This window comes from Cinclus cinclus, chromosome 7 (assembly GCF_963662255.1).
Source record: "Cinclus cinclus chromosome 7, bCinCin1.1, whole genome shotgun sequence".
NCBI classification, from domain to species: domain Eukaryota; kingdom Metazoa; phylum Chordata; class Aves; order Passeriformes; family Cinclidae; genus Cinclus; species Cinclus cinclus.
Window position 1 is genome coordinate 38,036,599 of NC_085052.1, and position 72,089 is coordinate 38,108,687.

Consider the following 72,089-nt stretch of genomic DNA (forward strand, 5'->3'; position numbering starts at 1 on the left):
CTTTATTGTGCCCCATGCTTTCACAATTCATCCCTGGCCCTATTGCAACCCCTGGTGTCCCAGGGGACCATTAGATTGTTAGCCTCCATTGGGTAACAATGGATCCTTGCTTCTCTTAACCTCTGTGGTGTCACAATGCATTCCAAGAACTTTTAGGCCACTTGGTCTTACAATGAACCATTTGATTCTTGGCCTTCATGGTGTCATAATGGTTCCCTGTTTCTACTGGGCCCCATGCTCTCACAATTCATCCCTGGCCCTTTTACGCCCCCTGGTGTCAAATGGGATCCTGGGATTATTAGCGTCCATTGGGTCACAATGGATCCTTGCTTCTCTTAACCCCTGTGGTGTCACAATGCATCCCATGCCCTTTTAGGCCACTTGATGTCACAATGAATCATTTGATTCTTGGCCTCCATGGTGACATAATACATCCTTGCTTCTATTGGTCCCCGTGCTGCAACAATTCATCCCTGCCCATTTTTATACCCCATGGTGCCAAAAGGGATCATTAGATTGTTAGCCTGCATTGGGTCACAATGGTTCCTTGCGTCTCTTAACCCCTGTGGTGTCACAATGCATCCCATGCCCTTTTAGGACACTTGGTGTTACAATGAATCATTTGATTCTTGGCCTCTATTGTGTCATAATATTTCCATGTTTTTATTGTGCCCCATGCTTTCACAATTCATCCCTGGCCCTATTACAACCCCTGGTGTCACAATGGATTATTAGATTGTTAGCCTGCATTGGGTCACAATGGTTCCTTGCTTCTCTTAACCTCTGTGGTGTCACAATGCATTCCAAGACCTTTTAGGCCACTTGGTCTTACAATGAACCATATGATTCTTGGCCTTCATGGTGTCATAATGATTCCTTGCTTCTATAGGTCCCCATGCTGTCAGAGTTCATCCGTGGTCCTTTTGCGCCCCCTGGTGTCAAAAGGGATTCTTAGATTGTTAGCCTGCATTGGGTCACAATGGTTCCTTGCTTCTCTTAACCCCTGTGGTGTCACAATGCATCCCATGCCCTTTTAGGCCACTTGATGCCACAATGAATCATTTGATTCTTGGCCTCCATGGTGGCATAATAGATCCTTGCTTCTATTGCTCCCCGTGCTGTAAGAATTCATCCCTGGCCATTTTAGGCCCCCTGGTGTCACAAGGGATCATTAGATTGTTAGCCTGCATTGGGTCACAATGGTTCCTTGCTTCTCTTAACCCCTGTGGTGTCACAATGCATCCCATGCCCTTTTAGGCCACTTGATGTCACAATGAATCATTTGATTCTTGGCCTCCATGGTGACATAATAGATCATTGTTTCTATTGGTCCCCGTGCTGTAACAATCCAACCATGGCCCTTTTTATACCCCCTGGTGCCACAAGGGATCATTAGATTGTCAGCCTGCATTGGGTCACAATGGTTCCTTGCGTCTCTTAACTCCTGGGGTGACACAATGCATCCCATGCCCTTTTAGGACACTTGGTGTTACAATGAATCATTTGATTCTTGGCCTCTATGGTGTCATAATATTTCCATGTCTTTATTGTGCCCCATGCTTTCACAATTCATCCCTGGCCCTATTGCAACCCCTGGTGTCCCAATGGATCATTAGATTGTTAGCCTGCATTGGGTCACAATGGTTCCTTGCTTCTCTTAACCTCTGTGGTGTCACATTGCATTCCAAGCCCTTTTAGGCCACTTGGTCTTACAATGAACCATTTGATTCTTGGCCTCCATGGTGTCATAATGGTTCCTTGCTTCTATAGGTCCCCGTGCTGTAACAATCCATCCCTGGCCGTTTTAGGCCCCCTGGTGTCACAAGGGATCATTAGATTGTTAGCCTGCATTGGGTCACAATGGTTCCTTGCTTCTCTTAGCCCCTGTGGTGTCACAATGCATCCCATGCCCTTTTAGGCCATTTGATGTCACAATGAATCATTTGATTCTTGGCCTCCATGGTGGCGTAATTTTACCAGATTTTAATTGGGCCCCATGCTTTCACAATACATCCCTGCCCCTTTTAGGCCCATTAGTGTCAAAAGGGATCATTAGATTGTTAGCCTGCATTGGGTCACAATGGTTCCTTGTTTGTCTTAACCTCTGTGGTGTCACAATGCATCCCATGCCCTTTTAGGCCACTTGATGTCACAATGAATCATTTGATTCTTGGCCTCCATGGTGTCATAATGGTTCCTTGCTTCTATAGGTCCCCATGCTTTCACAGTTCATCCGTGGTCCTTTTGCGCCCCCTGGTGTCAAAAGGGATTCTTAGATTGTTAGACTGCATTGGGTCACAATGGTTCCTTGCTTCTCTTAACCCCTGTGGTGTCACAATGCATCCCATGCCCTTTTAGGCCACTTGATGTCACAATGAATCATTTGATTCTTGGCCTCCATGGTGTCATAATAGATCCTTGCTTCTATTGGTCCCCGTGCTGTAACAATCCATCCCTGGCCCTTTTTATACCCCCTGGTGCAACAAGGGATCATTAGATTGTTAGCCTGCATTGGGTCACAATGGTTCCTTGCCTCTCTTAACCTCTGTGGTGTCACAATGCATTCCAAGCCCTTTTAGGCCACTTGATGTGACAATGAACCATTTGATTCTTGGCCTTCATGGTGTCATAATGGTTCCTTGCTTCTATAGGTCCCGATGCTGTCAGAGTTCATCCGTGGTCCTTTTGCGCCCCCTGGTGTCAAAAGGGATTCCTAGATTGTTAGCCTGCATTGGGTCACAATGGATCCTTGCTTCTCTTAACCCCTGTGGTGTCACAATGCATCCCATGCCATTTTAGGCCACTTGATGTCACAATGAATCATTTGATTCTTGGCCTCCATGGTGGCGTAATTGTACCAGGTTTTAATTGGGCCCCATGCTTTCACAATACCTCCCTGCCCCATTTAGGCCCATTGGTGTCAAAAGGGATCATTAGATTGTTAGCCTGCATTGGGTCACAATGATTCCTTGTTTCTCTTAACCTCTGTGGTGTCACAATGCATCCCATGCCCTTTTAGGCCACTTGATGTCACAATGAATCATTTGATTCTTGGCCTCCATGGTGTCATAATGGTTCCTTGTTTCTATTGGGCCCCATGCTGTCACAATTCATCCCTGCCCCTTTTACGCCCCCTGGTGTCAAATGGGATCCTGGGATTATTAGCCTCCATTGGGTCACAATGGTTCCTTGCGTCTCTTAACCTCTGTGGTGTCACAATGCATTCCAAGCCCTTTTAGGCCACTTGATGTCACAATGAACCATTTGATTCTTGGCCTTCATAGTGTCATAATGGTTCCTTGCTTCTATAGGTCCCCATGCTGTCAGAGTTCATCCGTGGTCCTTTTGCGCCCCCTGGTGTCAAAAGGGATTCTTAGATTGTTAGCCTGCATTGGGTCACAATGGTTCCTTGCTTCTCTTAACACCTGTGGTGTCACAATGCATCCCACGACCTTTTAGGCCACTTGATGTCACAATGAATCATTTGATTCTTGGCCTCCATGGTGTCATAATGGTTCCTTGTTTCTATTGGGCCCTATGCTGTCACAATTCATCCCTGCCCCTTTTACGCCCCCTGGTGTCAAATGGGATCCTGGGATTATTAGCCTCCATTGGATCACAATGGATCCTTGCTTCTCCTAACCCCTGTGATGTCACAATGCATCCCATGCCCTTTTAGGCCACTGGATGTCACAATGAATCATTTGATTCTTGGCCTCCATGGCGCCATAATTGTACCAGGTTTTAATTGGGCCCCATGCTTTCACAACACATCCCTGCCCCTTTTAGGCCCATTGGTGTCAAAAGGGATCATTAGATTGTTAGCCTGCATTGGGTCACAATGGTTCCTTGCTTCTCTTAACCCCTGTGGTGTCACAATGCATTCCAAGACCTTTTAGGCCACTTGGTCTTACAATGAACCATATGATTCTTGGCCTTCATGGTGTCATAATGATTCCTTGCTTCTATAGGTCCCCATGCTGTCAGAGTTCATCCGTGGTCCTTTTGCGCCCCCTGGTGTCAAAAGGGATTCTTAGATTGTTAGCCTGCATTGGGTCACAATGGTTCCTTGCTTCTCTTAACCCCTGTGGTGTCACAATGCATCCCATGCCCTTTTAGGCCACTTGATGTCACAATGAATCATTTCATTCTTGGCCTCCATGGTGGCATAATAGATCCTTGCTTCTATTGCTCCCCGTGCTGTAAGAATTCATCCCTGGCCATTTTAGGCCCCCTGGTGTCACAAGGGATCATTAGATTGTTAGCCTGCATTGGGTCACAATGGTTCCTTGCTTCTCTTAACCCCTGTGCTGTCACAATGCATCCCATGCCCTTTTAGGCCACTTGATGTCACAATGAATCATTTGATTCCTGGCCTCCATGGTGACATAATAGATCCTTGCTTCTATTGGTCCCCATGCTGTAACAATCCAACCATGGCCCTTTTTATACCCCCTGGTGCCACAAGGGATCATTAGATTGTCAGCCTGCATTGGGTCACAATGGTTCCTTGCGTCTCTTAACTCCTGGGGTGACACAATGCATCCCATGCCCTTTTAGGACACTTGGTGTTACAATGAATCATTTGATTCTTGGCCTCTATGGTGTCATAATATTTCCATGTCTTTATTGTGCCCCATGCTTTCACAATTCATCCCTGGCCCTATTACAACCCCTGGTGTCACAATGGATCATTAGATTGTTAGCCTGCATTGGGTCACAATGGTTCCTTGCTTCTCTTAACCTCTGTGGTGTCACATTGCATTCCAAGCCCTTTTAGGCCACTTGGTCTTACAATGAAACATTTGATTCTTGGCCTCGATGGTGTCATAATGGTTCCTTCCTTCTATAGGTCCCCGTGCTGTAACAATCCATCCCAGGCCATTTTAGGCCCCCTGGTATCACAAGGGATCATTAGATTGTTAGCCTGCATTGGGTCACAATGGTTCCTTGCTTCTCTTAGCCCCTGTGGTGTCACAATGCATCCCATGCCCTTTTAGGCCACTTGATGTCACAATGAATCATTTGATTCTTGGCCTCCATGGTGGCGTAATTTTACCAGATTTTAATTGGGCCCCATGCTTTCACAATACATCCCTGCCCCTTTTAGGCCCATTAGTGTCAAAAGGGATCATTAGATTGTTAGCCTGCATTGGGTCACAATGGATCCTTGCTTCTCTTAACCTCTGTGGTGTCACAATGCATCCCATGCCCTTTTAGGCCACTTGATGTCACAATGAATCATTTGATTCTTGGCCTCCATGGTGTCATAATGGTTCCTTGCTTCTATAGGTCCCCATGCTGTCAGAGTTCATCCGTGGTCCTTTTGCGCCCCCTGGTGTCAAAAGGGATTCTTAGATTGTTGGCCTGCATTGGGTCACAATGGTTCCTTGCTTCTCTTAACCCCTGTGGTGTCACAATGCATCCCATGCCCTTTTAGGCCACTTGATGTCACAGTGAATCATTTGATTCTTGGCCTCCATGGTGTCATAATAGATCCTTGCTTCTATTGGTCCCCGTGCTGTAACAATCCATCCCTGGCCCTTTTTATACCCCCTGGTGCAACAAGGGATCATGAGATTGTTAGCCTGCATTGGGTCACAATGGTTCCTTGCCTCTCTTAACCTCTGTGGTGTCACAATGCATTCCAAGCCCTTTTAGGCCACTTGATGTCACAATGAACCATTTGATTCTTGGCCTTCATGGTGTCATAATGGTTCCTTGCTTCTATAGGTCCCCATGCTGTCAGAGTTCATCCGTGGTCCTTTTGCGCCCCCTGGTGTCAAAAGGGATTCCTAGATTGTTAGCCTGCATTGGGTCACAATGGATCCTTGCTTCTCTTAACCCCTGTGGTGTCACAATGCATCCCATGACCTTTTAGGCCACTTGATGTCACAATGAATCATTTGATTCTTGGCCTCCATGGTGTCATAATGGTTCCTTGTTTCTATTGGGCCCTATGCTGTCAGAATTCATCCCTGCCCCTTTTACGCCCCCTGGTGTCAAATGGGATCCTGGGATTATTAGCCTCCATTGGATCACAATGGATCCTTGCTTCTCCTAACCCCTGTGATGTCACAATGCATCCCATGCCCTTTTAGGCCACTTGATGTCACAATGAATCATTTGATTCTTGGCCTCCATGGCGCCATAACTGTACCAGGTTTTAATTGGGCCCCATGCTTTCACAACACATCCCTGCCCCTTTTAGGCCCATTGGTGTCAAAAGGGATCATTAGATTGTTAGCCTGCATTGGGTCACAATGGATCCTTGCTTCTCTTAACCCCTGTGGTGTCACAATGCATCCCATGCCCTTTTAGGCCACTTGATGTCACAATGAATCATTTGATTCTTGGACTCCATGGTGGCGTAATTGTACCAGGTTTTAATTGGGCCCCATTCTTTCAGAATACATCCCTGCCACTTTTTGGCCCATTCGTGTCAAAAGGGATCATTAGATTGTTAGCCTGCATTGGGTCACAATGGTTCCTTGTTTCTCGTAGCCCCTGTGGTGTCACAATGCATCCCATGCCCTTTTAGGCCACTTGATGTCACAATGAATCATTTGATTCTTGGCCTCCATGGTGTCATAATGGTTCCTTGTTTCTATTGGGCCCCATGATGTCACAATTCATCCCTGGCCCTTTTACGCCCCCTGGTGTCAAATGGGATCCTGGGATTATTAGCCTCCATTGGGTCACAATGGATCCTTGCTTCTCTTAACCTCTGTGGTGTCACAATGCATTCCATGCCCTTTTAGGCCACTTGATGTAACAATGAACCATTTGATTCTTGGCCTTCATGGTGTCAGAATGGTTCCTTGTGTCTATTGGCCCCCATGCTATCACAATTCATCCCTGGCCCTTTTGCGCCCCCTGGTGTCAAAAGGGATTCTTAGATTGTTAGCCTGCATTGGGTCACAATGGATCCTTGCTTCTCTTAACCCCTGTGGTGTCACAATGCATCCCATGCCATTTTAGGCCACTTGATGTCACAATGAATCATTTGATTCTTGGCCTCCATGGTGGCGTAATTGTACCAGGTTTTAATTGGGCCCCATGCTTTCACAATACATCCCTGCCCCTTTTAGGCCCATTACTGTCAAAAGGGATCATTAGATTGTTAGCCTGCATTGGGTCACAATGGTTCCTTGCTTCTCTTAACCACTGTGGTGTCACGATGCATTCCAAGACCTTTTAGGCCACTTGATGTCACAATGAACCATTTGATTCTTGGCCTTCATGGTGTCATAATGGTTCCTTGCTTCTATAGGTCCCCATGCTGTCAGAGTCCATCCGTGGCCCTTTTTCGCCCCCTGGTGTCAAAAGGGATTCTTAGATTGTTAGCCTCCATTGGGTCACAATGGTTCCTTGCTTCTCTTAACCTCTGTGGTGTCACAATGCATTCCAAGCCCTTTTAGGCCACTTGATGTCACAATGAACCATTTGATTCTTGCCCTTCTTAGTGTCATAATGGTTCCTTGCTTCTATAGGTCCCCATGCTGTCAGAGTTCATCCGTGGTCCTTTTGCGCCCCCTGGTGTCAAAAGGGATTCTTAGATTGTTAGCCTGCATTGGGTCACAATGGATCCTTGCTTCTCTTAACCCCTGTGGTGTCACAATGCATCCCATGCCATTTTAGGCCACTTGATGTCACAATGAATCATTTGATTCTTGGCCTCCATGGTGGCGTAATTGTACCAGGTTTTAATTGGGCCCCATGCTTTCACAATACATCCCTGCCCCTTTTAGGCCCATTACTGTCAAAAGGGATCATTAGATTGTTAGCCTGCATTGGGTCACAATGGTTCCTTGCTTCTCTTAACCACTGTGGTGTCACGATGCATTCCAAGCCCTTTTAGGCCACTTGATGTCACAATGAACCATTTGATTCTTGGCCTCCATGGTGTCATAATGGTTCCTTGTTTCTATTGGGCCCCATGCTGTCACAATTCATCCCTGGCCCTTTTTCGCCCCCTGGTGTCAAATGGGATCCTGGGATTATTAGCCTCCATTGGGTCACAATGGTTCCTTGCTTCTCTTAACCTCTGTGGTGTCACAATGCATTCCAAGCCCTTTTAGGCCACTTGATGTCACAATGAACCATTTGAATCTTGGCCTTCATGGTGTCATAATGGTTCCTTGCTTCTATAGGTCCCCATGCTGTCAGAGTTCATCCGTGGTCCTTTTGCGCCCCCTGGTGTCAAAAGGGATTCTTAGATTGTTAGACTGCATTGGGTCACAATGGTTCCTTGCTTCTCTTAACCCCTGTGGTGTCACAATGCATCCCATGCCCTTTTAGGCCACTTGATGTCACAATGAATCATTTGATTCTAGGCCTCCATGGTGTCATAATGGTTCCTTGTTTCTATTGGGCCCTATGCTGTCACAATTCATCCCTGCCACTTTTACGCCCCCTGGTGTCAAATGGGATCATTAGATTGTTAGCCTGCTTTGGGTCACAATGTTTCCTTGCGTCTCTTAACCTCTGTGGTGTCACAATGCATTCCAAGCACTTTTAGGCCACTTGATGTCACAATGAATCATTTCATTCTTGGCCTCCATGGTGTCATAATGGTTCCTTGTTTCTATTGGGCCCCATGCTGTCACAATTCATCCCTGGCCCTTTTACGCCCCCTGGTGTCTAATGGGATCCTGGGATTATTAGCCTCCATTGGGTCACAATGGTTCCTTGTTTCTTTTAACCTCTGTGGTGTCACAATGCATTCCAAGCCCTTTTAGGCCACTTGATGTGACAATGAACCATTTGATTCTTGGCCTTCATGGTGTCATAATGGTTCCTTGCTTCTATAGGTCCCGATGCTGTCAGAGTTCATCCGTGGTCCTTTTGCGCCCCCTGGTGTCAAAAGGGATTCTTAGATTGTTAGCCTGCATTGGGTCACAATGGTTCCTTGGTTCTCTTAACCCCTGTGGTGTCACAATGCATCCCATGCCCTTTTAGGCCACTTGATGTCACAATGAATCATTTGATTCTTGGCATCCATGGTGTCATAATGGTTCCTTGTTTCTATTGGGCCCTATGCTGTCACAATTCATCCCTGGCCCTTTTACGCCCCCTGGTGTCAAATGGGATCCTGGGATTATTAGCCTCCATTGGATCACAATGGATCCTTGCTTCTCCTAACCCCTGTGATGTCACAATGCATCCCATGCCCTTTTAGGCCACTTGATGTCACAATGAATCATTTGATTCTTGGCCTCCATGGTGCCATAATTGTACCAGGTTTTAATTGGGCCCCATGCTTTCACAATACATCCCTGCCCCTTTTAGGCCCATTGGTGTCAAAAGGGATCATTAGATTGTTAGCCTGCATTGGGTCACAATGGTTCCTTGCTTCTCTTAACCTCTGTGGTGTCACAATGCATTCCAAGCCCTTTTAGGCCACTTAATGTCACAATGAATCATTTGATTCTTGGCCTCCATGGTGTCATAATGGTTCCTTGTTTCTATTGGGCCCCATGCTGTCACAATTCATCCCTGGCCCTTTTACGCCCCCTGGTGTCAAATGGGATCCTGGGATTATTAGCGTCCATTGGGTCACAATGGATCCTTGCTTCTCTTAACCCCTGTGCTGTCACAATGCATCCCATGCCCTTTTAGGCCACTTGATGTCACAATGAATCATTTGATTCTTGGCCTCCATGGTGCCATAATTGTACCAGGTTTTAATTGGGCCCCATGCTTTCACAATTCATCCCTGCCCCTTTTAGGCTCATTGGTGTCAAAAGGGATCATTACATTGTCAGCCTCCATTGGGTCACAATGGATCCTTGCTTCTCTTAACCCCTGTGGTGTCACAATGCATCCCATGCCCTTTTAGGCCACATGATGTCACAATGAATCATTTGATTCTTGGCGTCCATGGTGTCATAATGGTTCCTTGTTTCTATTGGGCCCTATGCTGTCAGAATTCATCCCTGGCCCTTATACGCCCCCTGGTGTCAAATGGGATCCTGGGATTATTAGCCTCCATTGGATCACAATGGATCCTTGCTTCTCCTAAACCCTGTGATGTCACAATGCATCCCATGCCCTTTTAGGCCACTTGATGTCACAATGAATCATTTGATTCTTGGCCTCCATGGCGCCATAATTGTACCAGGTTTTAATTGGGCCCCATGCTTTCACAACACATCCCTGCCCCTTTTAGGCCCATTGGTGTCAAAAGGGATCATTAGATTGTTAGCCTGCATTGGGTCACAATGGATCCTTGCTTCTCTTAACCCCTGTGGTGTCACAATGCATCCCATGCCATTTTAGGCCACTTGATGTCACAATGAATCATTTGATTCTTGGCCTCCATGGTGGCGTAATTGTACCAGGTTTTAATTGGGCCCCATTCTTTCAGAATACATCCCTGCCCCTTTTTGGCCCATTCGTGTCAAAAGGGATCATTAGATTGTTAGCCTGCATTGGGTCACAATGGTTCCTTGTTTCTCGTAGCCCCTGTGGTGTCACAATGCATCCCATGCCCTTTTAGGCCACTTGATGTCACAATGAATCATTTGATTCTTGGCCTCCATGGTGTCATAATGGTTCCTTGCTTCTATAGGTCCCCATGCTTTCACAGTTCATCCGTGGTCCTTTTGCGCCCCCTGGTGTCAAAAGGGATTCTTAGATTGTTAGACTGCATTGGGTCACAATGGTTCCTTGCTTCTCTTAACCCCTGTGGTGTCACAATGCATCCCATGCCCTTTTAGGCCACTTGATGTCACAATGAATCATTTGATTCTTGGCCTCCATGGTGTCATAATAGATCCTTGCTTCTATTGGTCCCCGTGCTGTAACAATCCATCCCTGGCCCTTTTTATACCCCCTGGTGCAACAAGGGATCATTAGATTGTTAGCCTGCATTGGGTCACAATGGTTCCTTGCCTCTCTTAACCTCTGTGGTGTCACAATGCATTCCAAGCCCTTTTAGGCCACTTGATGTGACAATGAACCATTTGATTCTTGGCCTTCATGGTGTCATAATGGTTCCTTGCTTCTATAGGTCCCGATGCTGTCAGAGTTCATCCGTGGTCCTTTTGCGCCCCCTGGTGTCAAAAGGGATTCCTAGATTGTTAGCCTGCATTGGGTCACAATGGATCCTTGCTTCTCTTAACCCCTGTGGTGTCACAATGCATCCCATGCCATTTTAGGCCACTTGATGTCACAATGAATCATTTGATTCTTGGCCTCCATGGTGGCGTAATTGTACCAGGTTTTAATTGGGCCCCATGCTTTCACAATACCTCCCTGCCCCATTTAGGCCCATTGGTGTCAAAAGGGATCATTAGATTGTTAGCCTGCATTGGGTCACAATGATTCCTTGTTTCTCTTAACCTCTGTGGTGTCACAATGCATCCCATGCCCTTTTAGGCCACTTGATGTCACAATGAATCATTTGATTCTTGGCCTCCATGGTGTCATAATGGTTCCTTGTTTCTATTGGGCCCCATGCTGTCACAATTCATCCCTGCCCCTTTTACGCCCCCTGGTGTCAAATGGGATCCTGGGATTATTAGCCTCCATTGGGTCACAATGGTTCCTTGCGTCTCTTAACCTCTGTGGTGTCACAATGCATTCCAAGCCCTTTTAGGCCACTTGATGTCACAATGAACCATTTGATTCTTGGCCTTCATAGTGTCATAATGGTTCCTTGCTTCTATAGGTCCCCATGCTGTCAGAGTTCATCCGTGGTCCTTTTGCGCCCCCTGGTGTCAAAAGGGATTCTTAGATTGTTAGCCTGCATTGGGTCACAATGGTTCCTTGCTTCTCTTAACACCTGTGGTGTCACAATGCATCCCACGACCTTTTAGGCCACTTGATGTCACAATGAATCATTTGATTCTTGGCCTCCATGGTGTCATAATGGTTCCTTGTTTCTATTGGGCCCTATGCTGTCACAATTCATCCCTGCCCCTTTTACGCCCCCTGGTGTCAAATGGGATCCTGGGATTATTAGCCTCCATTGGATCACAATGGATCCTTGCTTCTCCTAACCCCTGTGATGTCACAATGCATCCCATGCCCTTTTAGGCCACTGGATGTCACAATGAATCATTTGATTCTTGGCCTCCATGGCGCCATAATTGTACCAGGTTTTAATTGGGCCCCATGCTTTCACAACACATCCCTGCCCCTTTTAGGCCCATTGGTGTCAAAAGGGATCATTAGATTGTTAGCCTGCATTGGGTCACAATGGTTCCTTGCTTCTCTTAACCCCTGTGGTGTCACAATGCATTCCAAGACCTTTTAGGCCACTTGGTCTTACAATGAACCATATGATTCTTGGCCTTCATGGTGTCATAATGATTCCTTGCTTCTATAGGTCCCCATGCTGTCAGAGTTCATCCGTGGTCCTTTTGCGCCCCCTGGTGTCAAAAGGGATTCTTAGATTGTTAGCCTGCATTGGGTCACAATGGTTCCTTGCTTCTCTTAACCCCTGTGGTGTCACAATGCATCCCATGCCCTTTTAGGCCACTTGATGTCACAATGAATCATTTCATTCTTGGCCTCCATGGTGGCATAATAGATCCTTGCTTCTATTGCTCCCCGTGCTGTAAGAATTCATCCCTGGCCATTTTAGGCCCCCTGGTGTCACAAGGGATCATTAGATTGTTAGCCTGCATTGGGTCACAATGGTTCCTTGCTTCTCTTAACCCCTGTGCTGTCACAATGCATCCCATGCCCTTTTAGGCCACTTGATGTCACAATGAATCATTTGATTCCTGGCCTCCATGGTGACATAATAGATCCTTGCTTCTATTGGTCCCCATGCTGTAACAATCCAACCATGGCCCTTTTTATACCCCCTGGTGCCACAAGGGATCATTAGATTGTCAGCCTGCATTGGGTCACAATGGTTCCTTGCGTCTCTTAACTCCTGGGGTGACACAATGCATCCCATGCCCTTTTAGGACACTTGGTGTTACAATGAATCATTTGATTCTTGGCCTCTATGGTGTCATAATATTTCCATGTCTTTATTGTGCCCCATGCTTTCACAATTCATCCCTGGCCCTATTACAACCCCTGGTGTCACAATGGATCATTAGATTGTTAGCCTGCATTGGGTCACAATGGTTCCTTGCTTCTCTTAACCTCTGTGGTGTCACATTGCATTCCAAGCCCTTTTAGGCCACTTGGTCTTACAATGAAACATTTGATTCTTGGCCTCGATGGTGTCATAATGGTTCCTTCCTTCTATAGGTCCCCGTGCTGTAACAATCCATCCCAGGCCATTTTAGGCCCCCTGGTATCACAAGGGATCATTAGATTGTTAGCCTGCATTGGGTCACAATGGTTCCTTGCTTCTCTTAGCCCCTGTGGTGTCACAATGCATCCCATGCCCTTTTAGGCCACTTGATGTCACAATGAATCATTTGATTCTTGGCCTCCATGGTGGCGTAATTTTACCAGATTTTAATTGGGCCCCATGCTTTCACAATACATCCCTGCCCCTTTTAGGCCCATTAGTGTCAAAAGGGATCATTAGATTGTTAGCCTGCATTGGGTCACAATGGTTCCTTGTTTGTCTTAACCTCTGTGGTGTCACAATGCATCCCATGCCCTTTTAGGCCACTTGATGTCACAATGAATCATTTGATTCTTGGCCTCCATGGTGTCATAATGGTTCCTTGCTTCTATAGGTCCCCATGCTGTCAGAGTTCATCCGTGGTCCTTTTGCGCCCCCTGGTGTCAAAAGGGATTCTTAGATTGTTGGCCTGCATTGGGTCACAATGGTTCCTTGCTTCTCTTAACCCCTGTGGTGTCACAATGCATCCCATGCCCTTTTAGGCCACTTGATGTCACAGTGAATCATTTGATTCTTGGCCTCCATGGTGTCATAATAGATCCTTGCTTCTATTGGTCCCCGTGCTGTAACAATCCATCCCTGGCCCTTTTTATACCCCCTGGTGCAACAAGGGATCATGAGATTGTTAGCCTGCATTGGGTCACAATGGTTCCTTGCCTCTCTTAACCTCTGTGGTGTCACAATGCATTCCAAGCCCTTTTAGGCCACTTGATGTCACAATGAACCATTTGATTCTTGGCCTTCATGGTGTCATAATGGTTCCTTGCTTCTATAGGTCCCCATGCTGTCAGAGTTCATCCGTGGTCCTTTTGCGCCCCCTGGTGTCAAAAGGGATTCCTAGATTGTTAGCCTGCATTGGGTCACAATGGATCCTTGCTTCTCTTAACCCCTGTGGTGTCACAATGCATCCCATGACCTTTTAGGCCACTTGATGTCACAATGAATCATTTGATTCTTGGCCTCCATGGTGTCATAATGGTTCCTTGTTTCTATTGGGCCCTATGCTGTCAGAATTCATCCCTGCCCCTTTTACGCCCCCTGGTGTCAAATGGGATCCTGGGATTATTAGCCTCCATTGGATCACAATGGATCCTTGCTTCTCCTAACCCCTGTGATGTCACAATGCATCCCATGCCCTTTTAGGCCACTTGATGTCACAATGAATCATTTGATTCTTGGCCTCCATGGCGCCATAACTGTACCAGGTTTTAATTGGGCCCCATGCTTTCACAACACATCCCTGCCCCTTTTAGGCCCATTGGTGTCAAAAGGGATCATTAGATTGTTAGCCTGCATTGGGTCACAATGGATCCTTGCTTCTCTTAACCCCTGTGGTGTCACAATGCATCCCATGCCCTTTTAGGCCACTTGATGTCACAATGAATCATTTGATTCTTGGACTCCATGGTGGCGTAATTGTACCAGGTTTTAATTGGGCCCCATTCTTTCAGAATACATCCCTGCCACTTTTTGGCCCATTCGTGTCAAAAGGGATCATTAGATTGTTAGCCTGCATTGGGTCACAATGGTTCCTTGTTTCTCGTAGCCCCTGTGGTGTCACAATGCATCCCATGCCCTTTTAGGCCACTTGATGTCACAATGAATCATTTGATTCTTGGCCTCCATGGTGTCATAATGGTTCCTTGTTTCTATTGGGCCCCATGATGTCACAATTCATCCCTGGCCCTTTTACGCCCCCTGGTGTCAAATGGGATCCTGGGATTATTAGCCTCCATTGGGTCACAATGGATCCTTGCTTCTCTTAACCTCTGTGGTGTCACAATGCATTCCATGCCCTTTTAGGCCACTTGATGTAACAATGAACCATTTGATTCTTGGCCTTCATGGTGTCAGAATGGTTCCTTGTGTCTATTGGCCCCCATGCTATCACAATTCATCCCTGGCCCTTTTGCGCCCCCTGGTGTCAAAAGGGATTCTTAGATTGTTAGCCTGCATTGGGTCACAATGGATCCTTGCTTCTCTTAACCCCTGTGGTGTCACAATGCATCCCATGCCATTTTAGGCCACTTGATGTCACAATGAATCATTTGATTCTTGGCCTCCATGGTGGCGTAATTGTACCAGGTTTTAATTGGGCCCCATGCTTTCACAATACATCCCTGCCCCTTTTAGGCCCATTACTGTCAAAAGGGATCATTAGATTGTTAGCCTGCATTGGGTCACAATGGTTCCTTGCTTCTCTTAACCACTGTGGTGTCACGATGCATTCCAAGACCTTTTAGGCCACTTGATGTCACAATGAACCATTTGATTCTTGGCCTTCATGGTGTCATAATGGTTCCTTGCTTCTATAGGTCCCCATGCTGTCAGAGTCCATCCGTGGCCCTTTTTCGCCCCCTGGTGTCAAAAGGGATTCTTAGATTGTTAGCCTCCATTGGGTCACAATGGTTCCTTGCTTCTCTTAACCTCTGTGGTGTCACAATGCATTCCAAGCCCTTTTAGGCCACTTGATGTCACAATGAACCATTTGATTCTTGCCCTTCTTAGTGTCATAATGGTTCCTTGCTTCTATAGGTCCCCATGCTGTCAGAGTTCATCCGTGGTCCTTTTGCGCCCCCTGGTGTCAAAAGGGATTCTTAGATTGTTAGCCTGCATTGGGTCACAATGGATCCTTGCTTCTCTTAACCCCTGTGGTGTCACAATGCATCCCATGCCATTTTAGGCCACTTGATGTCACAATGAATCATTTGATTCTTGGCCTCCATGGTGGCGTAATTGTACCAGGTTTTAATTGGGCCCCATGCTTTCACAATACATCCCTGCCCCTTTTAGGCCCATTACTGTCAAAAGGGATCATTAGATTGTTAGCCTGCATTGGGTCACAATGGTTCCTTGCTTCTCTTAACCACTGTGGTGTCACGATGCATTCCAAGCCCTTTTAGGCCACTTGATGTCACAATGAACCATTTGATTCTTGGCCTCCATGGTGTCATAATGGTTCCTTGTTTCTATTGGGCCCCATGCTGTCACAATTCATCCCTGGCCCTTTTTCGCCCCCTGGTGTCAAATGGGATCCTGGGATTATTAGCCTCCATTGGGTCACAATGGTTCCTTGCTTCTCTTAACCTCTGTGGTGTCACAATGCATTCCAAGCCCTTTTAGGCCACTTGATGTCACAATGAACCATTTGAATCTTGGCCTTCATGGTGTCATAATGGTTCCTTGCTTCTATAGGTCCCCATGCTGTCAGAGTTCATCCGTGGTCCTTTTGCGCCCCCTGGTGTCAAAAGGGATTCTTAGATTGTTAGACTGCATTGGGTCACAATGGTTCCTTGCTTCTCTTAACCCCTGTGGTGTCACAATGCATCCCATGCCCTTTTAGGCCACTTGATGTCACAATGAATCATTTGATTCTAGGCCTCCATGGTGTCATAATGGTTCCTTGTTTCTATTGGGCCCTATGCTGTCACAATTCATCCCTGCCACTTTTACGCCCCCTGGTGTCAAATGGGATCATTAGATTGTTAGCCTGCTTTGGGTCACAATGTTTCCTTGCGTCTCTTAACCTCTGTGGTGTCACAATGCATTCCAAGCACTTTTAGGCCACTTGATGTCACAATGAATCATTTCATTCTTGGCCTCCATGGTGTCATAATGGTTCCTTGTTTCTATTGGGCCCCATGCTGTCACAATTCATCCCTGGCCCTTTTACGCCCCCTGGTGTCTAATGGGATCCTGGGATTATTAGCCTCCATTGGGTCACAATGGTTCCTTGTTTCTTTTAACCTCTGTGGTGTCACAATGCATTCCAAGCCCTTTTAGGCCACTTGATGTGACAATGAACCATTTGATTCTTGGCCTTCATGGTGTCATAATGGTTCCTTGCTTCTATAGGTCCCGATGCTGTCAGAGTTCATCCGTGGTCCTTTTGCGCCCCCTGGTGTCAAAAGGGATTCTTAGATTGTTAGCCTGCATTGGGTCACAATGGTTCCTTGGTTCTCTTAACCCCTGTGGTGTCACAATGCATCCCATGCCCTTTTAGGCCACTTGATGTCACAATGAATCATTTGATTCTTGGCATCCATGGTGTCATAATGGTTCCTTGTTTCTATTGGGCCCTATGCTGTCACAATTCATCCCTGGCCCTTTTACGCCCCCTGGTGTCAAATGGGATCCTGGGATTATTAGCCTCCATTGGATCACAATGGATCCTTGCTTCTCCTAACCCCTGTGATGTCACAATGCATCCCATGCCCTTTTAGGCCACTTGATGTCACAATGAATCATTTGATTCTTGGCCTCCATGGTGCCATAATTGTACCAGGTTTTAATTGGGCCCCATGCTTTCACAATACATCCCTGCCCCTTTTAGGCCCATTGGTGTCAAAAGGGATCATTAGATTGTTAGCCTGCATTGGGTCACAATGGTTCCTTGCTTCTCTTAACCTCTGTGGTGTCACAATGCATTCCAAGCCCTTTTAGGCCACTTAATGTCACAATGAATCATTTGATTCTTGGCCTCCATGGTGTCATAATGGTTCCTTGTTTCTATTGGGCCCCATGCTGTCACAATTCATCCCTGGCCCTTTTACGCCCCCTGGTGTCAAATGGGATCCTGGGATTATTAGCGTCCATTGGGTCACAATGGATCCTTGCTTCTCTTAACCCCTGTGCTGTCACAATGCATCCCATGCCCTTTTAGGCCACTTGATGTCACAATGAATCATTTGATTCTTGGCCTCCATGGTGCCATAATTGTACCAGGTTTTAATTGGGCCCCATGCTTTCACAATTCATCCCTGCCCCTTTTAGGCTCATTGGTGTCAAAAGGGATCATTACATTGTCAGCCTCCATTGGGTCACAATGGATCCTTGCTTCTCTTAACCCCTGTGGTGTCACAATGCATCCCATGCCCTTTTAGGCCACATGATGTCACAATGAATCATTTGATTCTTGGCGTCCATGGTGTCATAATGGTTCCTTGTTTCTATTGGGCCCTATGCTGTCAGAATTCATCCCTGGCCCTTATACGCCCCCTGGTGTCAAATGGGATCCTGGGATTATTAGCCTCCATTGGATCACAATGGATCCTTGCTTCTCCTAAACCCTGTGATGTCACAATGCATCCCATGCCCTTTTAGGCCACTTGATGTCACAATGAATCATTTGATTCTTGGCCTCCATGGCGCCATAATTGTACCAGGTTTTAATTGGGCCCCATGCTTTCACAACACATCCCTGCCCCTTTTAGGCCCATTGGTGTCAAAAGGGATCATTAGATTGTTAGCCTGCATTGGGTCACAATGGATCCTTGCTTCTCTTAACCCCTGTGGTGTCACAATGCATCCCATGCCATTTTAGGCCACTTGATGTCACAATGAATCATTTGATTCTTGGCCTCCATGGTGGCGTAATTGTACCAGGTTTTAATTGGGCCCCATTCTTTCAGAATACATCCCTGCCCCTTTTTGGCCCATTCGTGTCAAAAGGGATCATTAGATTGTTAGCCTGCATTGGGTCACAATGGTTCCTTGTTTCTCGTAGCCCCTGTGGTGTCACAATGCATCCCATGCCCTTTTAGGCCACTTGATGTCACAATGAATCATTTGATTCTTGGCCTCCATGGTGTCATAATGGTTCCTTGTTTCTATTGGGCCCCATGCTGTCACAATTCATCCCTGGCCCTTTTACGCCTCCTGGTGTCAAATGGGATCCTGGGATTATTAGCCTGCATTGGGTCACAATGGTTCCTTGCTTCTCTTAACCTCTGTGGTGTCACATTGCATTCCAAGCCCTTTTAGGCCACTTGGTCTTACAATGAACCATTTGATTCTTGGCCTTCATGGTGTCAGAATGGTTCCTTGTGTCTATTGGCCCCCACGCTGTCAGAGATCATCCGTGGTCCTTTTGCGCCCCCTGGTGTCAAAAGGGATTCTTAGATTGTTAGCCTGCATTGGGTCACAATGGATCCTTGCTTCTCTTAACCCCTGTGGTGTTACAATGCATCCCATGCCATTTTAGGCCACTTGATGTCACAATGAATCATTTGATTCTTGGCCTCCATGGTGGCGTAATTGTACCAGGTTTTAATTGGGCCCCATGCTTTCACAATACATCCCTGCCCCTTTTTAGGCCCATTACTGTCAAAAGGGATCATTAGATTGTTAGCCTGCATTGGGTCACAATGTTTCCTTGCGTCTCTTAACCTCTGTGGTGTCACAATGCATTCCAAGCACTTTTAGGCCACTTGATGTCACAATGAATCATTTCAATCTTGGCCTCCATGGTGTCATAATGGTTCCTTGTTTCTATTGGGCCCCATGCTGTCACAATTCATCCCTGGCCCTTTTACGCCCCCTGGTGTCAAATGGGATCCTGGGATTATTAGCCTCCATTGGGTCACAATGGTTCCTTGTTTCTTTTAACCTCTGTGGTGTCACAATGCATTCCAAGCCCTTTTAGGTCACTTGATGTGACAATGAACCATTTGATTCTTGGCCTTCATGGTGTCATAATGGTTCCTTGCTTCTATAGGTCCCGATGCTGTCAGAGTTCATCCGTGGTCCTTTTGCGCCCCCTGGTGTCAAAAGGGATTCTTAGATTGTTAGCCTGCATTGGGTCACAATGGTTCCTTGCTTCTCTTAACCCCTGTGGTGTCACAATGCATCCCATGCCCTTTTAGGCCACTTGATGTCACAATGAATCATTTGATTCTTGGCATCCATGGTGTCATAATGGTTCCTTGTTTCTATTGGGCCCTATGCTGTCACAATTCATCCCTGCCCCTTTTACGCCCCCTGGTGTCAAATGGGATCCTGGGATTATTAGCCTCCATTGGATCACAATGGATCCTTGCTTCTCCTAACCCCTGTGATGTCACAATGCATCCCATGCCCTTTTAGGCCACTGGATGTCACAATGAATCATTTGATTCTTGGCCTCCATGGCGCCATAATTGTACCAGGTTTTAATTGGGCCCCATGCTTTCACAACACATCCCTGCCCCTTTTAGGCCCATTGGTGTCAAAAGGGATCATTAGATTGTTAGCCTGCATTGGGTCACAATGGTTCCTTGCTTCTCTTAACCCCTGTGGTGTCACAATGCATTCCAAGACCTTTTAGGCCACTTGGTCTTACAATGAACCATATGATTCTTGGCCTTCATGGTGTCATAATGATTCCTTGCTTCTATAGGTCCCCATGCTGTCAGAGTTCATCCGTGGTCCTTTTGCGCCCCCTGGTGTCAAAAGGGATTCTTAGATTGTTAGCCTGCATTGGGTCACAATGGTTCCTTGCTTCTCTTAACCCCTGTGGTGTCACAATGCATCCCATGCCCTTTTAGGCCACTTGATGTCACAATGAATCATTTCATTCTTGGCCTCCATGGTGGCATAATAGATCCTTGCTTCTATTGCTCCCCGTGCTGTAAGAATTCATCCCTGGCCATTTTAGGCCCCCTGGTGTCACAAGGGATCATTAGATTGTTAGCCTGCATTGGGTCACAATGGTTCCTTGCTTCTCTTAACCCCTGTGCTGTCACAATGCATCCCATGCCCTTTTAGGCCACTTGATGTCACAATGAATCATTTGATTCCTGGCCTCCATGGTGACATAATAGATCCTTGCTTCTATTGGTCCCCATGCTGTAACAATCCAACCATGGCCCTTTTTATACCCCCTGGTGCCACAAGGGATCATTAGATTGTCAGCCTGCATTGGGTCACAATGGTTCCTTGCGTCTCTTAACTCCTGGGGTGACACAATGCATCCCATGCCCTTTTAGGACACTTGGTGTTACAATGAATCATTTGATTCTTGGCCTCTATGGTGTCATAATATTTCCATGTCTTTATTGTGCCCCATGCTTTCACAATTCATCCCTGGCCCTATTACAACCCCTGGTGTCACAATGGATCATTAGATTGTTAGCCTGCATTGGGTCACAATGGTTCCTTGCTTCTCTTAACCTCTGTGGTGTCACATTGCATTCCAAGCCCTTTTAGGCCACTTGGTCTTACAATGAAACATTTGATTCTTGGCCTCGATGGTGTCATAATGGTTCCTTCCTTCTATAGGTCCCCGTGCTGTAACAATCCATCCCAGGCCATTTTAGGCCCCCTGGTATCACAAGGGATCATTAGATTGTTAGCCTGCATTGGGTCACAATGGTTCCTTGCTTCTCTTAGCCCCTGTGGTGTCACAATGCATCCCATGCCCTTTTAGGCCACTTGATGTCACAATGAATCATTTGATTCTTGGCCTCCATGGTGGCGTAATTTTACCAGATTTTAATTGGGCCCCATGCTTTCACAATACATCCCTGCCCCTTTTAGGCCCATTAGTGTCAAAAGGGATCATTAGATTGTTAGCCTGCATTGGGTCACAATGGTTCCTTGTTTGTCTTAACCTCTGTGGTGTCACAATGCATCCCATGCCCTTTTAGGCCACTTGATGTCACAATGAATCATTTGATTCTTGGCCTCCATGGTGTCATAATGGTTCCTTGCTTCTATAGGTCCCCATGCTGTCAGAGTTCATCCGTGGTCCTTTTGCGCCCCCTGGTGTCAAAAGGGATTCTTAGATTGTTGGCCTGCATTGGGTCACAATGGTTCCTTGCTTCTCTTAACCCCTGTGGTGTCACAATGCATCCCATGCCCTTTTAGGCCACTTGATGTCACAGTGAATCATTTGATTCTTGGCCTCCATGGTGTCATAATAGATCCTTGCTTCTATTGGTCCCCGTGCTGTAACAATCCATCCCTGGCCCTTTTTATACCCCCTGGTGCAACAAGGGATCATGAGATTGTTAGCCTGCATTGGGTCACAATGGTTCCTTGCCTCTCTTAACCTCTGTGGTGTCACAATGCATTCCAAGCCCTTTTAGGCCACTTGATGTCACAATGAACCATTTGATTCTTGGCCTTCATGGTGTCATAATGGTTCCTTGCTTCTATAGGTCCCCATGCTGTCAGAGTTCATCCGTGGTCCTTTTGCGCCCCCTGGTGTCAAAAGGGATTCCTAGATTGTTAGCCTGCATTGGGTCACAATGGATCCTTGCTTCTCTTAACCCCTGTGGTGTCACAATGCATCCCATGACCTTTTAGGCCACTTGATGTCACAATGAATCATTTGATTCTTGGCCTCCATGGTGTCATAATGGTTCCTTGTTTCTATTGGGCCCTATGCTGTCAGAATTCATCCCTGCCCCTTTTACGCCCCCTGGTGTCAAATGGGATCCTGGGATTATTAGCCTCCATTGGATCACAATGGATCCTTGCTTCTCCTAACCCCTGTGATGTCACAATGCATCCCATGCCCTTTTAGGCCACTTGATGTCACAATGAATCATTTGATTCTTGGCCTCCATGGCGCCATAACTGTACCAGGTTTTAATTGGGCCCCATGCTTTCACAACACATCCCTGCCCCTTTTAGGCCCATTGGTGTCAAAAGGGATCATTAGATTGTTAGCCTGCATTGGGTCACAATGGATCCTTGCTTCTCTTAACCCCTGTGGTGTCACAATGCATCCCATGCCCTTTTAGGCCACTTGATGTCACAATGAATCATTTGATTCTTGGACTCCATGGTGGCGTAATTGTACCAGGTTTTAATTGGGCCCCATTCTTTCAGAATACATCCCTGCCACTTTTTGGCCCATTCGTGTCAAAAGGGATCATTAGATTGTTAGCCTGCATTGGGTCACAATGGTTCCTTGTTTCTCGTAGCCCCTGTGGTGTCACAATGCATCCCATGCCCTTTTAGGCCACTTGATGTCACAATGAATCATTTGATTCTTGGCCTCCATGGTGTCATAATGGTTCCTTGTTTCTATTGGGCCCCATGATGTCACAATTCATCCCTGGCCCTTTTACGCCCCCTGGTGTCAAATGGGATCCTGGGATTATTAGCCTCCATTGGGTCACAATGGATCCTTGCTTCTCTTAACCTCTGTGGTGTCACAATGCATTCCATGCCCTTTTAGGCCACTTGATGTAACAATGAACCATTTGATTCTTGGCCTTCATGGTGTCAGAATGGTTCCTTGTGTCTATTGGCCCCCATGCTATCACAATTCATCCCTGGCCCTTTTGCGCCCCCTGGTGTCAAAAGGGATTCTTAGATTGTTAGCCTGCATTGGGTCACAATGGATCCTTGCTTCTCTTAACCCCTGTGGTGTCACAATGCATCCCATGCCATTTTAGGCCACTTGATGTCACAATGAATCATTTGATTCTTGGCCTCCATGGTGGCGTAATTGTACCAGGTTTTAATTGGGCCCCATGCTTTCACAATACATCCCTGCCCCTTTTAGGCCCATTACTGTCAAAAGGGATCATTAGATTGTTAGCCTGCATTGGGTCACAATGGTTCCTTGCTTCTCTTAACCACTGTGGTGTCACGATGCATTCCAAGACCTTTTAGGCCACTTGATGTCACAATGAACCATTTGATTCTTGGCCTTCATGGTGTCATAATGGTTCCTTGCTTCTATAGGTCCCCATGCTGTCAGAGTCCATCCGTGGCCCTTTTTCGCCCCCTGGTGTCAAAAGGGATTCTTAGATTGTTAGCCTCCATTGGGTCACAATGGTTCCTTGCTTCTCTTAACCTCTGTGGTGTCACAATGCATTCCAAGCCCTTTTAGGCCACTTGATGTCACAATGAACCATTTGATTCTTGCCCTTCTTAGTGTCATAATGGTTCCTTGCTTCTATAGGTCCCCATGCTGTCAGAGTTCATCCGTGGTCCTTTTGCGCCCCCTGGTGTCAAAAGGGATTCTTAGATTGTTAGCCTGCATTGGGTCACAATGGATCCTTGCTTCTCTTAACCCCTGTGGTGTCACAATGCATCCCATGCCATTTTAGGCCACTTGATGTCACAATGAATCATTTGATTCTTGGCCTCCATGGTGGCGTAATTGTACCAGGTTTTAATTGGGCCCCATGCTTTCACAATACATCCCTGCCCCTTTTAGGCCCATTACTGTCAAAAGGGATCATTAGATTGTTAGCCTGCATTGGGTCACAATGGTTCCTTGCTTCTCTTAACCACTGTGGTGTCACGATGCATTCCAAGCCCTTTTAGGCCACTTGATGTCACAATGAACCATTTGATTCTTGGCCTCCATGGTGTCATAATGGTTCCTTGTTTCTATTGGGCCCCATGCTGTCACAATTCATCCCTGGCCCTTTTTCGCCCCCTGGTGTCAAATGGGATCCTGGGATTATTAGCCTCCATTGGGTCACAATGGTTCCTTGCTTCTCTTAACCTCTGTGGTGTCACAATGCATTCCAAGCCCTTTTAGGCCACTTGATGTCACAATGAACCATTTGAATCTTGGCCTTCATGGTGTCATAATGGTTCCTTGCTTCTATAGGTCCCCATGCTGTCAGAGTTCATCCGTGGTCCTTTTGCGCCCCCTGGTGTCAAAAGGGATTCTTAGATTGTTAGACTGCATTGGGTCACAATGGTTCCTTGCTTCTCTTAACCCCTGTGGTGTCACAATGCATCCCATGCCCTTTTAGGCCACTTGATGTCACAATGAATCATTTGATTCTAGGCCTCCATGGTGTCATAATGGTTCCTTGTTTCTATTGGGCCCTATGCTGTCACAATTCATCCCTGCCACTTTTACGCCCCCTGGTGTCAAATGGGATCATTAGATTGTTAGCCTGCTTTGGGTCACAATGTTTCCTTGCGTCTCTTAACCTCTGTGGTGTCACAATGCATTCCAAGCACTTTTAGGCCACTTGATGTCACAATGAATCATTTCATTCTTGGCCTCCATGGTGTCATAATGGTTCCTTGTTTCTATTGGGCCCCATGCTGTCACAATTCATCCCTGGCCCTTTTACGCCCCCTGGTGTCTAATGGGATCCTGGGATTATTAGCCTCCATTGGGTCACAATGGTTCCTTGTTTCTTTTAACCTCTGTGGTGTCACAATGCATTCCAAGCCCTTTTAGGCCACTTGATGTGACAATGAACCATTTGATTCTTGGCCTTCATGGTGTCATAATGGTTCCTTGCTTCTATAGGTCCCGATGCTGTCAGAGTTCATCCGTGGTCCTTTTGCGCCCCCTGGTGTCAAAAGGGATTCTTAGATTGTTAGCCTGCATTGGGTCACAATGGTTCCTTGGTTCTCTTAACCCCTGTGGTGTCACAATGCATCCCATGCCCTTTTAGGCCACTTGATGTCACAATGAATCATTTGATTCTTGGCATCCATGGTGTCATAATGGTTCCTTGTTTCTATTGGGCCCTATGCTGTCACAATTCATCCCTGGCCCTTTTACGCCCCCTGGTGTCAAATGGGATCCTGGGATTATTAGCCTCCATTGGATCACAATGGATCCTTGCTTCTCCTAACCCCTGTGATGTCACAATGCATCCCATGCCCTTTTAGGCCACTTGATGTCACAATGAATCATTTGATTCTTGGCCTCCATGGTGCCATAATTGTACCAGGTTTTAATTGGGCCCCATGCTTTCACAATACATCCCTGCCCCTTTTAGGCCCATTGGTGTCAAAAGGGATCATTAGATTGTTAGCCTGCATTGGGTCACAATGGTTCCTTGCTTCTCTTAACCTCTGTGGTGTCACAATGCATTCCAAGCCCTTTTAGGCCACTTAATGTCACAATGAATCATTTGATTCTTGGCCTCCATGGTGTCATAATGGTTCCTTGTTTCTATTGGGCCCCATGCTGTCACAATTCATCCCTGGCCCTTTTACGCCCCCTGGTGTCAAATGGGATCCTGGGATTATTAGCGTCCATTGGGTCACAATGGATCCTTGCTTCTCTTAACCCCTGTGCTGTCACAATGCATCCCATGCCCTTTTAGGCCACTTGATGTCACAATGAATCATTTGATTCTTGGCCTCCATGGTGCCATAATTGTACCAGGTTTTAATTGGGCCCCATGCTTTCACAATTCATCCCTGCCCCTTTTAGGCTCATTGGTGTCAAAAGGGATCATTACATTGTCAGCCTCCATTGGGTCACAATGGATCCTTGCTTCTCTTAACCCCTGTGGTGTCACAATGCATCCCATGCCCTTTTAGGCCACATGATGTCACAATGAATCATTTGATTCTTGGCGTCCATGGTGTCATAATGGTTCCTTGTTTCTATTGGGCCCTATGCTGTCAGAATTCATCCCTGGCCCTTATACGCCCCCTGGTGTCAAATGGGATCCTGGGATTATTAGCCTCCATTGGATCACAATGGATCCTTGCTTCTCCTAAACCCTGTGATGTCACAATGCATCCCATGCCCTTTTAGGCCACTTGATGTCACAATGAATCATTTGATTCTTGGCCTCCATGGCGCCATAATTGTACCAGGTTTTAATTGGGCCCCATGCTTTCACAACACATCCCTGCCCCTTTTAGGCCCATTGGTGTCAAAAGGGATCATTAGATTGTTAGCCTGCATTGGGTCACAATGGATCCTTGCTTCTCTTAACCCCTGTGGTGTCACAATGCATCCCATGCCATTTTAGGCCACTTGATGTCACAATGAATCATTTGATTCTTGGCCTCCATGGTGGCGTAATTGTACCAGGTTTTAATTGGGCCCCATTCTTTCAGAATACATCCCTGCCCCTTTTTGGCCCATTCGTGTCAAAAGGGATCATTAGATTGTTAGCCTGCATTGGGTCACAATGGTTCCTTGTTTCTCGTAGCCCCTGTGGTGTCACAATGCATCCCATGCCCTTTTAGGCCACTTGATGTCACAATGAATCATTTGATTCTTGGCCTCCATGGTGTCATAATGGTTCCTTGTTTCTATTGGGCCCCATGCTGTCACAATTCATCCCTGGCCCTTTTACGCCTCCTGGTGTCAAATGGGATCCTGGGATTATTAGCCTGCATTGGGTCACAATGGTTCCTTGCTTCTCTTAACCTCTGTGGTGTCACATTGCATTCCAAGCCCTTTTAGGCCACTTGGTCTTACAATGAACCATTTGATTCTTGGCCTTCATGGTGTCAGAATGGTTCCTTGTGTCTATTGGCCCCCACGCTGTCAGAGATCATCCGTGGTCCTTTTGCGCCCCCTGGTGTCAAAAGGGATTCTTAGATTGTTAGCCTGCATTGGGTCACAATGGATCCTTGCTTCTCTTAACCCCTGTGGTGTTACAATGCATCCCATGCCATTTTAGGCCACTTGATGTCACAATGAATCATTTGATTCTTGGCCTCCATGGTGGCGTAATTGTACCAGGTTTTAATTGGGCCCCATGCTTTCACAATACATCCCTGCCCCTTTTTAGGCCCATTACTGTCAAAAGGGATCATTAGATTGTTAGCCTGCATTGGGTCACAATGTTTCCTTGCGTCTCTTAACCTCTGTGGTGTCACAATGCATTCCAAGCACTTTTAGGCCACTTGATGTCACAATGAATCATTTCAATCTTGGCCTCCATGGTGTCATAATGGTTCCTTGTTTCTATTGGGCCCCATGCTGTCACAATTCATCCCTGGCCCTTTTACGCCCCCTGGTGTCAAATGGGATCCTGGGATTATTAGCCTCCATTGGGTCACAATGGTTCCTTGTTTCTTTTAACCTCTGTGGTGTCACAATGCATTCCAAGCCCTTTTAGGTCACTTGATGTGACAATGAACCATTTGATTCTTGGCCTTCATGGTGTCATAATGGTTCCTTGCTTCTATAGGTCCCGATGCTGTCAGAGTTCATCCGTGGTCCTTTTGCGCCCCCTGGTGTCAAAAGGGATTCTTAGATTGTTAGCCTGCATTGGGTCACAATGGTTCCTTGCTTCTCTTAACCCCTGTGGTGTCACAATGCATCCCATGCCCTTTTAGGCCACTTGATGTCACAATGAATCATTTGATTCTTGGCATCCATGGTGTCATAATGGTTCCTTGTTTCTATTGGGCCCTATGCTGTCACAATTCATCCCTGCCCCTTTTACGCCCCCTGGTGTCAAATGGGATCCTGGGATTATTAGCCTCCATTGGATCACAATGGATCCTTGCTTCTCCTAACCACTGTGATGTCACAATGCATCCCATGCCCTTTTAGGCCACTTGATGTCACAATGAATCATTTGATTCTTGGCCTCCATGGTTCCATAATTGTACCAGGTTTAATTGGGCCCCATGCTTTCACAATACATCCCTGCCCCTTTTAGGCCCATTGGTGTCAAAAGGGATCATTAGATTGTAGCCTGCATTGGGTCACAATGGTTCCTTGCTTCTCTTAACCTCTGTGGTGTCACAATGCATTCCAAGCCCTTTTAGGCCACTTAATGTCACAATGAATCATTTGATTCTTGGCCTCCATGGTGTCATAATGGTTCCTTGTTTCTATTGGGCCCCATGCTGTCACAATTCATCCCTGGCCCTTTTACGCCCCCTGGTGTCAAATGGGATCCTGGGATTATTAGCCTCCATTGGGTCACAATGGATCCTTGCTTCTCTTAACCCCTGTGCTGTCACAATGCATCCCATGCCCTTTTAGGCCACTTGATGTCACAATGAATCATTTGATTCTTGGCCTCCATGGCGCCATAATTGTACCAGGTTTTAATTGGGCCCCATGCTTTCACAACACATCCCTGCCCCTTTTAGGCCCATTGGTGTCAAAAGGGATCATTAGATTGTTAGCCTGCATTGGGTCACAATGGATCCTTGCTTCTCTTAACCCCTGTGGTGTCACAATGCATCCCATGCCATTTTAGGCCACTTGATGTCACAATGAATCATTTGATTCTTGGCCTCCATGGTGGCGTAATTGTACCAGGTTTTAATTGGGCCCCATTCTTTCAGAATACATCCCTGCCCCTTTTTGGCCCATTCGTGTCAAAAGGGATCATTAGATTGTTAGCCTGCATTGGGTCACAATGGTTCCTTGTTTCTCGTAGCCCCTGTGGTGTCACAATGCATCCCATGCCCTTTTAGGCCACTTGATGTCACAATGAATCATTTGATTCTTGGCCTCCATGGTGTCATAATGGTTCCTTGTTTCTATTGGGCCCCATGCTGTCACAATTCATCCCTGGCCCTTTTACGCCTCCTGGTGTCAAATGGGATCCTGGGATTATTAGCCTGCATTGGGTCACAATGGTTCCTTGCTTCTCTTAACCTCTGTGGTGTCACATTGCCTTCCAAGCCCTTTTAGGCCACTTGGTCTTACAATGAACCATTTGATTCTTGGCCTTCATGGTGTCAGAATGGTTCCTTGTGTCTATTGGCCCCCACGCTGTCAGAGATCATCCGTGGTCCTTTTGCGCCCCCTGGTGTCAAAAGGGATTCTTAGATTGTTAGCCTGCATTGGGTCACAATGGATCCTTGCTTCTCTTAACCCCTGTGGTGTTACAATGCATCCCATGCCATTTTAGGCCACTTGATGTCACAATGAATCATTTGATTCTTGGCCTCCATGGTGGCGTAATTGTACCAGGTTTTAATTGGGCCCCATGCTTTCACAATACATCCCTGCCCCTTTTTAGGCCCATTACTGTCAAAAGGGATCATTAGATTGTTAGCCTGCATTGGGTCACAATGTTTCCTTGCGTGTCTTAACCTCTGTGGTGTCACAATGCATTCCAAGCACTTTTAGGCCACTTGATGTCACAATGAATCATTTCATCCTTGGCCTCCATGGTGTCATAATGGTTCCTTGTTTCTATTGGGCCCCATGCTGTCACAATTCATCCCTGGCCCTTTTACGCCCCCTGGTGTCAAATGGGATCCTGGGATTATTAGCCTCCATTGGGTCACAATGGTTCCTTGTTTCTTTTAACCTCTGTGGTGTCACAATGCATTCCAAGCCCTTTTAGGTCACTTGATGTGACAATGAACCATTTGATTCTTGGCCTTCATGGTGTCATAATGGTTCCTTGCTTCTATAGGTCCCGATGCTGTCAGAGTTCATCCGTGGTCCTTTTGCGCCCCCTGGTGTCAAAAGGGATTCTTAGATTGTTAGCCTGCATTGGGTCACAATGGTTCCTTGCTTCTCTTAACCCCTGTGGTGTCACAATGCATCCCATGCCCTTTTAGGCCACTTGATGTCACAATGAATCATTTGATTCTTGGCATCCATGGTGTCATAATGGTTCCTTGTTTCTATTGGGCCCTATGCTGTCACAATTCATCCCTGCCCCTTTTACGCCCCCTGGTGTCAAATGGGATCCTGGGATTATTAGCCTCCATTGGATCACAATGGATCCTTGCTTCTCCTAACCACTGTGATGTCACAATGCATCCCATGCCCTTTTAGGCCACTTGATGTCACAATGAATCATTTGATTCTTGGCCTCCATGGTTCCATAATTGTACCAGGTTTAATTGGGCCCCATGCTTTCACAATACATCCCTGCCCCTTTTAGGCCCATTGGTGTCAAAAGGGATCATTAGATTGTAGCCTGCATTGGGTCACAATGGTTCCTTGCTTCTCTTAACCTCTGTGGTGTCACAATGCATTCCAAGCCCTTTTAGGCCACTTAATGTCACAATGAATCATTTGATTCTTGGCCTCCATGGTGTCATAATGGTTCCTTGTTTCTATTGGGCCCCATGCTGTCACAATTCATCCCTGGCCCTTTTACGCCCCCTGGTGTCAAATGGGATCCTGGGATTATTAGCCTCCATTGGGTCACAATGGATCCTTGCTTCTCTTAACCCCTGTGCTGTCACAATGCATCCCATGCCCTTTTAGGCCACTTGATGTCACAATGAATCATTTGATTCTTGGCCTCCATGGTGCCATAATTGTACCAGGTTTTAATTGGGCCCCATGCTTTCACAATTCATCCCTGACCCTTTTAGGCTCATTGGTGTCAAAAGGGATCATTAGATTGTTAGCCTCCATTGGGTCACAATGGATCCTTGCTTCTCTTAACCCCTGTGGTGTCACAATGCATCCCATGCCATTTTAGGCCACTTGATGTCACAATGAATCATTTGATTCTTGGCCTCCATGGTGGCATAATTGTACCAGGTTTTAATTGGGCCCCATGCTTTCACAATACATCCCTGCCCCTTTTAGGCCCATTGGTGTCAAAGGGGATCATTAGATTGTTAGCCTGCATTGGGTCACAATGGTTCCTTGCTTCTCTTAACCTCTGTGGTGTCACAATGCATTCCAAGCCCTTTTAGGCCACTTGATGTCACAATGAATTATTTGATTCTTGGCCTCCATCGTGGCATAATAGATCCTTGATTCTATTGGTCCCCGTGCTGCAATAATTCATCCCTGGCCCTTTTAGGCCCATTGGTGTCACAAGGGATCATTAGATTGTTAGCCTGCTTTGGGTCACAATGGTTCCTTGCTTCTCTTAACCTCTGTGGTGTCACAATGCATTCCAAGCCCTTTTAGGCCACTTGATGTCACAATGAATCATTTGATTCTTGGCCTCCATGGTGTCATAATGGTTCCTTGTTTCTATTGGGCCCCATGCTGTCACAATTCATCCCTGGCCCTTTTACGCCCCCTGGTGTCAAAAGGGATTCTTAGATTGTTAGCCTTCATTGGGTCACAATGGATCCTTGCTTCTCTTAACCTCTGCGGTGCCACAATGCATTCCAAGCCCTTTTAGGCCACTTGGTCTTACAATGAACCATTTGATTCTAGGCCTCCATGGTGTCATAATGGTTCCTTGCTCCTATAGGTCCCCATGCTGTCAGAGTTCATCCGTGGTCCTTTTGCATCCCCTCGTGTCAAAAGGGATTCTTAGATTGTTAGCCTGCATTGGGTCACAATGGTTCCTTGCTTCTCTTAACCCCTGTGGTGTCACAATGCATCCCATGCCCTTTTAGGCCACTTGATGTCACAATGAAACATTTGATTCTTGGCCTCCATGGTTTCATAATGGTTCCTTGTTTCTATTGGGCCCCATGCTGTCACAATTCATCCCTGGCCCTTTTACGCCCCCTGGTGTCAAATGGGATCCTGGGATTATTAGCCTCCATTGGGTCACAATGGATCCTTGCTTCTCTTAACCCCTGTGGTGTCACAATGCATCCCATGCCCTTTTAGGCCACTTGATGTCACAATGAATCATTTGATTCTTGGCCTCCATGGTGGCATAATAGATCCTTGCTTCTATTGGTCCCCGTGCTGTAACAATCCATCCCTGGCCCTTTTTATACCCCCTGGTTCCACAAGGGATCATGAGATTGTTAGCCTGCATTGGGTCACAATGGATCCTTGCTTCTCTTAACCCCTGTGGTGTCACAATGCATCCCATGCCATTTTAGGCCACTTGATGTCACAATGAATCATTTGATTCTTGGCCTCCATGGTGGCGTAATTGTACCAGGTTTTAATTGGGCCCCATGCTTTCACAATACATCCCTGCCCCTTTTAGGCCCATTAGTGTCAAAAGGGATCATTAGATTGTTAGCCTGCATTGGGTCACAATGGTTCCTTGTTTCTCTTAACCTCTGTGGTGTCACAATGCATCCCATGCCCTTTTAGGCCACTTGATGTCACAATGAATCATTTGATTCTTGGCCTCCATGGTGTCATAATGGTTCCTTGTTTCTATTGAGCCCCATGCTGTCACAATTCATCCCTAGCCCTTTTACGCCCCCTGGTGTCAAATGGGATCCTGGGATTATTAGCCTCCTTTGGGTCACAATGGATCCTTGCTTCTCTTAACCTCTGTGGTGTCACAATGCATTCCAAGCCCTTTTAGGCCACTTGATGTCACAATGAACCATTTGATTCTTGGCCTTCATGGTGTCATAATGGTTCCTTTCTTCTATAGGTCCCCATGCTGTCAGAGTTCATCCGTGGTCCTTTTGCGCCCCCTGGTGTCAAAAGGGATTCTTAGATTGTTAGCCTGCATTGGGTCACAATGGTTCCTTGCTTCTCTTAACCCCTGTGGTGTCACAATGCATCCCATGCCCTTTTAGGCCACTTGATGTCACAATGAATCATTTGATTCTTGGCCTCCATGGTGGCATAATAGATCCTTGCTTCTATTGGTCCCCGTGCTGTAGCAATCCATCCCTGGCCCTTTTTATACCCCCTGGTGCCACAAGGGATCATTAGATTGTTAGCCTGCACTGGGTCACAATGGTTCCTTGCTTCTCTTAACCCCTGTGGTGTCACAATGCATCCCATGCCCTTTTAGGCCACTTGATGTCACAATGAATCATTTGATTCTTGGCCTCCATGGTGGCAGAATAGATCCTTGCTTCTATTGGTCCCCGTGCTGTAGCAATCCATCCCTGGCCCTTTTTATACCCCCTGGTGCCACAAGGGATCATTAGATTGTTAGCCTGCATTGGGTCACAATGGTTCCTTGCTTCTCTTAACCTCTGTGGTGTCACAATGCATTCCAAGACCTTTTAGGCCACTTGGTCTTAAAATGAACCATTTGATTCTTGGCCTCCATGGTGTCTTAATGGTTCCTTGCTTCTATAGGTCCCCATGCTGTCAGAGTTCATCCGTGGTCCTTTTGCGCCCCCTGGTGTCAAAAGGGATTCTTAGATTGTTAGCCTGCATTGGGTCACAATGGTTCCTTGCTTCTCTTAACCCCTGTGGTGTCACAATGCATCCCATGCCCTTTTAGGCCACTTGATGTCACAATGAAACATTTGATTCTTGGCCTCCATGGTGTCATAATGGTTCCTTGTTTCTATTGGGCCCCATGCTGTCACAATACATCCCTGGCCCTTTTACGCCCCCTGGTGTCAAATGGGATCCTGGGATTATTAGCCTCCATTGGATCACAATGGATCCTTGCTTCTCTTAACCCCTGTGATGTCACAATGCATCCCATGCCCTTTTAGGCCACTTGATGTCACAATGAATCATTTGATTCTTGGCCTCCATGGTGGCATAATAGATCCTTGCTTCTATTGGTCCCCATGCTGTCACAATTCATCCCTGGCCCTTTTACGCCCCCTGGTGTCAAATGGGATCCTGGGATTATTAGCCTCCATTAGGTCACAATGGTCCCTTGCTTCTCTTAACCTCTGTGGTGTCACAATGCATTCCAATCCCTTTTAGGCCACTTGATGTCACAATGAACCATTTGATTCTTGGCCTTCATGGTGTCATAATGGTTCCTTGCTTCTATAGGTCCCCATGCTGTCAGAGTTCATCCGTGGCCCTTTTGCGCCCCCTGGTGTCAAAAGGGATTCTTAGATTGTTAGCCTGCATTGGGTCACAATGGATCCTTGCTTCTCTTAACCCCTGTGGTGTCACAATGCATCCCATGCCCTTTTAGGCCACTTGATGTCACAATGAATCATTTGATTCTTGGCCTCCATGGTGGCGTAATTGTACCAGGTTTTAATTGGGCCCCATGCTTTCACAATACATCCCTGTCCCTTTTAGGCCCATTGGTGTCAAAAGGGATCATTAGATTGTTAGCCTGCATTGGGTCACAATGGTTCCTTGCTTCTCTTAACCTCTGTGGTGTCACAATGCATTCCAAGCCCTTTTAGGCCACTTAATGTCACAATGAATCATTTGATTCTTGGCCTCCATGGTGTCATAATGGTTCCTTGTTTCTATTGGGCCCCATGCTGTCACAATTCATCCCTGGCCCTTTTACGCCCCCTGGTGTCAAATGGGATCCTGGGATTATTAGCCTCCATTGGGTCACAATGGATCCTTGCTTCTCTTAACCCCTGTGGTGTCACAATGCATCCCATGCCCTTTTAGGCCACTTGATGTCACAATGAATCATTTGATTCTTGGCCTCCCTGGTGGCATAATAGATCCTTGCTTCTATTGGTCCCCGTGCTGTAGCAATCCATCCCTGGCCCTTTTTATACCCCCTGGTGCCACAAGGGATCATTAGATTGTTAGCCTGCATTGGGTCACAATGGATCCTTGCTTCTCTTAACCTCTGTGGTGTCACAATGCATCCCATGCCCTTTTAGGCCACTTGATGTCACAATGAATCATTTGATTCTTGGCCTCCATGGTGTCATAAGGGTTCCTTGTTTCTATTGGGCCCCATGCTGTCACAATTCATCCCTGGCCCTTTTACGCCCCCTGGTGTCAAATGGGATCCTGGGATTATTAGCCTCCATTGGATCACAATGGATCCTTGCTTCTCTTAACCCCTGTGGTGTCACAATGCATCCCATGCCCTTTTAGGCCACTTGATGTCACAATGAATCATTTGATTCTTGGCCTCCATGGTGCCATAATTGTACCAGGTTTTAATTGGGCCCCATGCTTTCACAATTCATCCCTGCACCTTTTAGGCTCATTGGTGTCAAAAGGGATCATTAGATTGTCAGCCTCCATTGGGTCACAATGGATCCTTGCTTCTCTTAACCCCTGTGGTGTCACAATGCATCCCATGCCATTTTAGGCCACTTGATGTCACAATGAATCATTTGATTCTTGGCCTCCATGGTGGCAAAATAGATCCTTGCTTCTATTGGTCCCCGTGCTGTAGCAATCCATCCCTGGCCCTTTTTATACCCCCTGGTGCCACAAGGGATCATTAGATTGTTAGCCTGCATTGGGTCACAATGGTTCCTTGCTTCTCTTAACCTCTGTGGTGTCACAATGCATTCCAAGACCTTTTAGGCCACTTGGTCTTAAAATGAACCATTTGATTCTTGGCCTCCATGGTGTCTTAATGGTTCCTTGCTTCTATAGGTCCCCATGCTGTCAGAGTTCATCCGTGGTCCTTTTGCGCCCCCTGGTGTCAAAAGGGATTCTTAGATTGTTAGCCTGCATTGGGTCACAATGGTTCCTTGCTTCTCTTAACCCCTGTGGTGTCACAATGCATCCCATGCCCTTTTAGGCCACTTGATGTCACAATGAATCATTTGATTCTTGGCCTCCATGGTGGCATAATAGATCCTTGCTTCTATTGGTCCCCATGCTGTCACAATTCATCCCTGGCCCTTTTACGCCCCCTGGTGTCAAATGGGATCCTGGGATTATTAGCCTCCATTAGGTCACAATGGTCCCTTGCTTCTCTTAACCTCTGTGGTGTCACAATGCATTCCAAGCCCTTTTAGGCCACTTGATGTCACAATGAACCATTTGATTCTTGGCCTTCATGGTGTCATAATGGTTCCTTGCTTCTATAGGTCCCCATGCTGTCAGAGTTCATCCGTGGCCCTTTTGCGCCCCCTGGTGTCAAAAGGGATTCTTAGATTGTTAGCCTGCATTGGGTCACAATGGATCCTTGCTTCTCTTAACCCCTGTGGTGTCACAATGCATACCATGACCTTTTAGGCCACTTGATGTCACAATGAATCATTTGATTCTTGGCCTCCATGGTGGCGTAATTGTACCAGGTTTTAATTGGGCCCCATGCTTTCACAATACATCCCTGTCGCTTTTAGGCCCATTGGTGTCAAAAGGGATCATTAGATTGTTAGCCTGCATTGGGTCACAATGGTTCCTTGCTTCTCTTAACCTCTGTGGTGTCACAATGCATTCCTAGCCCTTTTAGGCCACTTAATGTCACAATGAATCATTTGATTCTTGGCCTCCATGGTGTCATAATGGTTCCTTGTTTCTATTGGGCCCCATGCTGTCACAATTCATCCCTGGCCCTTTTACGCCCCCTGGTGTCAAATGGGATCCTGGGATTATTAGCCTCCATTGGGTCACAATGGATCCTTGCTTCTCTTAACCCCTGTGGTGTCACAATGCATCCCATGCCCTTTTAGGCCACTTGATGTCACAATGAATCATTTGATTCTTGGCCTCCATGGTGGCATAATAGATCCTTGTTTCTATTGAGCCCCATGCTGTCACAATTCATCCCTGGCCCTTTTACGCCCCCTGGTGTCAAATGGGATCCTGGGATTATTAGCCTCCTTTGGGTCACAATGGATCCTTGCTTCTCTTAACCTCTGTGGTGTCACAATGCATTCCAAGCCCTTTTAGGCCACTTGATGTCACAATGAACCATTTGATTCTAGGCCTCCATGGTGTCATAATGGTTCCTTTCTTCTATAGGTCCCCATGCTGTCAGAGTTCATCCGTGGTCCTTTTGCGCCTCCTGGTGTCAAAAGGGATTCTTAGATTGTTAGCCTGCATTGGGTCACAATGGTTCCTTGCTTCTCTTAACCCCTGTGGTGTCACAATGCATCCCATGCCCTTTTAGGCCACTTGATGTCACAATGAAACATTTGATTCTTGGCCTCCATGGTGGCATAATGGTTCCTTGTTTCTATTGGGCCCCATGCTGTCACAATTCATCCCTGGCCCTTTTACGCCCCCTGGTGTCAAATGGGATCCTGGGATTATTAGCCTCCATTGGGTCACAATGGATCCTTGCTTCTCTTAACCCCTGTGCTGTCACAATGCATCCCATGCCCTTTTAGGCCACTTGATGTCACAATGAATCATTTGATTCTTGGCCTCCATGGTGACATAATAGATCCTTGCTTCTATTGGTCCCCGTGCTGTAACAATCCATCCCTGGCCCTTTTTATACCCCCTGGTGCCACAAGGGATCATTAGATTGTTAGCCTGCATTGGGTCACAATGGTTCCTTGCTTCTCTTAACCTCTGTGGTGTCACAATGCATTCCAAGGCCTTTTAGGCCACTTGATGTCACAATGAACCATTTGATTCTTGGCCTTCATGGTGTCATAATGGTTCCTTTCTTCTATAGGTCCCCATGCTGTCAGAGTTCATCCGTGGTCCTTTTGCGCCCCCTGGTGTCAAAAGGGATTCTTAGATTGTTAGCCTGCATTGGGTCACAATGGATCCTTGCTTCTCTTAACCCCTGTGGTGTCACAATGCATCCCATGCCCTTTTAGGCCACTTGATGTCACAATGAATCATTTGATTCTTGGCCTCCATGGTGGCATAATAGATCCTTGCTTCTATTGGTCCCCGTGCTGTAGCAATCCATCCCTGGCCCTTTTTATACCCCCTGGTGCCACAAGGGATCATTAGATTGTTAGCCTGCACTGGGTCACAATGGTTCCTTGCTTCTCTTAACCTCTGTGGTGTCACAATGCATCCCATGCCCTTTTAGGCCACTTGATGTCACAATGAATCATTTGATTCTTGGCCTCCATGGTGGCAGAATAGATCCTTGCTTCTATTGGTCCCCGTGCTGTAGCAATCCATCCCTGGCCCTTTTTATACCCCCTGGTGCCACAAGGGATCATTAGATTGTTAGCCTGCATTGGGTCACAATGGTTCCTTGCTTCTCTTAACCTCTGTGGTGTCACAATGCATTCCAAGACCTTTTAGGCCACTTGGTCTTAAAATGAACCATTTGATTCTTGGCCTCCATGGTGTCTTAATGGTTCCTTGCTTCTATAGGTCCCCATGCTGTCAGAGTTCATCCGTGGTCCTTTTGCGCCCCCTGGTGTCAAAAGGGATTCTTAGATTGTTAGCCTGCATTGGGTCACAATGGTTCCTTGCTTCTCTTAACCCCTGTGGTGTCACAATGCATCCCATGCCCTTTTAGGCCACTTGATGTCACAATGAAACATTTGATTCTTGGCCTCCATGGTGTCATAATGGTTCCTTGTTTCTATTGGGCCCCATGCTGTCACAATACATCCCTGGCCCTTTTACGCCCCCTGGTGTCAAATGGGATCCTGGGATTATTAGCCTCCATTGGGTCACAATGGATCCTTGCTTCTCTTAACCCCTGTGATGTCACAATGCATCCCATGCCCTTTTAGGCCACTTGATGTCACAATGAATCATTTGATTCTTGGCCTCCATAGTGGCATAATAGATCCTTGCTTCTATTGGTCCCCATGCTGTCACAATTCATCCCTGGCCCTTTTACGCCCCCTGGTGTCAAATGGGATCCTGGGATTATTAGCCTCCATTAGGTCACAATGGTCCCTTGCTTCTCTTAACCTCTGTGGTGTCACAATGCATTCCAATCCCTTTTAGGCCACTTGATGTCACAATGAACCATTTGATTCTTGGCCTTCATGGTGTCATAATGGTTCCTTGCTTCTATAGGTCCCCATGCTGTCAGAGTTCATCCGTGGCCCTTTTGCGCCCCCTGGTGTCAAAAGGGATTCTTAGATTGTTAGCCTGCATTGGGTCACAATGGATCCTTGCTTCTCTTAACCCCTGTGGTGTCACAATGCATCCCATGCCCTTTTAGGCCACTTGATGTCACAATGAACCATTTGATTCTTGGCCTCCATGGTGGCGTAATTGTACCAGGTTTTAATTGGGCCCCATGCTTTCACAATACATCCCTGTCCCTTTTAGGCCCATTGGTGTCAAAAGGGATCATTAGATTGTTAGCCTGCATTGGGTCACAATGGTTCCTTGCTTCTCTTAACCTCTGTGGTGTCACAATGCATCCCATGACCTTTTAGGCCACTTGATGTCACAATGAATCATTTGATTCTTGGCCTCCATGGTGTCATAATGGTTCCTTGTTTCTATTGGGCCCTATGCTGTCAGAATTCATCCCTGCCCCTTTTACGCCCCCTGGTGTCAAATGGGATCCTGGGATTATTAGCCTCCATTGGATCACAATGGATCCTTGCTTCTCCTAACCCCTGTGATGTCACAATGCATCCCATGCCCTTTTAGGCCACTTGATGTCACAATGAATCATTTGATTCTTGGCCTCCATGGCGCCATAACTGTACCAGGTTTTAATTGGGCCCCATGCTTTCACAACACATCCCTGCCCCTTTTAGGCCCATTGGTGTCAAAAGGGATCATTAGATTGTTAGCCTGCATTGGGTCACAATGGATCCTTGCTTCTCTTAACCCCTGTGGTGTCACAATGCATCCCATGCCCTTTTAGGCCACTTGATGTCACAATGAATCATTTGATTCTTGGACTCCATGGTGGCGTAATTGTACCAGGTTTTAATTGGGCCCCATTCTTTCAGAATACATCCCTGCCACTTTTTGGCCCATTCGTGTCAAAAGGGATCATTAGATTGTTAGCCTGCATTGGGTCACAATGGTTCCTTGTTTCTCGTAGCCCCTGTGGTGTCACAATGCATCCCATGCCCTTTTAGGCCACTTGATGTCACAATGAATCATTTGATTCTTGGCCTCCATGGTGTCATAATGGTTCCTTGTTTCTATTGGGCCCCATGCTGTCACAATTCATCCCTGGCCCTTTTACGCCCCCTGGTGTCAAATGGGATCCTGGGATTATTAGCCTCCATTGGGTCACAATGGATCCTTGCTTCTCTTAACCTCTGTGGTGTCACAATGCATTCCATGCCCTTTTAGGCCACTTGATGTAACAATGAACCATTTGATTCTTGGCCTTCATGGTGTCAGAATGGTTCCTTGTGTCTATTGGCCCCCATGCTATCACAATTCATCCCTGGCCCTTTTGCGCCCCCTGGTGTCAAAAGGGATTCTTAGATTGTTAGCCTGCATTGGGTCACAATGGATCCTTGCTTCTCTTAACCCCTGTGGTGTCACAATGCATCCCATGCCATTTTAGGCCACTTGATGTCACAATGAATCATTTGATTCTTGGCCTCCATGGTGGCGTAATTGTACCAGGTTTTAATTGGGCCCCATGCTTTCACAATACATCCCTGCCCCTTTTAGGCCCATTACTGTCAAAAGGGATCATTAGATTGTTAGCCTGCATTGGGTCACAATGGTTCCTTGCTTCTCTTAACCACTGTGGTGTCACGATGCATTCCAAGCCCTTTTAGGCCACTTGATGTCACAATGAACCATTTGATTCTTGGCCTTCATGGTGTCATAATGGTTCCTTGCTTCTATAGGTCCCCATGCTGTCAGAGTCCATCCGTGGCCCTTTTTCGCCCCCTGGTGTCAAAAGGGATTCTTAGATTGTTAGCCTCCATTGGGTCACAATGGTTCCTTGCTTCTCTTAACCTCTGTGGTGTCACAATGCATTCCAAGCCCTTTTAGGCCACTTGATGTCACAATGAACCATTTGATTCTTGCCCTTCTTAGTGTCATAATGGTTCCTTGCTTCTATAGGTCCCCATGCTGTCAGAGTTCATCCGTGGTCCTTTTGCGCCCCCTGGTGTCAAAAGGGATTCTTAGATTGTTAGCCTGCATTGGGTCACAATGGATCCTTGCTTCTCTTAACCCCTGTGGTGTCACAATGCATCCCATGCCATTTTAGGCCACTTGATGTCACAATGAATCATTTGATTCTTGGCCTCCATGGTGGCGTAATTGTACCAGGTTTTAATTGGGCCCCATGCTTTCACAATACATCCCTGCCCCTTTTAGGCCCATTACTGTCAAAAGGGATCATTAGATTGTTAGCCTGCATTGGGTCACAATGGTTCCTTGCTTCTCTTAACCACTGTGGTGTCACGATGCATTCCAAGCCCTTTTAGGCCACTTGATGTCACAATGAACCATTTGATTCTTGGCCTCCATGGTGTCATAATGGTTCCTTGTTTCTATTGGGCCCCATGCTGTCACAATTCATCCCTGGCCCTTTTTCGCCCCCTGGTGTCAAATGGGATCCTGGGATTATTAGCCTCCATTGGGTCACAATGGTTCCTTGCTTCTCTTAACCTCTGTGGTGTCACAATGCATTCCAAGCCCTTTTAGGCCACTTGATGTCACAATGAACCATTTGAATCTTGGCCTTCATGGTGTCATAATGGTTCCTTGCTTCTATAGGTCCCCATGCTGTCAGAGTTCATCCGTGGTCCTTTTGCGCCCCCTGGTGTCAAAAGGGATTCTTAGATTGTTAGACTGCATTGGGTCACAATGGTTCCTTGCTTCTCTTAACCCCTGTGGTGTCACAATGCATCCCATGCCCTTTTAGGCCACTTGATGTCACAATGAATCATTTGATTCTAGGCCTCCATGGTGTCATAATGGTTCCTTGTTTCTATTGGGCCCTATGCTGTCACAATTCATCCCTGCCACTTTTACGCCCCCTGGTGTCAAATGGGATCATTAGATTGTTAGCCTGCTTTGGGTCACAATGTTTCCTTGCGTCTCTTAACCTCTGTGGTGTCACAATGCATTCCAAGCACTTTTAGGCCACTTGATGTCACAATGAATCATTTCATTCTTGGCCTCCATGGTGTCATAATGGTTCCTTGTTTCTATTGGGCCCCATGCTGTCACAATTCATCCCTGGCCCTTTTACGCCCCCTGGTGTCTAATGGGATCCTGGGATTATTAGCCTCCATTGGGTCACAATGGTTCCTTGTTTCTTTTAACCTCTGTGGTGTCACAATGCATTCCAAGCCCTTTTAGGCCACTTGATGTGACAATGAACCATTTGATTCTTGGCCTTCATGGTGTCATAATGGTTCCTTGCTTCTATAGGTCCCGATGCTGTCAGAGTTCATCCGTGGTCCTTTTGCGCCCCCTGGTGTCAAAAGGGATTCTTAGATTGTTAGCCTGCATTGGGTCACAATGGTTCCTTGGTTCTCTTAACCCCTGTGGTGTCACAATGCATCCCATGCCCTTTTAGGCCACTTGATGTCACAATGAATCATTTGATTCTTGGCATCCATGGTGTCATAATGGTTCCTTGTTTCTATTGGGCCCTATGCTGTCACAATTCATCCCTGGCCCTTTTACGCCCCCTGGTGTCAAATGGGATCCTGGGATTATTAGCCTCCATTGGATCACAATGGATCCTTGCTTCTCCTAACCCCTGTGATGTCACAATGCATCCCATGCCCTTTTAGGCCACTTGATGTCACAATGAATCATTTGATTCTTGGCCTCCATGGTGCCATAATTGTACCAGGTTTTAATTGGGCCCCATGCTTTCACAATACATCCCTGCCCCTTTTAGGCCCATTGGTGTCAAAAGGGATCATTAGATTGTTAGCCTGCATTGGGTCACAATGGTTCCTTGCTTCTCTTAACCTCTGTGGTGTCACAATGCATTCCAAGCCCTTTTAGGCCACTTAATGTCACAATGAATCATTTGATTCTTGGCCTCCATGGTGTCATAATGGTTCCTTGTTTCTATTGGGCCCCATGCTGTCACAATTCATCCCTGGCCCTTTTACGCCCCCTGGTGTCAAATGGGATCCTGGGATTATTAGCGTCCATTGGGTCACAATGGATCCTTGCTTCTCTTAACCCCTGTGCTGTCACAATGCATCCCATGCCCTTTTAGGCCACTTGATGTCACAATGAATCATTTGATTCTTGGCCTCCATGGTGCCATAATTGTACCAGGTTTTAATTGGGCCCCATGCTTTCACAATTCATCCCTGCCCCTTTTAGGCTCATTGGTGTCAAAAGGGATCATTAGATTGTCAGCCTCCATTGGGTCACAATGGATCCTTGCTTCTCTTAACCCCTGTGGTGTCACAATGCATCCCATGCCCTTTTAGGCCACATGATGTCACAATGAATCATTTGATTCTTGGCGTCCATGGTGTCATAATGGTTCCTTGTTTCTATTGGGCCCTATGCTGTCAGAATTCATCCCTGGCCCTTATACGCCCCCTGGTGTCAAATGGGATCCTGGGATTATTAGCCTCCATTGGATCACAATGGATCCTTGCTTCTCCTAAACCCTGTGATGTCACAATGCATCCCATGCCCTTTTAGGCCACTTGATGTCACAATGAATCATTTGATTCTTGGCCTCCATGGCGCCATAATTGTACCAGGTTTTAATTGGGCCCCATGCTTTCACAACACATCCCTGCCCCTTTTAGGCCCATTGGTGTCAAAAGGGATCATTAGATTGTTAGCCTGCATTGGGTCACAATGGATCCTTGCTTCTCTTAACCCCTGTGGTGTCACAATGCATCCCATGCCATTTTAGGCCACTTGATGTCACAATGAATCATTTGATTCTTGGCCTCCATGGTGGCGTAATTGTACCAGGTTTTAATTGGGCCCCATTCTTTCAGAATACATCCCTGCCCCTTTTTGGCCCATTCGTGTCAAAAGGGATCATTAGATTGTTAGCCTGCATTGGGTCACAATGGTTCCTTGTTTCTCGTAGCCCCTGTGGTGTCACAATGCATCCCATGCCCTTTTAGGCCACTTGATGTCACAATGAATCATTTGATTCTTGGCCTCCATGGTGTCATAATGGTTCCTTGTTTCTATTGGGCCCCATGCTGTCACAATTCATCCCTGGCCCTTTTACGCCTCCTGGTGTCAAATGGGATCCTGGGATTATTAGCCTGCATTGGGTCACAATGGTTCCTTGCTTCTCTTAACCTCTGTGGTGTCACATTGCATTCCAAGCCCTTTTAGGCCACTTGGTCTTACAATGAACCATTTGATTCTTGGCCTTCATGGTGTCAGAATGGTTCCTTGTGTCTATTGGCCCCCACGCTGTCAGAGATCATCCGTGGTCCTTTTGCGCCCCCTGGTGTCAAAAGGGATTCTTAGATTGTTAGCCTGCATTGGGTCACAATGGATCCTTGCTTCTCTTAACCCCTGTGGTGTTACAATGCATCCCATGCCATTTTAGGCCACTTGATGTCACAATGAATCATTTGATTCTTGGCCTCCATGGTGGCGTAATTGTACCAGGTTTTAATTGGGCCCCATGCTTTCACAATACATCCCTGCCCCTTTTTAGGCCCATTACTGTCAAAAGGGATCATTAGATTGTTAGCCTGCATTGGGTCACAATGTTTCCTTGCGTCTCTTAACCTCTGTGGTGTCACAATGCATTCCAAGCACTTTTAGGCCACTTGATGTCACAATGAATCATTTCATTCTTGGCCTCCATGGTGTCATAATGGTTCCTTGTTTCTATTGGGCCCCATGCTGTCACAATTCATCCCTGGCCCTTTTACGCCCCCTGGTGTCAAATGGGATCCTGGGATTATTAGCCTCCATTGGGTCACAATGGTTCCTTGTTTCTTTTAACCTCTGTGGTGTCACAATGCATTCCAAGCCCTTTTAGGTCACTTGATGTGACAATGAACCATTTGATTCTTGGCCTTCATGGTGTCATAATGGTTCCTTGCTTCTATAGGTCCCGATGCTGTCAGAGTTCATCCGTGGTCCTTTTGCGCCCCCTGGTGTCAAAAGGGATTCTTAGATTGTTAGCCTGCATTGGGTCACAATGGTTCCTTGCTTCTCTTAACCCCTGTGGTGTCACAATGCATCCCATGCCCTTTTAGGCCACTTGATGTCACAATGAATCATTTGATTCTTGGCATCCATGGTGTCATAATGGTTCCTTGTTTCTATTGGGCCCTATGCTGTCACAATTCATCCCTGCCCCTTTTACGCCCCCTGGTGTCAAATGGGATCCTGGGATTATTAGCCTCCATTGGATCACAATGGATCCTTGCTTCTCCTAACCACTGTGATGTCACAATGCATCCCATGCCCTTTTAGGCCACTTGATGTCACAATGAATCATTTGATTCTTGGCCTCCATGGTTCCATAATTGTACCAGGTTTAATTGGGCCCCATGCTTTCACAATACATCCCTGCCCCTTTTAGGCCCATTGGTGTCAAAAGGGATCATTAGATTGTAGCCTGCATTGGGTCACAATGGTTCCTTGCTTCTCTTAACCTCTGTGGTGTCACAATGCATTCCAAGCCCTTTTAGGCCACTTAATGTCACAATGAATCATTTGATTCTTGGCCTCCATGGTGTCATAATGGTTCCTTGTTTCTATTGGGCCCCATGCTGTCACAATTCATCCCTGGCCCTTTTACGCCCCCTGGTGTCAAATGGGATCCTGGGATTATTAGCCTCCATTGGGTCACAATGGATCCTTGCTTCTCTTAACCCCTGTGCTGTCACAATGCATCCCATGCCCTTTTAGGCCACTTGATGTCACAATGAATCATTTGATTCTTGGCCTCCATGGTGCCATAATTGTACCAGGTTTTAATTGGGCCCCATGCTTTCACAATTCATCCCTGACCCTTTTAGGCTCATTGGTGTCAAAAGGGATCATTAGATTGTTAGCCTCCATTGGGTCACAATGGATCCTTGCTTCTCTTAACCCCTGTGGTGTCACAATGCATCCCATGCCATTTTAGGCCACATGATGTCACAATGAATCATTTGATTCTTGGCCTCCATGGTGGCATAATTGTACCAGGTTTTAATTGGGCCCCATGCTTTCACAATACATCCCTGCCCCTTTTAGGCCCATTGGTGTCAAAGGGGATCATTAGATTGTTAGCCTGCATTGGGTCACAATGGTTCCTTGCTTCTCTTAACCTCTGTGGTGTCACAATGCATTCCAAGCCCTTTTAGGCCACTTGATGTCACAATGAATTATTTGATTCTTGGCCTCCATCGTGGCATAATAGATCCTTGATTCTATTGGTCCCCGTGCTGCAATAATTCATCCCTGGCCCTTTTAGGCCCATTGGTGTCACAAGGGATCATTAGATTGTTAGCCTGCTTTGGGTCACAATGGTTCCTTGCTTCTCTTAACCTCTGTGGTGTCACAATGCATTCCAAGCCCTTTTAGGCCACTTGATGTCACAATGAATCATTTGATTCTTGGCCTCCATGGTGTCATAATGGTTCCTTGTTTCTATTGGGCCCCATGCTGTCACAATTCATCCCTGGCCCTTTTACGCCCCCTGGTGTCAAAAGGGATTCTTAGATTGTTAGCCTTCATTGGGTCACAATGGATCCTTGCTTCTCTTAACCTCTGCGGTGCCACAATGCATTCCAAGCCCTTTTAGGCCACTTGGTCTTACAATGAACCATTTGATTCTAGGCCTCCATGGTGTCATAATGGTTCCTTGCTCCTATAGGTCCCCATGCTGTCAGAGTTCATCCGTGGTCCTTTTGCACCCCCTCGTGTCAAAAGGGATTCTTAGATTGTTAGCCTGCATTGGGTCACAATGGTTCCTTGCTTCTCTTAACCCCTGTGGTGTCACAATGCATCCCATGCCCTTTTAGGCCACTTGATGTCACAATGAAACATTTGATTCTTGGCCTCCATGGTTTCATAATGGTTCCTTGTTTCTATTGGGCCCCATGCTGTCACAATTCATCCCTGGCCCTTTTACGCCCCCTGGTGTCAAATGGGATCCTGGGATTATTAGCCTCCATTGGGTCACAATGGATCCTTGCTTCTCTTAACCCCTGTGGTGTCACAATGCATCCCATGCCCTTTTAGGCCACTTGATGTCACAATGAATCATTTGATTCTTGTCCTCCATGGTGGCATAATAGATCCTTGCTTCTATTGGTCCCCGTGCTGTAACAATCCATCCCTGGCCCTTTTTATACCCCCTGGTTCCACAAGGGATCATGAGATTGTTAGCCTGCATTGGGTCACAATGGATCCTTGCTTCTCTTAACCCCTGTGGTGTCACAATGCATCCCATGCCATTTTAGGCCACTTGATGTCACAATGAATCATTTGATTCTTGGCCTCCATGGTGGCGTAATTGTACCAGGTTTTAATTGGGCCCCATGCTTTCACAATACATCCCTGCCCCTTTTAGGCCCATTAGTGTCAAAAGGGATCATTAGATTGTTAGCCTGCATTGGGTCACAATGGTTCCTTGTTTCTCTTAACCTCTGTGGTGTCACAATGCATCCCATGCCCTTTTAGGCCACTTGATGTCACAATGAATCATTTGATTCTTGGCCTCCATGGTGTCATAATGGTTCCTTGTTTCTATTGAGCCCCATGCTGTCACAATTCATCCCTAGCCCTTTTACGCCCCCTGGTGTCAAATGGGATCCTGGGATTATTAGCCTCCTTTGGGTCACAATGGATCCTTGCTTCTCTTAACCTCTGTGGTGTCACAATGCATTCCAAGCCCTTTTAGGCCACTTGATGTCACAATGAACCATTTGATTCTTGGCCTTCATGGTGTCATAATGGTTCCTTTCTTCTATAGGTCCCCATGCTGTCAGAGTTCATCCGTGGTCCTTTTGCGCCCCCTGGTGTCAAAAGGGATTCTTAGATTGTTAGCCTGCATTGGGTCACAATGGTTCCTTGCTTCTCTTAACCCCTGTGGTGTCACAATGCATCCCATGCCCTTTTAGGCCACTTGATGTCACAATGAATCATTTGATTCTTGGCCTCCATGGTGGCATAATAGATCCTTGCTTCTATTGGTCCCCGTGCTGTAGCAATCCATCCCTGGCCCTTTTTATACCCCCTGGTGCCACAAGGGATCATTAGATTGTTAGCCTGCACTGGGTCACAATGGTTCCTTGCTTCTCTTAACCCCTGTGGTGTCACAATGCATCCCATGCCCTTTTAGGCCACTTGATGTCACAATGAATCATTTGATTCTTGGCCTCCATGGTGGCAGAATAGATCCTTGCTTCTATTGGTCCCCGTGCTGTAGCAATCCATCCCTGGCCCTTTTTATACCCCCTGGTACCACAAGGGATCATTAGATTGTTAGCCTGCATTGGGTCACAATGGTTCCTTGCTTCTCTTAACCTCTGTGGTGTCACAATGCATTCCAAGACCTTTTAGGCCACTTGGTCTTAAAATGAACCATTTGATTCTTGGCCTCCATGGTGTCTTAATGGTTCCTTGCTTCTATAGGTCCCCATGCTGTCAGAGTTCATCCGTGGTCCTTTTGCGCCCCCTGGTGTCAAAAGGGATTCTTAGATTGTTAGCCTGCATTGGGTCACAATGGTTCCTTGCTTCTCTTAACCCCTGTGGTGTCACAATGCATCCCATGCCCTTTTAGGCCACTTGATGTCACAATGAAACATTTGATTCTTGGCCTCCATGGTGTCATAATGGTTCCTTGTTTCTATTGGGCCCCATGCTGTCACAATACATCCCTGGCCCTTTTACGCCCCCTGGTGTCAAATGGGATCCTGGGATTATTAGCCTCCATTGGATCACAATGGATCCTTGCTTCTCTTAACCCCTGTGATGTCACAATGCATCCCATGCCCTTTTAGGCCACTTGATGTCACAATGAATCATTTGATTCTTGGCCTCCATGGTGGCATAATAGATCCTTGCTTCTATTGGTCCCCATGCTGTCACAATTCATCCCTGGCCCTTTTACGCCCCCTGGTGTCAAATGGGATCCTGGGATTATTAGCCTCCATTAGGTCACAATGGTCCCTTGCTTCTCTTAACCTCTGTGGTGTCACAATGCATTCCAAGCCCTTTTAGGCCACTTGATGTCACAATGAACCATTTGATTCTTGGCCTTCATGGTGTCATAATGGTTCCTTGCTTCTATAGGTCCCCATGCTGTCAGAGTTCATCCGTGGCCCTTTTGCGCCCCCTGGTGTCAAAAGGGATTCTTAGATTGTTAGCCTGCATTGGGTCACAATGGATCCTTGCTTCTCTTAACCCCTGTGGTGTCACAATGCATCCCATGCCCTTTTAGGCCACTTGATGTCACAATGAATCATTTGATTCTTGGCCTCCATGGTGGCGTAATTGTACCAGGTTTTAATTGGGCCCCATGCTTTCACAATACATCCCTGTCCCTTTTAGGCCCATTGGTGTCAAAAGGGATCATTAGATTGTTAGCCTGCATTGGGTCACAATGGTTCCTTGCTTCTCTTAACCTCTGTGGTGTCACAATGCATTCCAAGCCCTTTTAGGCCACTTGATGTCACAATGAATCATTTGATTCTTGGCCTCCATGGTGTCATAATGGTTCCTTGTTTCTATTGGGCCCCATGCTGTCACAATTCATCCCTGGCCCTTTTACGCCCCCTGGTGTCAAATGGGATCCTGGGATTATTAGCCTCCATTGGGTCACAATGGATCCTTGCTTCTCTTAACCCCTGTGGTGTCACAATGCATCCCATGCCCTTTTAGGCCACTTGATGTCACAATGAATCATTTGATTCTTGGCCTCCCTGGTGGCATAATAGATCCTTGCTTCTATTGGTCCCCGTGCTGTAGCAATCCATCCCTGGCCCTTTTTATACCCCCTGGTGCCACAAGGGATCATTAGATTGTTAGCCTGCATTGGGTCACAATGGATCCTTGCTTCTCTTAACCTCTGTGGTGTCACAATGCATCCCATGCCCTTTTAGGCCACTTGATGTCACAATGAATCATTTGATTCTTGGCCTCCATGGTGTCATAATGGTTCCTTGTTTCTATTGGGCCCCATGCTGTCACAATACATCCCTGGCCCTTTTACGCCCCCTGGTGTCAAATGGGATCCTGGGATTATTAGCCTCCATTGGATCACAATGGATCCTTGCTTCTCTTAACCCCTGTGGTGTCACAATGCATCCCATGCCCTTTTAGGCCACTTGATGTCACAATGAATCATTTGATTCTTGGCCTCCATGGTGCCATAATTGTACCAGGTTTTAATTGGGCCCCATGCTTTCACAATTCATCCCTGCACCTTTTAGGCTCATTGGTGTCAAAAGGGATCATTAGATTGTCAGCCTCCATTGGGTCACAATGGATCCTTGCTTCTCTTAACCCCTGTGGTGTCACAATGCATCCCATGCCATTTTAGGCCACTTGATGTCACAATGAATCATTTGATTCTTGGCCTCCATGGTGGCAAAATAGATCCTTGCTTCTATTGGTCCCCGTGCTGTAGCAATCCATCCCTGGCCCTTTTTATACCCCCTGGTGCCACAAGGGATCATTAGATTGTTAGCCTGCATTGGGTCACAATGGTTCCTTGCTTCTCTTAACCTCTGTGGTGTCACAATGCATTCCAAGACCTTTTAGGCCACTTGGTCTTAAAATGAACCATTTGATTCTTGGCCTCCATGGTGTCTTAATGGTTCCTTGCTTCTATAGGTCCCCATGCTGTCAGAGTTCATCCGTGGTCCTTTTGCGCCCCCTGGTGTCAAAAGGGATTCTTAGATTGTTAGCCTGCATTGGGTCACAATGGTTCCTTGCTTCTCTTAACCCCTGTGGTGTCACAATGCATCCCATGCCCTTTTAGGCCACTTGATGTCACAATGAATCATTTGATTCTTGGCCTCCATGGTGGCATAATAGATCCTTGCTTCTATTGGTCCCCATGCTGTCACAATTCATCCCTGGCCCTTTTACGCCCCCTGGTGTCAAATGGGATCCTGGGATTATTAGCCTCCATTAGGTCACAATGGTCCCTTGCTTCTCTTAACCTCTGTGGTGTCACAATGCATTCCAAGCCCTTTTAGGCCACTTGATGTCACAATGAACCATTTGATTCTTGGCCTTCATGGTGTCATAATGGTTCCTTGCTTCTATAGGTCCCCATGCTGTCAGAGTTCATCCGTGGCCCTTTTGCGCCCCCTGGTGTCAAAAGGGATTCTTAGATTGTTAGCCTGCATTGGGTCACAATGGATCCTTGCTTCTCTTAACCCCTGTGGTGTCACAATGCATACCATGACCTTTTAGGCCACTTGATGTCACAATGAATCATTTGATTCTTGGCCTCCATGGTGGCGTAATTGTACCAGGTTTTAATTGGGCCCCATGCTTTCACAATACATCCCTGTCCCTTTTAGGCCCATTGGTGTCAAAAGGGATCATTAGATTGTTAGCCTGCATTGGGTCACAATGGTTCCTTGCTTCTCTTAACCTCTGTGGTGTCACAATGCATTCCTAGCCCTTTTAGGCCACTTAATGTCACAATGAATCATTTGATTCTTGGCCTCCATGGTGTCATAATGGTTCCTTGTTTCTATTGGGCCCCATGCTGTCACAATTCATCCCTGGCCCTTTTACGCCCCCTGGTGTCAAATGGGATCCTGGGATTATTAGCCTGCATTGGGTCACAATGGTTCCTTGCTTCTCTTAACCCCTGTGGTGTCACAATGCATCCCATGCCCTTTTAGGCCACTTGATGTCACAATGAAACATTTGATTCTTGGCCTCCATGGTGTCATAATGGTTCCTTGTTTCTATTGGGCCCCATGCTGTCACAATACATCCCTGGCCCTTTTACGCCCCCTGGTGTCAAATGGGATCCTGGGATTATTAGCCTCCATTGGGTCACAATGGATCCTTGCTTCTCTTAACCCCTGTGATGTCACAATGCATCCCATGCCCTTTTAGGCCACTTGATGTCACAATGAATCATTTGATTCTTGGCCTCCATAGTGGCATAATAGATCCTTGCTTCTATTGGTCCCCATGCTGTCACAATTCATCCCTGGCCCTTTTACGCCCCCTGGTGTCAAATGGGATCCTGGGATTATTAGCCTCCATTAGGTCACAATGGTCCCTTGCTTCTCTTAACCTCTGTGGTGTCACAATGCATTCCAATCCCTTTTAGGCCACTTGATGTCACAATGAACCATTTGATTCTTGGCCTTCATGGTGTCATAATGGTTCCTTGCTTCTATAGGTCCCCATGCTGTCAGAGTTCATCCGTGGCCCTTTTGCGCCCCCTGGTGTCAAAAGGGATTCTTAGATTGTTAGCCTGCATTGGGTCACAATGGATCCTTGCTTCTCTTAACCCCTGTGGTGTCACAATGCATCCCATGCCCTTTTAGGCCACTTGATGTCACAATGAACCATTTGATTCTTGGCCTCCATGGTGGCGTAATTGTACCAGGTTTTAATTGGGCCCCATGCTTTCACAATACATCCCTGTCCCTTTTAGGCCCATTGGTGTCAAAAGGGATCATTAGATTGTTAGCCTGCATTGGGTCACAATGGTTCCTTGCTTCTCTTAACCTCTGTGGTGTCACAATGCATTCCAAGCCCTTTTAGGCCACTTAATGTCACAATGAATCATTTGATTCTTGGCCTCCATGGTGTCATAATGGTTCCTTGTTTCTATTGGGCCCCATGCTGTCACAATTCATCCCTGGCCCTTTTACGCCCCCTGGTGTCAAATGGGATCCTGGGATTATTAGCCTCCATTGGGTCACAATGGATCCTTGCTTCTCTTAACCCCTGTGGTGTCACAATGCATCCCATGCCCTTTTAGGCCACTTGATGTCACAATGAATCATTTGATTCTTGGCCTCCCTGGTGGCATAATAGATCCTTGCTTCTATTGGTCCCCGTGCTGTAGCAATCCATCCCTGGCCCTTTTTATACCCCCTGGTGCCACAAGGGATCATTAGATTGTTAGCCTGCATTGGGTCACAATGGTTCCTTGCTTCTCGTAACCCCTGTGGTGTCACAATGCATCCCATGCCCTTTTAGGCCACTTGATGTCACAATGAATCATTTGATTCTTGGCCTCCATGGTGTCATAATGGTTCCTTGTTTCTATTGGGCCCCATGCTGTCACAATTCATCCCTGGCCCTTTTACGCGCCCTGGTGTCAAATGGGATCCTGGGATTATTAGCCTCCATTGGATCACAATGGATCCTTGCTTCTCTTAACCCCTGTGGTGTCACAATGCATCCCATGCCCTTTTAGGCCACTTGATGTCACAATGAATCATTTGATTCTTGGCCTCCATCGTGCCATAATTGTACCAGGTTTTAATTGGGCCCCATGCTTTCACAATTCATCCCTGCACCTTTTAGGCTCATTGGTGTCAAAAGGGATCATTAGATTGTCAGCCTCCATTGGGTCACAATGGATCCTTGCTTCTCTTAACCCCTGTGGTGTCACAATGCATCCCATGCCATTTTAGGCCACTTGATGTCACAATGAATCATTTGATTCTTGGCCTCCATGGTGGCAAAATAGATCCTTGCTTCTATTGGTCCCCGTGCTGTAGCAATCCATCCCTGGCCCTTTTTATACCCCCTGGTGCCACAAGGGATCATTAGATTGTTAGCCTGCATTGGGTCACAATGGTTCCTTGCTTCTCTTAACCTCTGTGGTGTCACAATGCATTCCAAGACCTTTTAGGCCACTTGGTCTTAAAATGAACCATTTGATTCTTGGCCTCCATGGTGTCTTAATGGTTCCTTGCTTCTATAGGTCCCCATGCTGTCAGAGTTCATCCGTGGTCCTTTTGCGCCCCCTGGTGTCAAAAGGGATTCTTAGATTGTTAGCCTGCATTGGGTCACAATGGTTCCTTGCTTCTCTTAACCCCTGTGGTGTCACAATGCATCCCATGCCCTTTTAGGCCACTTGATGTCACAATGAAACATTTGATTCTTGGCCTCCATGGTGTCATAATGGTTCCTTGTTTCTATTGGGCCCCATGCTGTCACAATTCATCCCTGGCCCTTTTACGCCCCCTGGTGTCAAATGGGATCCTGGGATTATTAGCCTCCATTGGGTCACAATGGATCCTTGCTTCTCTTAACCCCTGTGCTGTCACAATGCATCCCATGCCCTTTTAGGCCACTTGATGTCACAATGAATCATTTGATTCTTGGCCTCCATGGTGGCATAATAGATCCTTGCTTCTATTGGTCCCCATGCTGTCACAATTCATCCCTGGCCCTTTTACGCCCCCTGGTGTCAAATGGGATCCTGGGATTATTAGCCTCCATTAGGTCACAATGGTCCCTTGCTTCTCTTAACCTCTGTGGTGTCACAATGCATTCCAAGCCCTTTTAGGCCACTTGATGTCACAATGAACCATTTGATTCTTGGCCTTCATGGTGTCATAATGGTTCCTTGCTTCTATAGGTCCCCATGCTGTCAGAGTTCATCCGTGGCCCTTTTGCGCCCCCTGGTGTCAAAAGGGATTCTTAGATTGTTAGCCTGCATTGGGTCACAATGGATCCTTGCTTCTCTTAACCCCTGTGGTGTCACAATGCATCCCATGACCTTTTAGGCCACTTGATGTCACAATGAATCATTTGATTCTTGGCCTCCATGGTGGCGTAATTGTACCAGGTTTTAATTGGGCCCCATGCTTTCACAATACATCCCTGTCCCTTTTAGGCCCATTGGTGTCAAAAGGGATCATTAGATTGTTAGCCTGCATTGGGTCACAATGGTTCCTTGCTTCTCTTAACCTCTGTGGTGTCACAATGCATTCCAAGCCCTTTTAGGCCACTTAATGTCACAATGAATCATTTGATTCTTGGCCTCCATGGTGTCATAATGGTTCCTTGTTTCTATTGGGCCCCATGCTGTCACAATTCATCCCTGGCCCTTTTACGCCCCCTGGTGTCAAATGGGATCCTGGGATTATTAGCCTCCATTGGGTCACAATGGATCCTTGCTTCTCTTAACCCCTGTGGTGTCACAATGCATCCCATGCCCTTTTAGGCCACTTGATGTCACAATGAATCATTTGATTCTTGGCCTCCATGGTGGCATAATAGATCCTTGCTTCTATTGGTCCCCGTGCTGTAGCAATCCATCCCTGGCCCTTTTTATACCCCCTGGTGCCACAAGGGATCATTAGATTGTTAGCCTGCATTGGGTCACAATGGTTCCTTGCTTCTCTTAACCCCTGTGGTGTCACAATGCATCCCATGCCCTTTTAGGCCACTTGATGTCACAATGAATCATTTGATTCTTGGCCTCCATGGTGTCATAATGGTTCCTTGTTTCTATTGGGCCCCATGCTGTCACAATTCATCCCTGGCCCTTTTACGCGCCCTGGTGTCAAATGGGATCCTGGGATTATTAGCCTCCATTGGATCACAATGGATCCTTGCTTCTCTTAACCCCTGTGGTGTCACAATGCATCCCATGCCCTTTTAGGCCACTTGATGTCACAATGAATCATTTGATTCTTGGCCTCCATGGTGCCATAATTGTACCAGGTTTTAATTGGGCCCCATGCTTTCACAATTCATCCCTGCACCTTTTAGGCTCATTGGTGTCAAAAGGGATCATTAGATTGTCAGCCTCCATTGGGTCACAATGGATCCTTGCTTCTCTTAACCCCTGTGGTGTCACAATGCATCCCATGCCATTTTAGGCCACTTGATGTCACAATGAATCATTTGATTCTTGGCCTCCATGGTGGCATAATTGTACCAGGTTTTAATTGGGCCCCATGCTTTCACAATACATCCCTGCCCCTTTTAGGCCCATTGGTGTCAAAGGGGATCATTAGATTGTTAGCCTGCATTGGGTCACAATGGATCCTTGCATCTCTTAAACTCTGTGGTGTCACAATGCATCCCATGCCCTTTTAGGCCACATGATGTCACAATGAATTATTTGATTCTTGGCCTCCATGGTGGCATAATTGATCCTTGATTCTATTGGTCCCCGTGCTGCAATAATTCATCCCTGGCCCTTTTAGGCCCATTGGTGTCACAAGGGATCATTAGATTGTTAGCCTGCTTTGGGTCACAATGGTTCCTTGCTTCTCTTAACCCCTGTGGTGTCACAATGCATTCCAAGCCCTTTTAGGCCACTTGATGTCACAATGAATCATTTGATTCTTGGCCTCCATGGTGCCATAATTGTACCAGGTTTTAATTGGGCCCCATGCTTTCACAATTCATCCCTGCACCTTTTAGGCTCATTGGTGTCAAAAGGGATCATTAGATTGTCAGCCTCCATTGGGTCACAATGGATCCTTGCTTCTCTTAACCCCTGTGGTGTCACAATGCATCCCATGCCATTTTAGGCCACTTGATGTCACAATGAATCATTTGATTCTTGGCCTCCATGGTGGCATAATTGTACCAGGTTTTAATTGGGCCCCATGCTTTCACAATACATCCCTGCCCCTTTTAGGCCCATTGGTGTCAAAGGGGATCATTAGATTGTTAGCCTGCATTGGGTCACAATGGATCCTTGCATCTCTTAAACTCTGTTGTGTCACAATGCATCCCATGCCCTTTTAGGCCACATGATGTCACAATGAATTATTTGATTCTTGGCCTCCATGGTGGCATAATAGATCCTTGATTCTATTGGTCCCCGTGCTGCAATAATTCATCCCTGGCCCTTTTAGGCCCATTGGTGTCACAAGGGATCATTAGATTGTTAGCCTGCTTTGGGTCACAATGGTTCCTTGCTTCTCGTAACCTCTGTGGTGTCACAATGCATTCCAAGCCCTTTTAGGCCACTTGATGTCACAATGAATCATTTGATTCTTGGCCTCCATGGTGTCATAATGGTTCCTTGTTTCTATTGGGCCCCATGCTGTCACAATTCATCCCTGGCCCTTTTACGCCCCCTGGTGTCAAAAGGGATTCTTAGATTGTTAGCCTTCATTGGGTCACAATGGATCCTTGCTTCTCTTAACCTCTGCGGTGCCACAATGCATTCCAAGCCCTTTTAGGCCACTTGGTCTTACAATGAACCATTTGATTCTAGGCCTCCATGGTGTCATAATGGTTCCTTGCTCCTATAGGTCCCCATGCTGTCAGAGTTCATCCGTGGTCCTTTTGCGCCCCCTGGTGTCAAAAGGGATTCTTATATTGTTAGCCTGCATTGGGTCACAATGGTTCCTTGCTTCTCTTAACCCCTGTGGTGTCACAATGCATCCCATGCCCTTTTAGGCCACTTGATGTCACAATGAAACATTTGATTCTTGGCCTCCATGGTTTCATAATGGTTCCTTGTTTCTATTGGGCCCCATGCTGTCACAATTCATCCCTGGCCCTTTTACGCCCCCTGGTGTCAAATGGGATCCTGGGATTATTAGCCTCCATTGGGTCACAATGGATCCTTGCTTCTCTTAACCCCTGTGCTGTCACAATGCATCCCATGCGCTTTTAGGCCACTTGATGTCACAATGAATCATTTGATTCTTGGCCTCCATGGTGGCATAATAGATCCTTGCTTCTATTGGTCCCCGTGCTGTAACAATCCATCCCTGGCCCTTTTTATACCCCCTGGTTCCACAAGGGATCATGAGATTGTTAGCCTGCATTGGGTCACAATGGATCCTTGCTTCTCTTAACCCCTGTGGTGTCACAATGCATCCCATGCCATTTTAGGCCACTTGATGTCACAATGAATCATTTGATTCTTGGCCTCCATGGTGGCGTAATTGTACCAGGTTTTAATTGGGCCCCATGCTTTCACAATACATCCCTGCCCCTTTTAGGCCCATTAGTGTCAAAAGGGATCATTAGATTGTTAGCCTGCATTGGCTCACAATGGTTCCTTGTTTCTCTTAACCTCTGTGGTGTCACAATGCATCCCATGCCCTTTTAGGCCACTTGATGTCACAATGAATCATTTGATTCTTGGCCTCCATGGTGTCATAATGGTTCCTTGTTTCTATTGGGCCCCATGCTGTCACAATTCATCCCTGGCCCTTTTACGCCCCCTGGTGTCAAATGGGATCCTGGGATTATTAGCCTCCATTGGGTCACAATGGATCCTTGCTTCTCTTAACCCCTGTGGTGTCACAATGCATCCCATGCCCTTTTAGGCCACTTGATGTCACAATGAATCATTTGATTCTTGGCCTCCATGGTGGCATAATAGATCCTTGCTTCTATTGGTCCCCGTGCTGTCAGAGTTCATCCGTTGTCCTTTTGCGCCCCCTGGTGTCAAAAGGGATTCTTAGATTGTTAGCCTGCATAGGGTCACAATGGTTCCTTGCTTCTCTTAACCCCTGTGCTGTCACAATGCATCCCATGCCCTTTTAGGCCACTTGATGTCACAATGAATCATTTGATTCTTGGCCTCCATGGTGGCATAATGGTTCCTTGTTTCTATTGGGCCCCATGCTGTCACAATTCATCCCTGGCCCTTTTACGCCCCCTGGTGTCAAATGGGATCCTGGGATTATTAGCCTCCATTGGGTCACAATGGATCCTTGCTTCTCTTAACCCCTCTGGTGTCACAATGCATCCCATGCCCTTTTAGGCCACTTGATGTCACAATGAATCATTTGATTCTTGGCCTCCATGGTGCCATAATAGATCCTTGCTTCTATTGGTCCCCGTGCTGTAACAATCCATCCCTGGCCCTTTTTATACCCCCTGGTGCCACAAGGGATCATTAGATTGTTAGCCTGCATTGGGTCACAATGGTTCCTTGCTTCTCTTAACCTCTGTGGTGTCACAATGCATCCCATGCCCTTTTAGGCCACTTGATGTCACAATGAATTATTTGATTCTTGGCCTCCATGGTGGCGTAATTGTACCAGGTTTTAATTGGGCCCCATGCTTTCACAATACATCCCTGCCCCTTTTAGGCCCATTAGTGTCAAAAGGGATCATTAGATTGTTAGCCTGCATTGGGTCAAAATGGTTCCTTGTTTCTCTTAACCCCTGTGCTGTCACAATGCATCCCATGCCCTTTTAGGCCACTTGATGTCACAATGAACCATTTGATTCTTGGCCTCCATGGTGTCATAATGGTTCCTTGTTTCTATTGGGCCCCATGCTGTCTCAATTCATCCCTGGCCCTTTTACGCCCCCTGGTGTCAAATGGGATCCTGGGATTATTAGCCTCCATTGGGTCACAATGGTCCCTTGCTTCTCTTAACCTCTGTGGTGTCACAATGCATTCCAAGCCCTTTTAGGCCACTTGGTCTTACAATGAACCATTTGATTCTTGGCCTCCATGGTGGCATAATGGTTCCTTGCTTCTATAGGTCCCCACGCTGTCAGAGTTCATGCGTGGTCCTTTTGCGCCTCCTGGTGTCAAAAGGGATTCTTAGATTGTTAGCCTGCATTGGGTCACAATGGTTCCTTGCATCTCTTAAACTCTGTGGTGTCACAATGCATCCCATGCCCTTTTAGGCCACATGATGTCACAATGAATTATTTGATTCTTGGCCTCCATGGTGGCATAATAGATCCTTGATTCTATTGGTCCCCGTGCTGCAATAATTCATCCCTGGCCCTTTTAGGCCCATTGGTGTCACAAGGGATCATTAGATTGCTAGCCTGCTTTGGGTCACAATGGTTCCTTGCTTCTCTTAACCTCTGTGGTGTCACAATGCATTCCAAGCCCTTTTAGGCCACTTGATGTCACAATGAATCATTTGATTCTTGGCCTCCATGGTGTCATAATGGTTCCTTGTTTCTATTGGGCCCCATGCTGTCACAATTCATCCCTGGCCCTTTTACGCCCCCTGGTGTCAAAAGGGATTCTTAGATTGTTAGCCTTCATTGGGTCACAATGGATCCTTGCTTCTCTTAACCTCTGCGGTGCCACAGTGCATTCCAAGCCCTTTTAGGCCACTTGGTCTTACAACGAACCACTTGATTCTCGGCCTCCATGGTGTCATAATGGTTCCTTGCTCCTATAGGTCCCCATGCTGTCATAGTTCATCCGTGGTCCTTTTGCGCCCCCTGGTGTCAAAAGGGATTCTTAGATTGTTAGCCTGCATTGGGTCACAATGGATCCTTGCTTCTCTTAACCCCTGTGGTGTCACAATGCATCCCATGCCATTTTAGGCCACTTGATGTCACAATGAATCATTTGATTCTTGGCCTCCATGGTGGCGTAATTGTACCAGGTTTTAATTGGGCCCCATGCTTTCACAATACATCCCTGTCCCTTTTAGGCCCATTAGTGTCAAAAGGGATCATTAGATTGTTAGCCTGCATTGGGTCACAATGGTTCCTTGTTTCTCTTAACCTCTGTGGTGTCACAATGCATCCCATGCCCTTTTAGGCCACTTGATGTCACAATGAATCATTTGATTCTTGGCCTCCATGGTGGCGTAATTGTACCAGGTTTTAATTGGGCCCCATGCTTTCAAAATACATCCCTGCCCCTTTTAGGCCCATTAGTGTCACAAGGGATCATTAGATTGTTAGCCTGCTTTGGGTCACAATGGTTCCTTGCTTCTCTTAACCTCTGTGGTGTCACAATGCATTCCAAGCCCTTTTAGGCCACTTGATGTCACAATGAACCATTTGATTCTTGGCCTCCATGGTGTCATAATTGTTCCTTGTTTCTATTGGGCCCCATACTGTCACAATTCATCCCTGGCCCTTTTACGCCCCCTGGTGTCAAAAGGGATTCTTAGATTGTTAGCCTGCATTGGGTCACAATGGTTCCTTGCTTCTCTTAACCCCTGTGGTGTCACAATGCATCCCATGCCAGTTTTGGGCCACTTGATGTCACAATGAAACATTTGATTCTTGGCCTCCATGGTGGCATAATGGTTCCTTGTTTCTATTGGGCCCCATGCTGTCACAATTCATCCCTGGCCCTTTTACGCCCCCTGGTGTCAAATGGGATCCTGGGATTATTAGTCTCCATTGGGTCACAATGGATCCTTGCTTCTCTTAACCCCTGTGGTGTCACAATGCATCCCATGCCCTTTTAGGCCACTTGATGTCACAATGAATCATTTGATTCTTGGCCTCCATGGTGGCATAATATATTCTTGCTTCTATTGGTCCCCGTGCTGTAACAATTCATCCATGGCCCTTTTTATACCCCCTGGTGCCACAAGGCCTCATTAGATTGTTAGCCTGCATTGGGTCACAATGGTTCCTTGCTTCTCGTAACCTCTGTGGTGTCACAATGCATCCCATGCCCTTTTAGGCCACTTGATGTCACAATGAATCATTTGATTCTTGGCCTCCATGGTGCCATAATTGTACCAGGTTTTAATTGGGCCCCATGCTTTCACAATTAATCCCTGCCCCTTTTAGGCCCATTGTGTCAAAAGGGATCATTAGATTGTTAGCCTCCATTGGGTCACAATGGATCCTTGCTTCTCTTAACCCCTGTGGTGTCACAATGCATCCCATGCCATTTTAGGCCACTTGATGTCACAATGAATCATTTGATTCTTGGCCTCCCTGGTGGCATAATTGTACCAGGTTTTAATTGGGCCCCATGCTTTCACAATACATCCCTGCCCCTTTTAGGCCCATTGGTGTCAAAGGGGATCATTAGATTGTTAGCCTGCTTTGGGTCACAATGGATCCTTGCATCTCTTAACCTCTGTGGTGTCACAATGCATCCCATGCCCTTTTAGGCCACTTGATGTCACAATGAACCATTTGATTCTTGGCCTCCATGGTGTCATAATGGTTCCTTGCTTCTATAGGTCCCCATGCTGTCAGAGTTCATCCGTGGTCCTTTGGCGCCCCCTGGTGTCAAAAGGGATTCTTAGATTGTTAGCCTGCATTGGGTCACAATGGATCCTTGCTTCTCTTAACCCCTGTGGTGTCACAATGCATCCCATGCCATTTTAGGCCACTTGATGTCACAATGAATCATTTGATTCTTGGCCTCCATGGTGGCATAATAGATCCTTGCTTCTATTGGTCCCCGTGCTGTAGCAATCCATCCCTGGCCCTTTTTATACCCCCTGGTGCCACAAGGGATCCTTAGATTGTTAGCCTGCATTGGGTCACAATGGTTCCTTGCTTCTCTTAACCCCTGTGCTGTCACAATGCATCCCATGCCCTTTTAGGCCACTTGATGTCACAATGAATCATTTGATTCTTGGCCTCCATGGTGTCATAATGGTTCCTTGTTTGTATTGGGCCCCATGCTGTCACAATTCATCCCTGGCCCTTTTACGCCCCCTGGTGTCAAATGGGATCCTGGGATTATTAGCCTCCATTGGATCACAATGGATCCTTGCTTCTCTTAACCTCTGTGGTGTCACAATGCATCCCATGCCCTTTTAGGCCACTTGATGTCACAATGAATCATTTGATTCTTGGCCTCCATGGTGCCATAATTGTACCAGGTTTTAATTGGGCCCCATGCTTTCACAATAAATCCCTGCCCCTTTTAGGCGCATTGTGTCAAAAGGGATCATTAGATTGTTAGCCTCCATTGGGTCACAATGGATCCTTGCTTCTCTTAACCCCTGTGGTGTCACAATGCATCCCATGCCCTTTTAGGCCACTTGATGTCACAATGAATCATTTGATTCTTGGCCTCCATGGTGGCATAATTGTACCAGGTTTTAATTGGGCCCCATGCTTTCACAATACATCCCTGCCCCTTTTAGGCCCATTGGTGTCAAAGGGGATCATTAGATTGTTAGCCTGCTTTGGGTCACAATGGATCCTTGCATCTCTTAACCTCTGTGGTGCCACAATGCATCCCATGCCCTTTTAGGCCACTTGATGTCACAATGAATCATTTGATTCTTGGCCTTCATGGTGTCATAATGGTTCCTTGCTTCTATAGGTCCCCATGCTGTCAGAGTTCATCCGTGGTCCTTTGGCGCCCCCTGGTGTCAAAAGGGATTCTTAGATTGTTAGCCTGCATTGGGTCACAATGGATCCTTGCTTCTCTTAACCCCTGTGGTGTCACAATGCATCCCATGCCATTTTAGGCCACTTGATGTCACAATGAATCATTTGATTCTTGGCCTCCATGGTGGCATAATAGATCCTTGCTTCTATTGGTCCCCGTGCTGTAGCAATCCATCCCTGGCCCTTTTTATACCCCCTGGTGCCACAAGGCATCATTAGATTGTTAGCCTGCATTGGGTCACAATGGTTCCTTGCTTCTCTTAACCCCTGTGCTGTCACAATGCATCCCATGCCCTTTTAGGCCACTTGATGTCACAATGAATCATTTGATTCTTGGCCTCCATGGTGGCATAATTGTACCAGGTTTTAATTGGGCCCCATGCTTTCACAATACATCCCTGCCCCTTTTAGGCCCATTGGTGTCAAAGGGGATAATTAGATTGTTAGCCTGCTTTGGGTCACAATGGATCCTTGCATCTCTTAACCTCTGTGGTGTCACAATGCATCCCATGCCCTTTTAGGCCACATGATGTCACAATGAATTATTTGATTCTTGGCCTCCATGGTGGCATAATAGATCCTTGATTCTATTGGTCCCCGTGCTGCAATAATTCATCCCTGGCCCTTTTAGGCCCATTGGTGTCACAAGGGATTCTTAGATTGTTAGCCTGCTTTGGGTCACAATGGTTCCTTGCTTCTCTTAACCTCTGTGGTGTCACAATGCATTCCAAGACCTTTTAGGCCACTTGGTCTTACAATGAACCATTTGATTCTAGGCCTCCATGGTGTCATAATGGTTCGTTGCTCCTATAGGTCCCCATGCTGTCAGAGTTCATCCGTGGTCCTTTTGCGCCCCCTGGTGTCAAAAGGGATTCTTAGATTGTTGGCCTGCATTGGGTCACAATGGTTCCTTGCTTCTCTTAACCCCTGTGGTGTCACAATGCATCCCATGCCCTTTTAGGCCACTTGATGTCACAATGAAACATTTGATTCTTGGCCTCCATGGTGTCATAATGGTTCCTTGTTTCTATTGGGCCCCATGCTGTCACAATTCATCCCTGGCCCTTTTACGCCCCCTGGTGTCAAATGGGATCCTGGGATTATTAGCCTCCATTGGGTCACAATGGATCCTTGCTTCTCTTAACCCCTGTGCTGTCACAATGCATCCCATGCCCTTTTAGGCCACTTGATGTCACAATGAATCATTTGATTCTTGGCCTCCATGGTGGCATAATAGATCCTTGCTTCTATTGGTCCCCGTGCTGTAACAATCCATCCCTGGCCCTTTTTATACCCCCTGGTTCCACAAGGGATCATGAGATTGTTAGCCTGCATTGGGTCACAATGGTTCCTTGCTTCTCTTAACCTCTGTGGTGTCACAATGCATTCCAAGCCCTTTTAGGCCACTTGATGTCACAATGAACCATTTGATTCTTGGCCTTCATGGTGTCATAATGGTTCCTTGCTTCTATAGGTCCCCATGCTGTCAGCGTTCATCCGTGGTCCTTTTACGCCCCCTGGTGTCAAAAGGGATTCTTAGATTGTTAGCCTCCATTGGGTCACAATGGTTCCTTGCTTCTCTTAACCTCTGTGGTGTCACAATGCATTCCAAGCCCTTTTAGGCCACTTGATGTCACAATGAATCATTTGATTCTTGGCCTCCATGGTGGCGTAATTGTACCACGTTTTAATTGGGCCCCATGCTTTCAAAATACATCCCTGCCCCTTTTAGGCCCATTAGTGTCACAAGGGATCATTAGATTGTTAGCCTGCTTTGGGTCACAATGGTTCCTTGCTTCTCTTAACCTCTGTGGTGTCACAATGCATTCCAAGCCCTTTTAGGCCACTTGATGTCACAATGAACCATTTGATTCTTGGCCTCCATGGTGCCATAATAGATCCTTGCTTCTATTGGTCCCCGTGCTGTAACAATCCATCCCTGGCCCTTTTTATACCCCCTGGTTCCACAAGGGATCATGAGATTGTTAGCCTGCATTGGGTCACAATGGTTCCTTGCTTCTCCTGACCTCTGTGCTGTCACAATGCATTCCAAGCCCTTTTAGGCCACTTGATGTCACAATGAATCATTTGATTCTTGGCCTCCATGGTGCCATAATTGTACCAGGTTTTAATTGGGCCCCATGCTTTCACAATACATCCCTCCCCCTTTTAGGCCCATTGGTGTCAAAGGGGATCATTAGATTGTTAGCCTGCATTGGGTCACAATGGATCCTTGCTTCTCTTAACCTCTGAGGTGTCACAATGCATCCCATGCCGTTTTAGGCCACATGATGTCACAATGAATTATTTGATTCTTGGCCTCCATGGTGGCATAAGAGATCCTTGATTCTATTGGTCCCCGTGCTGCAATAATTCATCCCTGCCCCTTTTAGGCCCATTGGTGTCACAAGGGATCATTAGATTGTTAGCCTGCTTTGGGTCACAATGGTTCCTTGCTTCTCTTAACCTCTGTGGTGTCACAATGCATTCCAAGCCCTTTTAGGCCACTTGATGTCACAATGAATCATTTCATTCTTGGCCTCCACGGTGTCATAATGGTTCCTTGTTTCTATTGGGCCCCATGCTGTAACAATTCATCCCTGGCCCTTTTACGCCCCCTGGTGTCAAAAGGATTCTTAGATTGTTAGCCTGCATTGGGTCACAATGGTTCCTTGCTTCTCTTAACCTCTGTGGTGTCACAATGCATTCCAAGCCCTTTTAGGCCACTTGGTCTTACAATGAACCATTGGATTCTAGGCCTCCATGGTGTCATAATGGTTCCTTGCTCCTATAGGTCCCCATGCTGTCAGAGTTCATGCGTGGTCCTTTTGCGCCCCCTGGTGTCAAAAGGGATTCTTAGATTGTTAGCCTGCATTGGGTCACAATGGTTCCTTGTTTCTCTTAACCCCTGTGGTGTCACAATGCATCCCATGCCCTTTTAGGCCACTTGATGTCACAATGAATCATTTGATTCTTGGCCTCCATGGTGGCATAATAGATCCTTGCTTCTATTGGTCCCCGTGCTGTAACAATCCATCCCTGGCCCTTATACGCCCCCTGGTGTCAAATGGGATCCTGGGATTATTAGCCTCCATTGGGTCACAATGGATCCTTGCTTCTCTTAACCCCTGTGGTGTCACAATGCATCCCATGCCCTTTTAGGCCACTTGATGTCACAATGAATCATTTGATTCTTGGCCTCCATGGTGGCATAATAGATCCTTGCTTCTATTGGTCCCCGTGCTGTAACAATCCATCCCTGGCCCTTTTTATACCCCCTGGTTCCACAAGGGATCATGAGATTGTTAGCCTGCATTGGGTCACAATGGTTCCTTGCTTCTCTTAACCTCTGTGGTGTCACAATGCATTCCAAGCCCTTTTAGGCCACTTGATGTCACAATGAACCATTTGATTCTTGGCCTTCATGGTGTCATAATGGTTCCTTGCTTCTATAGGTCCCCATGCTGTCAGCGTTCATCCGTGGTCCTTTTACGCCCCCTGGTGTCAAAAGGGATTCTTAGATTGTTAGCCTCCATTGGGTCACAATGGTTCCTTGCTTCTCTTAACCTCTGTGGTGTCACAATGCATTCCAAGCCCTTTTAGGCCACTTGATGTCACAATGAATCATTTGATTCTTGGCCTCCATGGTGGCGTAATTGTACCACGTTTTAATTGGGCCCCATGCTTTCAAAATACATCCCTGCCCCTTTTAGGCCCATTAGTGTCACAAGGGATCATTAGATTGTTAGCCTGCTTTGGGTCACAATGGTTCCTTGCTTCTCTTAACCTCTGTGGTGTCACAATGCATTCCAAGCCCTTTTAGGCCACTTGATGTCACAATGAACCATTTGATTCTTGGCCTCCATGGTGCCATAATAGATCCTTGCTTCTATTGGTCCCCGTGCTGTAACAATCCATCCCTGGCCCTTTTTATACCCCCTGGTTCCACAAGGGATCATGAGATTGTTAGCCTGCATTGGGTCACAATGGTTCCTTGCTTCTCCTGACCTCTGTGCTGTCACAATGCATTCCAAGCCCTTTTAGGCCACTTGATGTCACAATGAATCATTTGATTCTTGGCCTCCATGGTGCCATAATTGTACCAGGTTTTAATTGGGCCCCATGCTTTCACAATACATCCCTCCCCCTTTTAGGCCCATTGGTGTCAAAGGGGATCATTAGATTGTTAGCCTGCATTGGGTCACAATGGATCCTTGCTTCTCTTAACCTCTGAGGTGTCACAATGCATCCCATGCCGTTTTAGGCCACATGATGTCACAATGAATTATTTGATTCTTGGCCTCCATGGTGGCATAAGAGATCCTTGATTCTATTGGTCCCCGTGCTGCAATAATTCATCCCTGCCCCTTTTAGGCCCATTGGTGTCACAAGGGATCATTAGATTGTTAGCCTGCTTTGGGTCACAATGGTTCCTTGCTTCTCTTAACCTCTGTGGTGTCACAATGCATTCCAAGCCCTTTTAGGCCACTTGATGTCACAATGAATCATTTCATTCTTGGCCTCCACGGTGTCATAATGGTTCCTTGTTTCTATTGGGCCCCATGCTGTAACAATTCATCCCTGGCCCTTTTACGCCCCCTGGTGTCAAAAGGATTCTTAGATTGTTAGCCTGCATTGGGTCACAATGGTTCCTTGCTTCTCTTAACCTCTGTGGTGTCACAATGCATTCCAAGCCCTTTTAGGCCACTTGGTCTTACAATGAACCATTGGATTCTAGGCCTCCATGGTGTCATAATGGTTCCTTGCTCCTATAGGTCCCCATGCTGTCAGAGTTCATGCGTGGTCCTTTTGCGCCCCCTGGTGTCAAAAGGGATTCTTAGATTGTTAGCCTGCATTGGGTCACAATGGTTCCTTGTTTCTCTTAACCCCTGTGGTGTCACAATGCATCCCATGCCCTTTTAGGCCACTTGATGTCACAATGAATCATTTGATTCTTGGCCTCCATGGTGGCATAATAGATCCTTGCTTCTATTGGTCCCCGTGCTGTAACAATCCATCCCTGGCCCTTATACGCCCCCTGGTGTCAAATGGGATCCTGGGATTATTAGCCTCCATTGGGTCACAATGGATCCTTGCTTCTCTTAACCCCTGTGGTGTCACAATGCATCCCATGCCCTTTTAGGCCACTTGATGTCACAATGAATCATTTGATTCTTGGCCTCCATGGTGGCATAATAGATCCTTGCTTCTATTGGTCCCCGTGCTGTAACAATCCATCCCTGGCCCTTTTTATACCCCCTGGTTCCACAAGGGATCATGAGATTGTTAGCCTGCATTGGGTCACAATGGTTCCTTGCTTCTCTTATCCTCTGTGGTGTCACAATTCATTCCAAGCCCTTTTAGGCCACTTGATGTCACAATGAACCATTTGATTCTTGGCCTTCATGGTGTCATAATGGTTCCTTGCTTCTATAGGTCTCCATGCTGTCAGAGTTCATCCGTGGTCCTTTTGCGCCCCCTGGTGTCAAAAGGGATTCTTAGATTCTTAGCCTGCATTGGGTCACAATGGATCCTTGCTTCTCTTAACCTCTGTGGTGTCACAATGCATTCCAAGCCCTTTTAGGCCACTTGATGTCACAATGAATCATTTGATTCTTGGCCTCCATGGTGGCGTAATTGTACCAGGATTTAATTAGTCCCCATGACTTCACAATACATCCCTGCCCCTTTTAGGCCCATTAGTGTCAAAAGGGATCATTAGATTGTTAGCCTGTATTGGGTCAAAATGGTTCCTTGTTTCTCTTAACCTCTGTGGTGTCACAATGCATCCCATGCCCTTTTAGGCCACTTGATGTCACAATGAAACATTTGATTCTTGGCCTCCATGGTGGCATAATGGTTCCTTGTTTCTATTGGGCCCCATGCTGTCACAATTCATCCCTGGCCCTTTTACGCCCCCTGGTGTCAAAAGGGATTCTTAGATTGTTAGCCTGCATTGGGTCACAATGGTTCCTTGCTTCTCTTAACCTCTGCGGTGTCACAATGCATTCCAAGACCTTTTAGGCCACTTGGTCTTACAATGAACCATTTGATTCTAGGCCTCCATGGTGTCATAATGGTTCGTTGCTCCTATAGGTCCCCATGCTGTCAGAGTTCATCCGTGGTCCTTTTGCGCCCCCTGGTGTCAAAAGGGATTCTTAGATTGTTAGCCTGCATTGGGTCACAATGGATCCTTGCTTCTCTTAACCCCTGTGGTGTCACAATGCATCCCATGCCATTTTAGGCCACTTGATGTCACAATGAATCATTTGATTCTTGGCCTCCATGGTGGCGTAATAGTACCAGGTTTTAATTGGGCCCCATGCTTTCACAATACATCCCTGTCCCTTTTAGGCCCATTACTGTCAAAAGGGATCATTAGATTGTTAGCCTGCATTGGGTCACAATGGTTCCTTGTTTCTCTTAACCTCTGTGGTGTCACAATGCATCCCATGCCCTTTTAGGCCACTTGATGTCACAATGAATCATTTGATTCTTGGCCTCCATGGTGTCATAATGGTTCCTTCTTTCTATTGGGCCCCATGCTGTCACAATTCATCCCTGGCCCTTATACGCCCCCTGGTGTCAAATGGGATCCTGGGATTATTAGCCTCCATTGGGTCACAATGGATCCTTGCTTCTCTTAACCCCTGTGGTGTCACAATGCATCCCATGCCCTTTTAGGCCACTTGATGTCACAATGAATCATTTGATTCTTGGCCTCCATGGTGGCATAATAGATCCTTGCTTCTATTGGTCCCCGTGCTGTAACAATCCATCCCTGACCCCTTTTATACCCCCTGGTTCCACAAGGGATCATGAGATTGTTAGCCTGCATTGGGTCACAATGGTTCCTTGCTTCTCTTAACCTCTGTGGTGTCACAATGCATTCCAAGCCCTTTTAGGCCACTTGATGTCACAATGAATCATTTGATTCTTGGCCTCCATGGTGGCGTAATTGTACCAGGTTTTAATTGGGCCCCATGCTTTCACAATACATCCCTCCCCCTTTTAGGCCCATTGGTGTCAAAGGGGATCATTAGATTGTTAGCCTGCATTGGGTCACAATGGATCCTTGCTTCTCTTAACCTCTGAGGTGTCACAATGCATCCCATGCCGTTTTAGGCCACATGATGTCACAATGAATTATTTGATTCTTGGCCTCCATGGTGGTATAATAGATCCTTGATTCTATTGGTCCCCGTGCTGCAATAATTCATCCCTGCCCCTTTTAGGCCCATTGGTGTCACAAGGGATCATTAGATTGTTAGCCTGCTTTGGGTCACAATGGTTCCTTGCTTCTCTTAACCTCTGTGGTGTCACAATGCATTCCAAGCCCTTTTAGGCCACTTGATGTCACAATGAATCATTTCATTCTTGGCCTCCACGGTGTCATAATGGTTCCTTGTTTCTATTGGGCCCCATGCTGTCACAATTCATCCCTGGCCCTTTTACGCCCCCTGGTGTCAAATGGGATTCTTAGATTGTTAGCCTGCATTGGGTCACAATGGTTCCTTGCTTCTCTTAACCTCTGTGGTGTCACAATGCATTCCAAGCCCTTTTAGGCCACTTGGTCTTACAATGAAACATTTGATTCTAGGCCTCCATGGTGTCATAATGGTTCCTTGCTCCTATAGGTCCCCATGCTGTCAGAGTTCATGCGTGGTCCTTTTGCGCCCCCTGGTGTCAAAAGGGATTCTTAGATTGTTAGCCTGCATTGGGTCACAATGGTTCCTTGTTTCTCTTAACCCCTGTGGTGTCACAATGCATCCCATGCCCTTTTAGGCCACTTGATGTCACAATGAATCATTTGATTCTTGGCCTCCATGGTGTCATATTGGTTCCTTGTTTCTATTGGGCGCCATGCTGTCACAATTCATCCCTGGCCCTTATACGCCCCCTGGTGTCAAATGGGATCCTGGGATAATTAGCCTCCATTGGGTCACAATGGATCCTTGCTTCTCTTAACCCCTGTGGTGTCACAATGCATTCCAAGCCCTTTTAGGCCACTTGATGTCACAATGAATCATTTGATTCTTGGCCTCCATGGTGGCGTAATTGTACCAGGATTTAATTATTCCCCATGATTTCACAATACATCCCTGCCCCTTTTAGGCCCATTAGTGTCAAAAGGGATCATTAGATTGTTAGCCTGTATTGGGTCAAAATGGTTCCTTGTTTCTCTTAACCTCTGTGGTGTCACAATGCATCCCATGCCCTTTTAGGCCACTTGATGTCACAATGAACCATTTGATTCTTGGCCTCCATGGTGTCATAATGGTTCCTTGTTTCTATTGGGCCCCATGCTGTCACAATTCATCCCTGGCACTTTTACGCCCCCTGGTGTCAAATGGGATCCTGGGATTATTAGCCTCCATTGGGTCACAATGGATCCTTGCTTCTCTTAACCCCTGTGGTGTCACAATGCATCCCATGCCCTTTTAGGCCACTTGATGTCACAATGAATCATTTGATTCTTGGCCTCCATGGTGGCATAATAGATCCTTGCTTCTATTGGTTCCCATGCTGTCAGAGTTCATCCGTGGTCCTTTTGCGCCCCCTGGTGTCAAAAGGGATTCTTAGATTTTTAGCCTGCATTGGGTCACAATGGTTCCTTGCTTCTCTTAACCCCTGTGGTGTCACAATGCATCCCATGCCCTTTTAGGCCACTTGATGTCACAATGAAACATTTGATTCTTGGCCTCCATGGTGGCATAATGGTTCCTTGTTTCTATTGGGCCCCATGCTGTCACAATTCATCCCTGGCCCTTTTACGCCCCCTGGTGTCAAAAGGGATTCTTAGATTGTTAGCCTGCATTGGGTCTCAATGGATCCTTGCTTCTCTTAACCTCTGCGGTGTCACAATGCATTCCAAGACCTTTTAGGCCACTTGGTCTTACAATGAACCATTTGATTCTAGGCCTCCATGGTGTCATAATGGTTCGTTGCTCCTATAGGTCCCCATGCTGTCAGAGTTCATCCGTGGTCCTTTTGCGCCCCCTGGTGTCAAAAGGGATTCTTAGATTGTTGGCCTGCATTGGGTCACAATGGTTCCTTGCTTCTCTT